This window comes from Girardinichthys multiradiatus, chromosome Y (assembly GCF_021462225.1).
Source record: "Girardinichthys multiradiatus isolate DD_20200921_A chromosome Y, DD_fGirMul_XY1, whole genome shotgun sequence".
NCBI lineage: Eukaryota > Metazoa > Chordata > Actinopteri > Cyprinodontiformes > Goodeidae > Girardinichthys > Girardinichthys multiradiatus.
The window spans coordinates 20,007,486-20,068,433 of record NC_061818.1 but is presented as its reverse complement, the minus strand read 5'-3'; the positions used below and the strand labels follow the sequence as shown (position 1 = coordinate 20,068,433).

General features: G+C 38.8%; 2 protein-coding genes, 1 long non-coding RNA gene and 1 pseudogene across 7 annotated transcripts; all 4 read right to left on the bottom strand.

Annotated features, from left to right (window-relative positions):
• Positions 1-458: 458 nt before the first annotated feature.
• Positions 459-842, bottom strand: LOC124864111. The gene is made up of 3 exons (XR_007037262.1): positions 751-842; positions 589-666; positions 459-488 (listed from the first exon to the last, which is right to left on the bottom strand). It is a non-coding gene; the product is annotated as an uncharacterized LOC124864111 (long non-coding RNA).
• A 1,942-nt stretch (positions 843-2,784) lies between these two features.
• On the bottom strand, positions 2,785-24,507 carry LOC124864264 (mitochondrial Rho GTPase 1-A-like). 5 transcript variants are annotated; one of them, XM_047358970.1, is made up of 20 exons: positions 24,104-24,507; positions 20,963-21,021; positions 20,766-20,847; positions 20,418-20,461; positions 20,277-20,330; positions 19,676-19,728; positions 19,288-19,396; positions 17,865-17,966; positions 16,060-16,158; positions 15,832-15,940; positions 15,620-15,740; positions 14,686-14,770; positions 14,418-14,563; positions 14,169-14,269; positions 13,794-13,924; positions 12,576-12,659; positions 12,326-12,448; positions 12,044-12,246; positions 8,051-8,173; positions 2,785-3,533 (listed from the first exon to the last, which is right to left on the bottom strand). In XM_047358970.1, the coding sequence occupies exons 1-20, from the start codon at positions 24,138-24,140 to the stop codon at positions 3,416-3,418; spliced, it is 1,983 nt and encodes a 660-aa protein (XP_047214926.1). In that variant the 5' UTR covers positions 24,141-24,507; the 3' UTR covers positions 2,785-3,415. The 5 variants fall into 5 exon arrangements, with proteins under 5 accessions (XP_047214926.1, XP_047214927.1, XP_047214930.1 ...); XM_047358971.1 differs by having other exon boundaries at positions 20,418-20,458; XM_047358972.1 differs by lacking the exon at positions 2,785-3,533 and adding an exon at positions 6,593-6,683 and having other exon boundaries at positions 24,104-24,506.
• Positions 24,508-25,534: 1,027 nt separating this feature from the next.
• Positions 25,535-33,103, bottom strand: LOC124864265 (annotated as a pseudogene).
• Positions 33,104-34,334: 1,231 nt separating this feature from the next.
• On the bottom strand, positions 34,335-59,049 carry LOC124864263 (ATPase family AAA domain-containing protein 5-like). The gene is made up of 22 exons (XM_047358969.1): positions 58,686-59,049; positions 58,201-58,263; positions 54,998-56,751; positions 54,835-54,904; positions 54,595-54,747; positions 53,794-53,935; positions 53,462-53,722; positions 51,624-51,772; positions 51,368-51,518; positions 50,039-50,377; positions 49,342-49,438; positions 39,616-39,698; positions 39,392-39,528; positions 39,131-39,308; positions 38,872-39,030; positions 38,533-38,745; positions 38,377-38,441; positions 38,096-38,285; positions 37,871-37,998; positions 35,463-36,358; positions 35,228-35,383; positions 34,335-35,057 (listed from the first exon to the last, which is right to left on the bottom strand). The coding sequence occupies exons 2-22, from the start codon at positions 58,252-58,254 to the stop codon at positions 34,979-34,981; spliced, it is 5,454 nt and encodes a 1,817-aa protein (XP_047214925.1). The 5' UTR covers positions 58,255-58,263; positions 58,686-59,049; the 3' UTR covers positions 34,335-34,978.
• Positions 59,050-60,948: the final 1,899 nt, after the last annotated feature.

Here is a 60,948-nt window from a genome sequence, read left to right as displayed (position 1 = left end):
CTCTCAAAAGCATCACACTCCTTGAACCTTTCCACATTTTGTCCTGCTACAACCAAGCACCTCAATGTTTTTTTAAGGTGACAAAATGTCTCCGACCAACACAAAGTATCAGATAGTTATGAAAGGGAAGAAAAATTATACAAGGTTTTTAAAAGTTTCCTTCTCCGCTGTCCTTGCTTAAGAAAAACGTCCTCACAGTATGATGCCAGCACCATCCTTTACGATGGGAACAGCGTGTTCAGAATAACATGCAGTGTTAGTTTTTTCCCACATGTTTTTTGAAAACTATGTGTTCCCCATCACAATTATTAAATTATTTCATTTAGATACAGAGCAACATTTTTGAATATTTTTGGATTCTGTTTCAGAAAAAGAAACTGGACCATAAATATGCTTTTATATTTCACAACTGCAAATCAACATGAGTTAAAGCTGAAAGAAAATTAATGACTTATTGTGTAAATGTAGTAATAGCCTCTTAGATGTGACTGCAAATAAGAAAAAATAATCAAAGTAGATGAAAAAAAACAACAAAATAAATAATCTCTTTGACATATTCATGGCCTAATATAACAGTGTGGTACTTACAGCGCTGCCATTTTTCTTAGTATAAAAGAACAAAGTAGTGTTTTGAAGCCTGAACCAGTAGGTCACCCATCTTATTTTCTATATCCAACATAAGCAGAGAGCAACCAGTTAAACCACAACTCAGAAACATTACTAATATTCTCAGAAACATCTCTAACTCACCAAAGTGTCCTTTCTTTTCTGCAGAAACCCTTCAAACAGTAATTTAGTATCATCGACAGACATGTTATCCTTCTGACATACAATTTCACACTGTAGCCACCACTTCTTATTACACTTGTGTGACTTTCTCCCTACACGAGCTGTGGGTGTTATTGTTCAGACTCATTACTCACTCACTTCTCCATTGTCACTAACCAACGTCCTGTGTTATTTGTTTTTATTCATTTTTTGACTCTTTGTCAAAAGATTTGCACTACAGTTGCAAATCCTATTTTACCCTGGCTGCAAATCCGATTTATTGGCAAATTGTCCAAACAAGAACAATTTAATTAGCTGAACAATATTACAAATCGTTTCTCTTAATTAAACACAAAATACCACATTTAATGACTGCTGCAGTATTATTAAACCTCTTCACGACAACCATCTTTAGGCACCATTTTGCTGTACATGACCTGTTCCAAACATGATTTAAACCTACACCCCAGCTTAGCCCAGCCCTCATAAGCAAAGGCCCTCAATTTATTAATGTTCTTGATTTTCCGCCACCTTTTTCCAGTCCCATGAGAGATTTTCTACAGAGCTCGAGTCTGACAACTATGGTGGACACTCCAGTATCTTCCAGGACTTCTTCTGAAAGCAAGCCTTGATGGACTTTGACATATGCTTGGGATGATTGTCCTCTTTGAAGGTCCAAGGACACAAAAGCTTCAGCTTTCTCACAGATAGGATGAATTTTTCTCCCTGATTCGTTACTGGATACATCTTGACCTCCACACAGCAGGGTTTCAGTGCCAGAGGAAGCAAAGCTGCCCCAGAGTATGACTGAGCCACCACCCTTTTTCATAGTTGGCATGGTCTTCTTTATCTAACCTCCTCCAGACATACTGCTGATCCATCGCCCCAAAGACTTCCAGTTTTACTTGACAGAAAAAATATTTTTTGGTTTCTATAGATAGTTGTGAGCAAAGTGGAGGCCATTTTTCTTTTGGATGAATAGAGGTGTAAGAGTTGCAACATGGAGCTTTCCAGTGTTAAATATATACACTAACGTAGAAACTAAATCTTTAAATCATTGTTATACAATCTTTTTGCTATGCAGATCAAAATTATCAAGTGGAAAATACTGGTAGGCCAAAAAGAGATAATTGTTTTTTTATATAAAATGCAGAAATTCAGTGATTTTTTTTTGAACAGGAGAAATCTGTAAATCACTGTAGATCTGACACAAAAACAGTTGGAACGTACTGTTATGCCAAGTACGTTCCATTAGTGAATTGCATTTGGGTGTAGCAAAAAAATCCGACTAATGATGCCATCAAGTCTTGCTGCAGGTGTTTTACAGTCAGTCGAGGGTTTTCCAGTACCTTCCTCAATAACCTGGCCGCAGTCGATAGCTTCCTCTTCCAGCGTCAGGTGATGTAGCCACTGTCCCTTTTAACTTTAGACTAGTGAACTAGACATGCTTCTAACTGTATCACTGAGAATATTTAGGCCCTTTGCGGTTTTTGTGTAACTTTTTGCCTTCTTGTGCAATCACCGCTTTTCTGACATTTTAGGGGCTTTTTTTGACAGTGCCATATTTCTAACCTGCAACAAAATATTACCATGGATAGTCCAGGTATTTTATTTCAAACACATCTGATGCAACAAGTAAAACCCTTGATTCATTCATTAATTTGGACCTCACAAAAGCTGATTTCCACATTCTGGTCAGGGGGTTAAGTAATTTTAAGTCTGCAGAAGAAGAAGTAGGATTTAGTGCTTAATCTGAATAAAATCCTTGTAATAATTTTATTTACTTTATAAAGGTGTGTAATTTCTGTATTGCTGACACCTGAATTCTGAATTTTCCAAATAAATTAAATTTGAAATGGGTGAATTACTGTAAATGCAACTCTGGTTTCACCTATTGACACACAAACACAAAGCTAGTACCATATTGTACAAGTCTTTATTGGAAATGCTGCAGACGAAGATTAAGGGGAAACACGTTTATAGGTTGCTTGTAGTGCAAAAATGGAAAACAAAAAGGAGGGTCAAAGCTTTATTTGAAAACCAGAAAAATAAAAGCAGTCAGAAGTGTTAAGCTATAACACTACATACAAAAATACATGAGCAATCTGTTTCATGTGGTGCACTCCAAAGAAATGGGTTAATAATTTAACACACAAATGAAACAAGTGCATGTTGGTGTTGAATGTAACACTGTGTCTCCTGCTGATCCTGCGTTTGGCTTGTGATACTTTCTACGGGTCCTACAGTCTTACATAAATACATAACATATTGCATATACTTTAATACAAATAGACTCAAGTCCCTTTGCAGTGTTTTATTTTGGCTGCCTCATGTTAAACTAAATGAGAGCCTGAGGATTGAAACAGGACCGGATTATCTAGAATAATAATTCTGTTTTTACTAACAGATTAGACCAAAAGTTCCCAGAATGAATGTATTTAGAAACAGTGTCCCTTTGCTCACAACATACAGATAATCCACAATCGTATAAAAGTTTGTTTCTCGCTCGTGTTACTTTAGGAGAAAGGGGAGAGGTGGGTTTTGAGGCAATGAGCCTGTTTGGTTTGTTCAGGCAGTCTTTTAAAGTCTCTCAGGTAGAAAGGAACAAAAAGGACCAAGATGGAAGTAGTCGTCTCATGCTGCCCCATCACCGCTGTTTTAGAAGTGCTCTGTACATGGCGAAGCCCAAAACAGCGAACACCGTGGCACCGAGGCTGGCCCTCAGCCAGAAGGTGGAGTTCTTTAGGTCCGCCTGGGCCATGTGCCTGTGAGAGGACAGACAACCACGCAGGTGAGGGCGGTAAACATGAAGCAGCGTAAAAACAAGGACCAGCACTGCAGGGATGGGTTTTCTCTGACGTGCCAAATGACAAAGCAAAGCTGTGGGTAGCCTCTACAGAGGGTAACTTCCTGAATCTGAACCACAGATGACGCTGAGATCCGACCTGAAAAAGGAACCCATGCTTTGTTTTGACATTTGGTTACAAGGTCAAAAAACGAGGAGATACAGGGTGAAAAACAGATTGGTGTCGTAAAAGCAGCAGATCTACTTAACAACAAAACTTTATTATTCATTTCTAATGCTGCCCTGGAGGAATCTCAGGGAAATAAAATAAGCCTATAATATAGATGACAACAAACTGTACATTATTTACCGATCCTTTATCTCCGGGTTGGACAGCCTCCAGAACTCTTATTAAGGTGAGCCCATTTTTAATGTACAGTCAGTGAACTACGAGCTTCATTTATGTAAAGAAGCTGACTGCAGGCTAGCTACCAGAGAAAATAGCCGGCCTAATTAACCTGATTAACTTTAACATTAGTTTGTTGTACTTTCATTACTCTAAAAAGAGAATAGAAAAAAATCTAAAATATTCGGGACAATAAGCATGTTTACAAAAAACAATTCAATACAGCCAGTTTCTTATAAGTCTATGTATTAAAACCAAAATAAATAAAATAAAATAATGTACTATAAATAAATCTCATTGGTGTAACTATAAATAACTCAAGTATAATTCCTTATAAGTTATTATCCATATTTTACATTATTATTTGCAGCAGTTGGAATGGTTGTTGTTTTTTGGTTTAAATAAGATCAGTGAGATTATGCTAAAACATTGTTGTTTACTCAAAGTTATAAGTCTAATACCGGCCCATCCCATGTCTGCTTTAAATCCTTTGTTTCCAGACACTCGGCATGCTTTAAGCACAGAAGCTCAGAACCAATCCGCGTTCAGCATAAGCAGGTTTAGACATGCTTTTGGAAAACATGAAAACGAGTAGATTTGAGCATTTCTTAATATGGAAAAGGAGTGGAAGCTCTCTCTTTTATTTTACAATCACAGCTGAGACTCCTCCAGAGCTGTTTAAAATGTGGCTAACCCAGTACAAGCAATAGTGAGCAATGACCTAAACAGTTTGCAATAAAGAAGCAAAAAGCCGGTGAAAAGGGTAGCAGGAGGAAATCCGAATGCAGTTTTTCTTTTTTAAAGATGGCTGTATAGGCAAAAAAACAAAAAACAAAAAAACACCAGGACCGACAGCCTCCACCAAATATAGTAACAATTCTGGACAAGACCCCCAGAACGCTGACGGAGCTCAATATAAAAATAAGACAAGCTGCTGCTTGTTTACACACCCATTCTCTGTAGGTGTGGTTTCTCTCTTTACCTTTGTAGAGGAGCTGGCTGCTCAAGCGGAGGCGTCCATAAAGGTGGGCTGCTCCATGTTGGAGATGACTGTAAAACCTGTAGCATCAGCCTGAAATCCTCCACTCTCAGCAGGAACACCAAAGCAACTTCAACCCAGCCCAGCAGCATTCCCACAAACAGTCACAACGCCACACAGCAGGTGAAGCGGGGAGAACTATACCCGCTAGGGCCACAAATATTAGTGATCTACCTGTTACTTTTTTAATTAATAGGAATCTACAGCATTAACATGGGGTCAAATCCAACATAATGTTTCAAATGTCTGCTTTAACATAGGGCTGCCCAATAAAGTATATTGGGCAGCTCCAACATACTTTACAGCATCCCAGTAATATACACTCACCCGCAACTTTATTAGGTACACTGGTTCAGCTGCCTGTGAACACAAATACCACCTCAGCCAGTCACATAGCAGCAACTCAATGAATTTAGGCATGTGGATGTGGTGGAGATGACTTGGTGAAGTTCAAACAGAGCATCAAAATGGGAATTTAAGTGACGTTCAACATGCCGTGGTTGTTGGTGCCAGTTTTAAACCCTAAAACTGTCATGAGTCAGATTTCAGTTTTAACATACGAATGTGTAGCCATACATTATATTTAATTGCATAACCGTTAAAATATACAATTAGTCGGTTTATTTGCAACAATTACAAATTTCATGACTTATGAAGAACTTCTGTTGATGGAAAGAGTTAATTCCTGAACAGCTTCCAAACTGAAAACAAGCTGCTTAATGTATCCTATTTAACAGCTTTACATTATGATTTAATTTAAACTAATTTGTCAAGGTTCACTGAAAATAAAGACAATTTTTACGATATTTGGCAGTGAAATCTTAGGTAAACATGCTTAAAATGTTTTACTTTTTTTAATAAATTTAAAATCTTCAATTTATATAATATTAAATGGTTGTTTAATATAAAATCAACCAAACAAGCAAACTGGGACAAATTGATACAGACTTCTTTTTGGGTTTTTTTGCAAAATATTTGTTGCAGTTTTAAAATGTTAGCAATAATATGATAAGGAAAAAAAAAAAACATTTTCACCCAGGTCCATCCAGGCTGCACATCTCAAACAAACAAAAGCTCCCCAAAAACAGCAAATAAAAGCAGTTCACACCAAAAAGCAGCCAGCCTGGAAAGCTTGACCCATTTTAAAACAACTACTACAGTCTCCTGATTAACTGATTTAGCCGCGACATATTATGACTCTTTCGTTTATTATGTAACTTATCTTTTTCACCACTCTGACTGTGTTTGTGTGACATTTTAATGAACCCTAAATGTTTCCTTGAGTTGTTCCAGGTCAGATGGCTGTGATAATCTACACATCCATGCTGTTTTAATAGCTGAAAAGAAGAAAAGGCCATCAAAACAAACTGTGAATGAAACGTCACTCAGTCCGGTTCCATTCGAGTCATATTTATCAGAAACAATCCCACACCTCGCATATCCCATCACTCTGGTTAAACCAAACTCCCATCGGATTCAGAACACTGAGCTCCCATTAATGTAGACAGAAAGAGACAAAACCTTTCAGGCACCAGTAGAGGGCAGCATTTCACAGGCATTTCATTTAAAAGCTAAAGAACAAGTGAACCAGGCCATCAAACAGCAGGTGTTAAAGAAAGGTTAAAAAATGCAGAAGGAAGAGGAAAAGCGGCAAAAGCGGCAGCCAGAAACACGTATATGAGCACCTACAGGGGGAAAAAATAAAAGACATGGGGGAAAGAAATACAGGATGAAATGAAAGTGATTGGTGCAGTTTAATCAATCATTAACAAGAAAAAAAAAACACATTTTGATTTCAAAAAGCCTGTTAATCAAATGTATAATTAATACACAGGAGAACACTGAAACACCTTGGTGATGTCCAATTCAAATACAAAACAACAGAGTCCCCTGTGTATTAAAACTTCAGCGTTAGGCATGAAAATAAAGACAAAATGAGACTGAAAACATCAAATTTGATCAATGAAGCAACTGATTCTACAGGAGTCAAAAGAGATTCACAGAAAACAAGTAGTTTGGATTCTTAAGTCTTGTGAGAAATCAAACATGCTGAACAAAATATGAAGTTTTCAGACTGAATGAAACACAAACACAAAAGTTTGGCTGCGTTTCTCTCATTTTGTATGTGCACAAGTCAGAGTTTACAGTCTGCAAAACCACTGCAGGAACATCAACATCAAACAGCTCAATGATCCGCCAAAGAGGAGTTTTGTTTTATTAACCCTTATTATTCACACAAGATATAAAGGGCTGTAGTTTGTTTCTTGCAGGTTTAAAATGAATCACATCTGATATTTAGTCAGGACAGACATTTATTAGGTTGTATACTTGCGTGTATTTACTGTTGTTACTATAAGTAACATCATTTTAAAAAGATGCCCCTGAATATAGAAAAACCTTAATAACTGTTTGGCTACTGCTGCACAATCATGCACCATGCAACACGCCACTTCCACGCAGACACACGGGTACCTCCCTGGCTAGCAGCCTGGGTGTTAGCTGGCACAGACCGGTCACACTGCGTCGTGCCACACTGAACAGAGAGCGGCTCGGCCGGCTGGAGCTGCAGCAGAAACCACCGACCAATTTAATCAGGACGTCTCATTTAAAATAATAAACACTTAGTTTTATTTTTGCAGCGGATGACACATATGCTCCAACCTGCTGTACAAATTTCAACCCAAAGAAAAACAAATACTTTTACAAAGCAGTGTATCCACACTACTAGATCAACAGGCTTTAACTAGGCGCCAAAACACAATGAACATTATAAGCAAGCGGTTTAGTATAATGTCATGTCAACAGGCTTTCACCTCACATAGAGTCTTTTTTATGTAACAGCCTCCCAGTATGACAACAACCATGAAAACCATCCTGATGATAAACCTTTAGTTCCTGCAGTGGATATGTAGAGCAAATCTGACAAAAAACTGAAGCAGAGCAGAGGAGCCGTCACTGCCAGCAGTGATACTGAGCTTGGATCTAGAAGGAGCCTAGAGAGGAAGAACAGGGAGTCTCTGTTAAAACACTACAGAGTCATCTGTGTATGAACCTGTTGTAAACGACCCTGCGGAGCTGGGCCTTAACGCTGCGCAGCAGCTCCAACTTGAGGAGGTTCTGACACAGGCAATAAGTGCACCTGTTGCAGGAACACATGCAGCGGAGGCGGGCATGGCTGCGGATAGACACAAAGAAATGCGTGTATTCACCACTAGTGCAACACAACATACAGCAAACAGCAAACAGAAAGATGTGTAAAACTATCGGTTAGATCGGTGCATGTATTTATTAAGTTTAATTCAAAGATAATCAGTAATGAACACTTCATTTAACTAAACTTCTGATGATGAAAACCAGAAAAAAAATAACACGTCGGGTTTTTAAAATGGTTCTTCGTTGCTAACTTGTCCGACTTGATTTCTCAGAGCACAGTTTGGGGGCTGGCTTATAAACAAAAAGAGACCAAAGGATGAGAAAAACTTCAAAAATGAGCTCTGTGACATGAGGATCTTCCCAAAAAGTTTTCAGGCGAATTTTCTCTTAAAGTTTAAAGCGTTTTCCTCTGAAGTCAGGAGGTTGGTTTTCCCACGGATCTATGCTAATCGTTAATGCAGGGCTAAAATCTCGCCAAACTGAAAATGATGTCTGCAGTTGTGCTTCAGCTAAGCTGTTTTAAAGCCCCAGCGTTAGGCTTTGTTTTTATTTGATGTTTTTTCCATAACTAAACAGCGTCTGTTAATGTTTTTCATGAAGAGTAGTAGCGTGCCAACGTCAGTAGCAACACCAAATCGTTTAGTAAAACACTGCAGGGCGCAAAGCTCACATACTGAAGGTTAAAACACTGATAACTACAGGGGTTGGACAATGAAACTGAAACACCTGTCATTTTAGTGTGGGAGGTTTCATGGCTAAATTGGACCAGCCTGGTAGTCAGTCTTCATTGATTCCACATTGCACCAGTAAGAGCAGAGTGTGAAGGTTCAATTAGCAGGGTAAGAGCACAGTTTTGCTCAAAATATTGAAATACACACAACATTATGGGTGACATACCAGAGTTCAAAAGAGGACAAATTGTTGGTGCACGTCTTGCTGGCGCATCTGTGACCAAGACAGCAAGTCTTTGTGATGTATCAAGAGCAACGGTATCCAGGGTAATGTCAGCATACCACCAAGAAGGACGAACCACATCCAACAGGATTAACTGTGGATGCAAGAGGAAGCTGTCTGAAAGGGATGTTCGGGTGCTAACCCGGATTGTATCCAAAAAACATAAAACCACGGCTGCCCAAATCACAGCAGAATTAAATGTGCACCTCAACTCTCCTGTTTCCACCAGAACTGTCCGTCGGGAGCTCCACAGGGTCAATATACACGGCCGGGCTGCTATAGCCAAACCTTTGGTCACTCATGCCAATGCCAAACGTCGGTTTCAATGGTGCAAGGAGCGCAAATCTTGGGCTGTGGACAATGTGAAACATGTATTGTTCTCTGATGAGTCCACCTTTACTGTTTTCCCCACATCTGGGAGAGTTACGGTGTGGAGAAGCCCCAAAGAAGTGTACCACCCAGACTGTTGCATGCCCAGAGTGAAGCATGGGGGTGGATCAGTGATGGTTTGGGCTGCCATATCATGGCATTCCCTTGACCCAATACTTGTGCTAGATGGGCGCATCACTGCCAAGGACTACCGAACCATTCTTGAGGACCATGTGCATCCAATGGTTCAAACATTGTATCCTGAAGGCGGTGCCATGTATCAGGATGACAATGCACCAATACACACAGCAAGACTGGTGAAAGATTGGTTTGATGAACATGAAAGTGAAGTTGAACATCTCCCATGGCCTGCACAGTCACCAGATCTAAATATTATTGAGCCACTTTGGGGTGTTTTGGAGGAGCGAGTCAGGAAACGTTTTCCTCCACCAGTATCACGTAGTGACCTGGCCACTATCCTGCAAGAAGAATGGCTTAAAATCCCTCTGACCACTGTGCAGGACTTGTATATGTCATTCCCAAGACGAATTGACGCTGTATTGGCCGCAAAAGGAGGCCCTACATCATACTAATAAATTATTGTGGTCTAAAACCAGGTGTTTCAGTTTCATTGTCCAACCCCTGTACATGAAGCGTACCTGCGCCTCAACTCTACATGTGAATCATTAGAGATCCACAACTTTACAGAAGTCATTAAACTGAAAAAAATACCCGATGCTGACCCATTTTCAGTTTTTATGTCCTTTTTGAAGAGAAACAGCCCAAAGCATCACAGATCCTCCACCATACTTAACAGAGGGTGTCGCCGAAAATTGTTCTTCGTAGTTTTTGTCAACAAGCTTTTCTCCTGACCTAGAGTAGATAAAAACTAAATAAAATCTTATCCTGAATAACAAGAACAATTACATTACTGTCAGCTAGTTGAAACAAGACGAAAATGTTGCAGAGAGCTGAAACTCGATCAGATTTGATTTTAGTCATATGGAAAGGCCCGGTAAATTAGAGACCTAATCCTCTTCAGTGGTCACAGGTGGATTAGCTGAAATATTTAACAGCAACATAATACCTGCAGAAAAACTGTAATTCATAATGTAAACAGTTATTGCTCAGATGGAACAGGTCTGAATACAATGTAGCTGATACACTCGTGTTTAGATCTCAAAATTCATAAATCCCAACTTGTATTTTACATACAATGCATTTCCTATTCAGGATTTTGGGTTCTTCCAGATAACGTTACACAATAATAAGTAAATCTATGTAATGCAAAAGATACAAAAGATAACTTTTATGATTGACTATGAGATAAATATTTTACCAAACTGTAAAGAAACAAGTTTTTTTTCCTAAAGATAAAAACGGCTCTAAAAGAAATAAAATGTACATTTAAGACTGAAGGGCATGAGGCATTTCTCCACATATTTATCCTCTTTCACACCACACACACACCAGGGTGTTTGTTGCTGAAAGGCTCAATCTTAGTCTCATCTGACCAAAACGTACAGTTCCAGTTACCATCAATAGTTACTCCATTTGTACTGGAAGGAAAGCAAAACGTTTTCCTAGTTGGCATGAAGATAGATGCCCCTCCTTGCTGCTGCATTTTACCTCCCTTACTATCCTGCTCAAGAAACACATGGGTCCTTCTCCGGCCTAGTGGTCAATAGAAAAGTGGCTCTGTGTCAAACAGTCAATGATTATAAATTCCTGGAAACTAAAAATAAGTAAAAAATGTAATAAAAAAAAAAGCTTGTTACCTTCACTATAAAGGGATTGTATACTGAATAATACTGAATAGATGCATTTATTTTAGGACATTTACACCCCTAAAATAATGCGACAATTATTCTATTCTCTACAAAAACCTGTTAGTTGTGAACTAAAAGCTTAAAATGTATGACAAAATCCTAATTATTGAGAAGTGAAGCATGAAGACAGTCAGGCGGCAGAGGGTCAATAGAATAACTTTTATTTAGGTGTGTGGGAGGAAGGATGCATCCAAACGTTGCACGACAGCAGCACTCAAGGACTGGAGCTGCTGGTTTTCCTGATAATCTAAGGAATGTTTAAGCAGGATTTTCCCCTAACATCACCAAGCCTTAGTGGATTCGGAACCCCATCTGTCATGACTTTTGTTAAAACTGATTAACTGCTACTAACACTGAGCTGTGTGTGATTTCGGTATTTAAAGAACGGGATCTTAAACTGCTACAATGAGATTAAACAGGCACATCCCTTTAAGTGCTTCATAATATACTCTGAAACCTAATCCGATCTGAGAGCTTAGAGTCCGTAAAACACCCCTCAGGGTTTAGAGGGACCTCCATGACTAAACACAATCGACTCTACTTTATAAGAGACTAGACACAAACAGTCTGTACGTTATTTGGATGCGTGGTGGGAAATTTCCGAAACTGATCATCACACGATGAGAAAAGTGGAAACATAATCCATGGTGTCTAATCTTTTATGGTCAATTATTCTTCCAGAAAAACAGCAAGACAGGTTAGATGAGGCGTAAAAGGTTTCATTGTGTTTTAATACTCACGGATACATGGCCATGGTGGTGAGTCTGGTGTAGACGTCCTTACTGGGCACCTCGGTCGTGTTGCACGTGAACGGCTGCGGCGGGTGGAGCTTGTGCTTGCGGCAGAACTCGTGCGGCGACAGGCTGTAGTGCTGCCGCGCCTCGTGCAGGTCGGACTTGGCGGCTATCACTACGCATGGCGTCTTGCTGTCTATGAAGCATTGCTGCAAAAGAAACGATTTTGTTCTAAGAGTGCAGACTGATAAAGGAAGCTTTTAATATGTCTGATGGAAACGATCATACCTTGTACACCTTAGCGCAGTACTCAAAAGATTCCGGGTTGTTGACGTCGTACACCAGGCAGACCACGTCGCAGGCCAGGTCAGCCTCGGACAGGAAGTCAAAATCTGGCATCACCTCGTGGAGCTGGTGGCGAGCGTGCAAGAGAGGGAGCAAAAACAAGCCGAGGGATTAACTGTCGGCCCGCTGTAACACAAAGTGATTATTTAGCAGTAATCCAGAGAGCTTCTGCTCAAAATAAAAAGGTTCTTACCAGCAGGTACTTCTCCTGACCGTAAACGTAGGTGGTGCTGATGGCATAGTAGGACTTGTGGTCATCTCTGATCTGCCTCTGTCTCTGTGGTGGATAATCAAGTCAATATTATCCATTCACGAAGTATTGTGCTTTAAAACAAAATTCTATTGTTGAATTAAAAGGGGTTTACACTATATGTTAGAACCATTTATTTACTGCTGTAGATGTGGGCAAGTTCAGAGGAGCAGCTATTTTTCTTATAGCTGTTCCTTGAATTACAAACGTTTGCTTCACTTGAATGGCATGTACTCTTGTCTTTGCCATTTTGAAGAGGGACTAAGAAAAATGAGCTTCTGTGTCACATCTTATTTGCCTCCCAGGGGAAACAGTAAGTCTCGGATTACTGATTAAAAGTTCGTAGACACTCTGATCAACAGAGAAAAATGAAGCAAAAAACCCCCCACTACATTTACTTATAGAAATGTATTTAAACTATGGGTTAAATGTGTGAAAATATTTCAAAATATTCTCACAAACTTTCAGCTCCTGCAACCAAATGACTTTTTTTGTAACTACTAATCCTGCTGTTTGTTTTGGGGGCTCCAGCATTTTTATTAAGAAAATTCTGGACATTTGAGCACAAAATATTAACTTTTAACTGCCTGAACATTAATTGGGTCTAATTATATTAAGGTTCGACAAATCATGAAACAAAATGATGATGAAATTAGCTTTAATGTTAGCAGCATAGGGTCATTTCATTGCTTGGATTAAAACAAATCTGTAAGTCTTGGACTTTTGAAGTAAGGGCTGGAGAATGCTACACTAAATGCAGATTCTGCAGAATTTCTATATAACCAAAAAACTTGTGAAAAAGGCTTTTTTTTTTTTTTTATTAAGATATTATAATAGGTTTGTCTAAACCAAATTTTTTCCTTTGTGAAAAGAAAGAAGGAAAATACATCTGGAACGCCAAACATTTCGTCACTCAGTTTTATTTCTTCAACACTTCTCCAGACCCAGAAATTACTAAAAGTTATTTCCAGATGTTTCAAGACTCTGAAGGAACCCTGTGATTTGCATTTATTGTAATTTGGAACATGTACTTGATACAAATTTAAAACAACAACCTGTAAACATGTTAGAAATATATGTATCAGTTGATTATGTGATACATCTGAGATAATTGAAGCGGGCTGCCTGTTCTGAAGCGTTTTTATAGCCGCTTTGACTGACCCGCAGGTTCTTGCCGAGGAAAGCTAGGAGGAAGCCACTTTTCCCGCTGCCGCGCGCTCCCAACACATTGCAGCGGAAGACGCTGCGCTGGGTTTGTTTCTTCTGCAGGTCAATGCGCTTGTTACGTGTCACTGACGAAGGAGTTAATGCACAAAACAGGAACAACAAATAAATCAATAATATAATTTGAATAATTATGATTACAAACCACCTTTTTAATTTTTCAAAGAAGCAAACTATAAAGATAACTGTATGGCAGCTACAATTATTCAGGTAAAATAAATAAAATGCATCTTCTGTAGTTAGAATGACTTTTTATTTGTTGTTTAACTGCAGCTTACATACAAAGGCACTGAAGACATATTGATCTGTTACCAGTAATAGCTGCAGCTTGAGACTCCTGTTCATAGATGATGGAGTAGCCGAGGTAACCTAAATACTCCAAACTCCTCTGGACATCCAGATACGTTGTTAACCTGCCAGAAGAAACAAAGCAGGAATCAGTACTTAAATAACCTCTATGCTCTAAAATGCTGATATGTGACCTTGTGTGAATATATTTGGGTTAAATAAACTTGGGAGGAGAGAGCATCTGTGTCCATGTATTAATAGAAACCCACTCACGTCCACTGGGAGAGGTATCCCTGGTATGTGATCCAACCCTTATCATTGGTGCACACGGTGTTGTTGACATCTGGACCCCAGGGCATGTAGGGAAACACTTTGAACAAGTCCTTCACCTCCTCTGGGGACAGGGCACAGTCTCTGTCCTGTTATAAAATAAGTCCACAAACAGCTCCTTTTTAGACATAAAGACATGATGCATTAAAATCAAGGGAGTATCTTGAACTAAATGAGCAAAAAAAGTGGTTATACTAACATGGCCACTCACTTTGTCATGTTTGTCAAAGACACTCTGCAGAAAGAGGTAAGCGTTGTGGTTTAGCTCAGTGGTGCAGTCAGGCGGGACCTTTATTCTGAAATAGACATGGACACAAGCATTAGTTCAGCAGCTGACCCACTGGGTTTCCAACGCTGTTGTCTAAACAGAGATGGACTCTGGGTCAGTTTGTGTTCAGTGGCTGAGACATTTTAGGTGTCAGGATGAGTCACTCTGGTTTGGCTTTAAAATAGGATAATAATAATAATAATAATAATAATAGCATTAGAAAATAAGAGTTGAGTTTTCTATTCTTCCAACAGAGACAAAAGTGTTTTCAGTAAGTATCTTGCCATCTTGTTCACAAGTGAAGGTCAATGGATAGACGGATTAGGGCATCGACTGCAGTAATGTAGATGCTGGTCTCTCACACTGAAGAAAAACCTGCATCAGTTTAGTGGTTTGTCTACATTACAAACCCTCATCTATGATCATGAAACATAGATCATTGATACAAGCGGCAGAAATCTGCTTCTTCCACTGGATGGATGGACGCAGCCTAATGAGGTGAGGTGAGAAGCTCAATGTAGATCTGCTGCTCTTCTGCATCAAAGGGAGTTAGGAGAACTATTCAGGGATCTGATCAGTTTGCACCTACAGGAGCCAGTTTAGAAGTCCTCTAGGTGAGTGGTTTTGGAAGGAGATTATAGGGAGGATGAATAAATGATTGACAGACTTCAGAAAACCATCAGATCTCCCTGAATGAGCTGGAGAGAGATCCTGCCTCTGGGAGGTATGGATGGATAGATTACAGTCTGCTGTAATTCCATAAAAAACGTTGAAGGAAAGCTACTGCCAGGAGCAAACTAAACACTACATAAATGCTATGTTTTATTGAGGTTTACATTTTTTAGTTTTAAAAATCTTGAGTAATTTCTCTGCTTACATGGGGAACAGGTATTCCTGTGTGAGCTCCAGGTCGTCGTCGTATCCGAACCTCCTCAGCACCGTCCACGTGGTCTCATGTCGACCTCGCTGTATGAAGAGTGTGTGCAGGAAGAGGAAGCCTGCAACGAGTCAATGAAAGGATGAGACACAACAAAAACATGCAAAACCTGACAGAGAGGGGAAGACAACCAAAGAAACACAAAGCCTGACCTTTTAGACTGAGTCCGTTATTTTTAACTCCGTCTGTCATGTTCCTCCTGACCACATTCTTCACATCTTCTAAGGCTTGAGGCGCCAGAGGTGTATTGAAACATGTTCTCTATGAACATATGCAACAAGACGATGTTTGTGCGTGCCTAAACCTGCCTCTTTAAACGAGGTTATATTAATGTAACAAATCTGAAGATATGACACGCATCTTCACAGTTAAGGAATTACCTGAAAGAAGTTGAGCTCATTGTCGTTCAGGATCCCATCGTTGTCCAGGTCGGAGATTTTAAATATCCGAGTTAAAGCCTTAATGCAGGAAGGTTTCAGCTGCAACACAGAGAAAACGTCACCATTTATGAGGCTACATGTTTGACAAAGAGAAAACAAAACAAAATTAATTCTGACCTCTTCAAATAGATAAAAAATAAATACTCTTCAGATTCTTCTCTCCATTTTTATGTGCAGGACCGAGCCTGAATCTGGTTTTAGTGTTTCCATATGAAATGGAGGTATCTCCACTAAAAGTTAATGCAGCAAATATCCAAAGGAATCTGCGTTCACATTAGTTTCCTTCTTCCATTACTTGAGTTTCTCTTTGTTTTCTGGGGCCTGATGTTAGGACGTCGTAACCATCCCAATAAACAAGGTTATTTCATTACTTTTAAGAGCTGAATATAGCCTATAACAAACTCTCAAAGTTTTCTTTCTAGGCTTGAATGCATCTTAAATGAAGATAAATGTGTTGATTATACACTGAAATAAATCAATAATATGGCAGACTTTGTGAGAGCAGCTGACTACCAAAACAGCTTTTAAGTCATCAGGTTTACACAAAAGACCCAGAGCTGCTGCAGGAGATCAGCTGGTACTGGAATAAGATGATTTTCTGCTTTATCGGGCCCTTACAGGCGACCAGGCAGGAGCAAAAAAATCGGATCTTTTTCTGACCAGTGTCCAAAGCACACCCAGGAACTAACAGGTTGCAGAAACAGTTAAACTCTTCAGTGTAAAAGTTGTCACTAAGGGAAGAAGACTGATTTTGGATCCTTTTTCTTTACTTGGAGACATGAAGGAAGACAGAGGAAGCACAGATATTTAAGGAGCTATCTAAAAGCGATCTTCTCCTGGACATGGCTGCGTGAGAGCGAGAGAGAGCAAGACTTTCAGCAGAGAACAGAAAGGCTCAACGTATCACGGAAAAGCTGCTCAGTTTTACCCTCATAGGCATTCAGTATTGATTCTTTATGGAATATGCTGGGTGGGGATTTGGAGACCAACATTTTAAATAAAGCTAGACACACTTATTGCTAATATAAGGTGCTAAAGACGGTTTAAAATGTCAACTCCATTATCATTTTAACTTTGTTTTAAAATATGAGTAAACCACGGTTTTAAAGCTACAGCTCTCTCACACAAATAATTAACTTACACAAATGTAATGCTGCTCTTGTGTTTTCTTATATTATGGCTATTAAATAGAAATCAGAATTGGCTAAAAGTGATATCTGCCGTTAAAAGCCTCAGCCACAAAACTTTGGCAGCTGTTTATTTCCAAACTAAACTCAATGTTTTGATGACTTCTTAATTCCCAGACAACTTGTCTTTTTTCTGAGCTGATTTATTACAGCAGACGTTTAACACACCCTTTCCTAAGATGTTTATTAAAGTTTGAAACTCCCTCATCATGAGACAAATTGTTGCCTAATTAACTTAAAAACCTGCTTTCTAGTCACTCGTGTATCACAGCAGTGTCAGAAGGCCACAGATGATTGGCTCAGTAACAATAACCTGTAACATTTTCCACTTTTATAAATGGATCCTTTTACAGCTGACATTTAGCAATGCCGAAGCAGGAAGAGCACAGGTTTTACTGATAACAATCACACGGATGCAACCAGTTTCTCCTGACGAAATGCCTGCAGGGAAAACAGCTCTGAAATACCTGAAAAGCATCAAACCTCGTATTATTGTTCCCACTGTGCTTTCAGAGCCTAAAAACTGTTCTGCTGATAAATAAACTGCAGCAGGCTCACCTCCTTCTCCTCGGGACAGTACAGCGGTCCTGTTGGGTGGAGAACAGCCTTCTGGGCGTAGTAGAACAACTCAGAGATGTTCTTCAAGTTTTTAGCAGAACACTGAGGAAAAAGAATATCCTGAAATGTCAAACTGCTGATCTGCACGGACAAACATTAAGGTTTAATGGAGATTCAGTGATGGAGATAAATACAAAAGCACAATACTACCGCATCAACGATAATACTCTTATTAGTCACACAGATCTACATAATTCACACATGGAAAGGCAAATCTTTCTCCAAAGCCAATACTTCATGTTTGCATTTTAAACTATAAACGTGTTTCTTTTCCCCCACATCTTCGCAAAGTTTTCTCAAACTATTTGTTTTATTTGTATTATTTACGCTTAATAAAAATAATTATTCTGCCACCATCAAGAAAATGCAGTTTTCTCCTCCCTACAGTTTAAAGTCCTTTGATGAGATGCTGGAGAACGTGTCAGAGGTTTTATGAGGAGAGTATAGACTATCCTAGGGATGCTCCTCCCTCATCTGTTGCTGCACACTGCTAACAAGCTGGCCCAAAAGAAGGCTACAACTTTTTTTATTGTTACAAGTAAGACTTACATATAATCAACAGAGTATGAGCTATCACTGTCAACAAAGTAATACCGTTTTTCAAACTACAGTTGGCAATCTAACTGACTGAGCAGATAGCACAGCTAATTACCAGCTAACACCTGCTTGTTAAGTTTGCGTTATTTATAAAGAGCACAAAATTTAGTTTAGCTAAATTGAGATCATTCTACATTTTGCATAGTTTGTATGAAACAAAAAAGTGCAAAAATAGCCATAAGCACAACAAAATGGCCAAAAAACAATAGATAAATGTCATAAACAAGTAATAATGAATGCAAAAATAGATTTAGCGATGAATGTTTGTGAAAATATTGTGAAACGGTGGTATTTTTGCTCAGGGTTATTCCACATCCTCCTCTCTGAGTTCTGATGCCGTAGTAAAACAGTTGGTCTTTTAATACTCGGTCTAAATCCGGGCCAACTGTGTATGTGCCGTCTCTCACGTCCTCCAGGAACCTTGTAACTGATCCGTCTAAAGAGAGAAAGTATTTCCTGGGATGTGTGACGAGAGAGAAAGTTGAATAAAAGCAGCAATGCAGACAGATGCCAGCCAGGCCTCTAACCCCACGTGCTCTCGATCCCTCTGTCAGAGAGTCAGGGGGTCTGAGCGAGGGACTCAGTAATATAAACCAGTTAATGACTCAGCCAGTATGTGAGTGGACTCAGGTTCTGATCTCTGAATCTAGCCAGTCTTCCACCAACCGTCACAGTTTCATAGGTCCATCACTCTGATGTAAGCCTCATTGTTCTTTAAATTCATCATCTTGTGTGAAGAATAAGAGATTTCATCAGTTTTTTTTACCTCCACACAGGTCTCAATATCCTGGTACTGATTCATGATTGGCAGGATGGTCTCCATGCTGCTGTGCTCCACCAAGTCAGACTTGTTCCCCACCAGAATTAACGGTACCCTGCAGTAAACCCGGTTATTATTACAGAGCAGAAATAATGAGTCGATCATAATAAAGCCACTCAGCAACTCAATAAATTCATCAATTAAAATGTATTTGTAAAGATACAAATCTCTGTCAACGTCACTTTAAATGAGTTTAATACAGATAGCGCCAAAAATCAACATTTTAAAATACTTGCTGACATTGACAGAAAAATCAAGCAATATAAAAGAGTCAGTAATCTAAGAATAAATGATGAAAAATGATTATTTGCTTCTAACTTTATTGTTTACACACCTGCTGTCTTTATCTGTCCGGTCATTAATGAGAGGAATCCAGTGGCTTGTCACCTTTGGGAGGAAGATACAGAATTAAATTCTGCAAATGGAAACGTTTGATCAAACAAAATATTTTTAAGAAAGATGCTCTAATAAAGATTGTTCATCACCTATACCGACCTGGGCCATTTTAAAATCATCGCTGTACCAAACCCCGATCTGATAAACCATGTATGTGCCTGAGAGCCCAGTACCTCTGCAGTTTTATGTGACTAGTTTAATGGATGACTGAATGCAGCTCTGACCAAACTGTCTCCAGAACTATCCAATGTTCACAACTGAATTGCTATTGCTTTCCATTTGAAAAAACAGTCTCACAACCTGGACATATTCTATGATAACCTTTTATTTTAGCTCTATTATGGAGCAGTTAATGTAAATGAATGGATGGATAGCCAAGTGGGTGGATGGGTAGTTGGGCGGATTGTATGCTTCTCCAAACGGAGCAGGAGTATGCCTTGATCGGGTTTAATACTTGAGAACGGATCGGAACATCAAGAGGAGCTTCTAAGCATATCGTAGTTCTATCTGTGCGTGATGTTGACAGAACTTATATTCACCTTTTCGATCGACTTCTTGTTGTTAACTGAATAAACTATGCAGATCACGTTTGCCTACAGAGAAAAACAGAAACATTAGCTTTTGAATGCATGAAATAAAGAAAATCAGAGCACCAGCAGTAAGAATGAAATTAAACCTACCTTGGAGATTTCTTGATACAGCTGCTCTTCTGACTGTTCTGCTTCTAAATGTGACAAAAACATTAGTAAACTGTTTTTCCATACCTCCCAAATGTTACTGAAATGTTCCCGTTGAACATTCAGACTAGATGGTTTGCTTGCAGAAGCTCTCTTACGTAGACACATTAAAGAAGTAACTCAGTGTTAAACCTTTATTCTAAGTTACTGATTTTACACTGTTAGACTTATACTACAATAAATTAAAGATACACACAGGTGCAGCACAACTAATCAGCTTTAAAACTGACAGGACTGATAGTTGTGTGTTTCTACTGTTTTCTGAGGGTGTTTGTGTTGGGACAGAGTTACCAGAATAGTCCACGATGTGTGTGGGTACCCTCTCCGGGGTAACGTCAGCTGGGATGGTGATCTCCTCAGCCCTGAGAGGAACCTGCAAGACAGACCACAGCACAAAAAAAAAAAAAACATGTGAGTATGAGAAACTGCCTATGAATAGGTCAAAATCTGACTTATTACACACCATCTGAATGCATTTTAAAACACACCTCATCAGGAAACTCCTCACTAACCAGAGACATGATCAGTGACGTCTTCCCCACCTTGGCTGCAGGGCACATAGAAAACAACCACATCAGATTTCTACTTCAGAAAATGACACAACAGCACTGTGACAGTCATGCTGGCAAGCCTGGAGGGTGGCTGAAGTAACCGGAAGCAGATTTACCACATTAGGAGCGATACAGCCACTCATCCTTAAAACGTGAGGGAGATCCAGAAATAGCTCCATAACTCACAAAATAACGACAAAAGGTGAATGTTTTGCTTCATCCCTTTAGAAATCTTAATCTCCAGGAAAACAGTCTTTATCACAGGTCATATTGACATCCACAAACAATATCGCAGCCCTTAAAGAGCTATATATGTAGTACATGCATAACTTATACATATGCATGCAAACAGATAAATCCACATGAATATTAAAAAAATATTTAGAAAAATCTACTTTTCTCTATTAGATTGAGGAGAAACATAATTTCTAATCTATCCATGTCTTCATCCTCACCTTTGAAGAAAACAGAACTTTTTTTCCATCTCCTCCTATTTCCTGTTTTGAAAATCACCAAATTACAGATGTAGCCCTAGCATAAAATGCTACAACTAAATGTATATACAAACACAAACCCCACTAATCTACAAGAACGTGTTTATAATCCTATTAAATTAAAAACTAAACGTTTGCAAAAACATGGATCTGTAAGATTACACTGTACAACCATCTGCCTCTCAGACAGCGGAGTAACTCTACAAACTATTGAGCTTCACATCACACCTTAGTTGTCACGTAGCGCTTGGCTGCCACGCTCTCAGTAACGCTCCTACTCGCCAAATGGAGCGAGGAAGTATAAATAGTTCTGACGACGTGTCAGGAGAACAAACAAACCAGGTGAAGGAAAACCTGCAGATGTGGAGGACAAATGGTGGGATTCTGACTATTATTCACCCAGAATAACTTGTGCCGAGTTTGTGAAATCAAAAGGAAATTTGTGACTTTTTTGGTAAGTTAATATAAGCCTACAAAATGTATAATATGTTGGTTAATATGTTTAGGTCTGTGGATTTAGTTGAAGCATAACAAATAATGTGAAAACAGCACTTTTAGGTAAGTTTTGTTTATTTTATAGCGCCAAATTACAACAAAACATCAGGACACTTTTCAAGAAGCCAGTTAAACAGAATCCAAATCAATCTGAGTTCAGTTTAAATTAATCCAATGCAACACAGTCATATAGTCGGGTCCAGATCCAGTTATATAGGGGCCAAATTAAATTCTAACCATGATACAGAACAATCAAAGTTAGATGATCATTAAAGACCATTTGATTTAAAGTTATCTAGCTAAGGAAGCCCAGCTGATTGAAAGGAGTTGCCAAATTTCCAGCAACCACTGGTCCGGAGCAATCGGGCATCAGTGGAGAGGAGCAACTCAATTTGCTTTTTGATGAGGCAGAGTATCGACTACTTTTTATTTTTAAATACAAAATAAATAACTTAGTTTATGTGAGTTCTGTTCTGATTAAACATGCAAAATTGTAGAATATTTAACTTAGAAATGTTTGATCTGCTTTTCTATGATAATCATAAACATGTCAACAAATGCGTGAAAGTCAATTGCTACGCATTTCTTCTTATTTTTCCAACCGGGAAACCAGATATTTTTAAAAGGATCTCCTGGATTGCTTAATGATTACATTTTTTTTTTTAAATACAATTTTAACAAATTTGCGTGCCTGGTAGATATTAGACCTGGCTATTACTTTCTCGCAAGAAGTAAGAAAACCAAAAAAATAATTGAACTCGGGACTGCAATCAGATCATATTCCCTTTATCAGCTCGGATCTGTGATCCTCAGGTCAAATACTGAAAACTCTGAATATTTATTTTCTTGTTCATCAAATGCATCAAATGTAAAGATTCCTACCATTCTTAGTCTATGGAAGCATTACCCAACAGCATGTATTTTGAAGCACCTTTTTCATTTTAATGAAACTCAGGTATATATTCTGACATGTGAATAAGTTGAATCTTGTTTGGAATCAGGTGAAATTGGCAGGTCAGACCCCAAAGAAATGCGAAAATCGGTATCGGCAAGAAAAAACCTGATCGGTGCATATGTAATAAAAAGAAAAAAAGAAAATAAAAAGACAGCACCAAACTCAGGATAAGTATGCTACTGTCAGCTAACCTTAGATCTGCCATTTGTGCTTCAATCTGGCTGCAGATCCTATTTATTTGCTCTTGCAGGTTGTAGTTTTCAGAATCCTTGCTGATTAAGTAAACATCCCCAGAATTGTTTTCGTCATGTCTTTTTTTTTTTATCATCTGTTTTAGAAACAAAGCTGAACTTTAAGTTAGCCTATGATTTATTAGCTTGTGCTATGTTCAATTTCCAGCAAAAATAGGAAACAGATTTGATCTCAATTTAAGGATTGAAATTTACTGTTTAGTCTAAGAAATATTACAAGCCCTTTTAACAGCTACATTTTCATGTCCTACAGTAACTAATGTGACCTTTTGGATGAATAAACAAACTGTTACAAGACAATTAACTGACATTTATTTCAATCACTAGAAAGGCTGAACATTCAAAGATATTTTTTTTGCTTAATGTTTTATAATATATGAAAAAAAATTATACTAAGATATTTTTTAAATTTTGGGACAACGATTTACAGATATTTTTTTAACTCTTCAGCTAGTCTTACTTTTTCACCTAGATTCACGATCTTGAATCACTGATGTTCTTGTAATGCTATTTTAAATAAAACTGGTTTAACTTTGAAAAATGTCGCTCTGACAAGAAAGTAGAGCAAATAATAGATACATTTGGGTTTATACTTATTAGGCTTAAAAGAGCCACGAATTATAGTAAAAGAAAAATGACGCAAATAAAGATATGATTTTGAAAATGGTCAGAATGAGTAAAAATTCAGCTAATATCCGAATTAATAAAGCAGCATTTTAATCCTCAGCACTTAGCAACAACTATATGGATAATAGCCTCAGTTAAACCCAAATTAGGCAATAATAGCTTTATATAACTTTAATTTAACCTAACTGGTTGGATTTCATGTTAACAGTAACCTCTGGCTCATATTATCAGTCTGCCATATTTACTGACTACTTACGTTCCCCAACAAGGAGTATCCTCACGTCCTTCCTCATGATTCAGCTCACTTCCCTCAGCAGAAACGAGTCTTTATTGTTTCATGGAGTCTTCAGAAAGCCTTCCTCCTCCTTCTCCTGCCACCTCCTCCAGCCGCAGCGGTTTCCTAACGTCGGGCCCTCCTGCTGTCAAACACCCGCCGCCTTTGTAGGACAAAACGGACGGACACTTCCCAAAGCTCCTCTGCGGTGCCTTCGCGGTTTGCGCCAATCCGCACGCTAACAGCTTAGCAAGAACACGATTTAAACGCGTTTCTGTGTCTTGTTTGTGTGTATTTTCATTTAATCGCGCTCATTTTGGCGCCAGTGGATCATTTCGCAGTGAACATTTCAGGAGCATGCCCGACCTCCAGCGCCGGGCTACTACAGTGAGCAGTGTAGGACAAAACTAATCTGAGCCCCGTTCAACAGGCTGTCATGCTGCCCTCTGGCGTCAAATGATAGAACTCCACCCTGATATTTGACAACAAACAATAGCCAGCAAATAGCTTTATTTAGTTCTGCTCCCACCAGCGGCGGTTCTTGCATTAAAGGTGCCCTGGTCAAGCTCCTCTGAAAGGCGAACCGAGTCAAAAACAATTCAGATTACTTGAAAAAACAATTAAATTGAAAATTATTAATTTAGCGTAGAATAATTTCTAGTGCATGTGCTGTATACACCACAGGGGGGCGCCCAAATACACTAAATATGCAAGCAGGCAACAGAAAACTTGGTCTGCATGAAGTGACAATATTGCAATATCAAAAATCACCACTGGCATCTGTCTTATATAATAAAGCCAAGTTTTAATATTTAATTAGTATGACTGCATACATAATGTAGAATAATGAGGGTCAAATAAATCTTTTTTTAGGATATAATATTAACCCATGCTTGATATAAAAAGTCACATATAAAAATAGGTGAATACTGCCTGTGTGTATGGGCACTTCTTCCATTTCTGCTCTTCTCTCCCCAACAAATTGTACCACCACCGTTTCCATCATATATTTTTTTTTTTGATATGATACTGATTTGTAATTGCAGTTTAGAAAACATAGTTTAAAAAAGAGAAAACACACACAAATCTATCTATCTATCTATATATATATATATAAAACGACAAAAAATTATTAAAATATGCAGGCACTTGGAAAGTTTCTGTTTTTAAACCTCCTAACTAAGCTGTTACTAACACTTCTGTTATTTGACAGTTTCTCTTGAGTAAAAGAAAAAACTTAATGTTAGTGCTTTTCTACAGAATTCATAAAATAATTAAATATTTACTTCTTAGCTGTGACATTATTGAAGCATAGAACACCCCACAGTGTTTCACCTACACCACTGTTCTGAACTTCATTTTGTTCACAAGTCAACATGTTCCCATATTTAACATCAGTCAAAGCACACCTTATTTAGAAAAAAAAGTCATTTATTTTTCAAAGCATGATTATCAATAAGTCTTTTCATTTAATACATTTATTTTAATCTTATAAAAAAACAAGATTTTTAGAATTCTTATTCAGACAATAAGAAATTGTAAAAAATCTGACTTGCATGGGAGCAACTGTGCTAAAATAACAACACAATATCAGATGATCCTGATGTGGCTGTCTTTAAACCAAGGACTGTCTGAGCATGGTGGCAAAATTAGCTAATAACAGGAAGTTATTATTCAGAGTCATGTCTGATTCATTGCGGCGACAAAAGTTCCGCCCTTTAGGTCACCAATGCAGTCTTCTCATCCCTGCTGCTGCAATTCTTCACGGTTCATCTCTTATACCTTATATGGGCTTCAGCTGGAAAAACATAGGAAATTGGGAGAGTGTTGTCAGAAATCATGAACTTGACAGGGGAAATTGCTTCTGTGTGGGGATATGCACGATATTTTGTGAACAAATAGACATACACACCAACCCTTTGATCGAGACAAATCATTCATAATTAAATACAGGAATTTTAGAATAACATCAGATGAGGCAGGATCTGAATTGATTACAACCAGCTGGTTTTGCTGGTTTTCCTAATTTGAACCAGCCACTAATAAATCCAGCATATTTCTGGTGGGACATATTGCAATCCAAGTGACAGAGAAATGACAGGACTGAGCATTGTTGATGCCAGACTGGATCAGTTTAACGGATGTACTACTTTTATAATTAACTGTTTCTCCACTAAGCAAACGAATAACACTGGAAAACCTTGATGTTTGATATATTTTAAGTTCCTTTCTCACTCACAGTCTGCCTGAACCTGTTTCTAAACCTTTTAACGTCTATATTTTACACCACTGATGAACGCATGGGAGTCTGACCTCAGGACAGTAGGGTGTGGGTTGTAAAAAGGACTTCAGTGTCCAAAATGGCACAATACAAAATGTGCAACCAAGAGTTAGGACAAATAAATTAAAACCTATTACTGAAATTAAAAACCCTAAAAACGTTATTTTACAAACATTTCAGCTTCCTTCCAGTTCATGAATAAATCTGTAACAAAGAATCACATTTAAGATCTTTTAATTTCAAACCCAAGTGCAGTTCTAGACAAATGTTTGCATCCACTCTTTATTTCTAAAAATATGTTTTAATGATGCATTTGAACTGATAAAACATCATAAAACCCCAGTCACTTTTAAAAACAAGAATTTGGTGCACAATTTGAATTTACTGTGGGTTTTCTCAAATTGACACAGGGTCAAAAATATACATACAGACTCACAAATGTATATCAATCTCCTTTGGCAAGTTGCACCTTGTTAAAATGCTTTTGTATCTTTCAACTAAAGTCTGGTGTGACTCTGGTAGGGTACTTAACCACACATCATTTAATCTGGTTGCTTTCCTGGCATTTTTAGGCATAGTCTATAACCTTAGAGTTGAGATTGAAACACCTAACTACATCCAGGTTTTAACCATCTGACCCAAAATGTCAGCATAAGACAAAAAAACTGGTAAGGACAAATGTGGAACCACCAAGGTTCAATCTGATGAAAACATGGAAGATGCAGGAAGTGTCACTATCAAGATTAAAGCAAGTTAATGATCAACAAGATGATTAAAAAAAGAAAGTTTTATTCTCAGACGAGATGAGGATTGAGCTATTACACCAGATTGACAAGAAGAATGTTTGAAGGAGTCAAGAAGAGGCTTGTAAATCTAAGAACACTGTACCAACTGACAAGCATGGTGGTAGCAGCATCATGCTCTGGGGTTGATTTGTTGCCAATGGTACTGATGCACTCTACAAAGAGGGTGGGGTAATAACAATTAGGGATTCCCATGGAGCCCAAACACACATCAAATTGGTTTAGGAATAAATAAAACAGGCTAATGTTAAGCCTCTGAAATGGTCCTGACCTGAACTCTACTGAATATCTTAGATCATTAGATGCTTACTGGTGGCTACCAAAACGTGTTGTCAAGGTTCAACCTGCTAAAGGACAGTTAACGAAATATTCTATCCTGTATGAATAAATCTGACTCTGTGTGGATTAGACAAAATCAAGAGTAAATTCAAACTTGTGCAACTTGTTTGTTGGGTAATCATTATCCACAAGCCTCAAACACACCATTAAGAGCCCAAAAGCTTAAGTGTGTAAGAGTGTGAACAAATATCTAAATGGAACTGGAAATAGATAAATGTATCAAAAAAGTACTACACCCTCTTCCATGATTGAGTAAAATTAGGAATAACGTTATCCTCTTGGCACTAATTAGGGGTCAAATTGAGTTTGGTTGGTGCATTGTACAGGTTTCCAAAAATGTGCCCAAATTTTGCTCAGAGGAAGAAAACACATTATAGAATATTTCTGAGAAAGTGACCATTTTCTAATGTATACTAAAAGTTCAAATGTTTCATCCCTTCTACTGGTCCAGTCAGCAGCATTAACCCTGAGACAATCTGGACACATTTCTGACCTCCTTTTCTCACCAGTATAATCTTGTGGTGACATGGGTCTGGATAACACCTTTCTCAGGGCATTCAGCCACTGTTTCTGTTCCCTCTCCTGCTCGCACATGAACACAAACTGGCGTTCAGGCGTCTCCACCGTGACGCCGCACGTCCACTTGTTGCCCCGTGTGTGCTTCGGGACGCACTCCTTCACAGAGTAGCCGTTGTTCTCTGTGCCGATAAAAATTCCCCCCAACTCCTCTGCATCCTGTTTCAGCAACAAGAATTTTAAAAAGCATTGGAAATAATCATGATGTCGACACCAGATATTTACAGTATAGCAGGTATTTAAAGGCTGGTATTAGGGTTAGAAGAAGTGTAGTCCTCACCAGTTGGTCTTTGAAGTAGAGCAGCTTCCTGTTTTGAGAGTCCAAAATAAACGAGCGCTTTTTGAAAGACTCTTTCAGCTGTAGGAAAATAAATGATGTTTAATTCCAAGACACCATAAACATGCTCTACTTAGGAGAATGTTTGTTAGCAATCATAAAAAGGTAACCACAAAAACCAATTTAGTAGTTATTAAATATGTTAGCATGTGTGTGTCTGCGTGTGAAAGAGGAACAGAAACATTCAAATGTACATTTCAGGGCAAATAACATCAAAAATAGTTTAGAGATGACTGGAAATGAAATGCTCCACTGCTAAAAGTAGAAGATATGCAAAAAATGAACAATTAACCAAAACACATAACAATGTGCCTCTCATTATGACTCACCAGTGGCCCCGTCTTTTCCATGTATCCCTCTTTTAGATAATTTCTCATTATCTTTGGAACCATCTGGCACAAAAAAATAACAAAACCATTTTATTTATTGTTTTTTAACAGAATCAAATATGAGATTTGCTTTGATTTTTAATCAGTAAAGCTTGTATGTGTTGAACAAACTGCTTTCAAAGAATGGGAAAAAATGACCAGTTGTAGATTTGAGAGAAATAAGTTACCAGACAGGAATGTGAGTTATTTATGGCGAGTCAAGCATTACCTCTTCATCGCTTCCAGTTGGGTATGCAGTCTTCAGGTATGCATAGTGAGCTGCCCGAATGGCGTTGTACCAGACTACTATTTCCTGCAGCACAAAAAGGAGCCATGAGCTTCTGTAAAACTCCAAAGCCAATGTATAACAATAAAGACAAAAGATCTTGGTTTTATTATCACGCAGCTTTACCTCAGAGCTCTCGTGATACACATAAATGTTCCTGGTTTTATCTTCATCCTGGTATGTTATCTGCAGCCCATGAGGATGACCAATCTTCTGTGGCTGAAAAGTGGCGTTCAGGTCCTTGATGGGGATTACAGATTTAGGGCCTTTGGACTCCTAAATCACAAATGTGTTGACATACTTCAGCAATGTAGGAGATGAGAAAAGTAAAATATGTTTCTTAAGATACAGTGCAAACAAGAATCTGAAAAGAGCAGCATGGATTTGTATTCAGTCTATCTGTGTCAATACTTTGTAGAACCACATTTTGTTGCAGTTACTCCTGCAAGTCTTTTGTAGTATGTCTTTATCAGTTGTAGAGACTGACTTTTTGCATGTAGCAAAAATGCTGAGTGTTTTGTTTTTTTTTCCATCTGAGCAGACATCTTTTGGCTTTCGTCTTGCCATTCTTCTATAAAGCCCAGGTTAGCAAAGTGCACGACCAAAAGTAGTCCCATCAACAGATTCTCCCACCAGAGCTGTGGATCTCAGCAGCTCCGCCCAGACTCACCATGGGCCTCTTGTCTGATTAATGCTCGTCTTACCCAGCCATTCGGTTTTGGTGGAAGACCATACCTCGGTAGCTTTGAAGTTATGCCTTACGAGAACAGTACTCTGTGAGAATTTCAAGGCTTGGGATATTGTTTAACTAGCTAACCCAGCTTTAAACATCTCCACATTTTTATTCATGACCTGATTCGAGATCATGATCTATTCATGATCTGCAGGTTTCCTTGATCTTCATGATCCCGTTTGATCACTAACTCTAACAAACCTCTTAGGCCTTCGCAGAACAAATGTATTTATACTGTGAATAAATTACAAACAGGAGGACTCTGTTTACACATTATATGTCTTTTGAAGGAGACTGCTTGTACTCTATTCAGGGTATCAGAGTAAAAGGGGCAGATACTTCAGATTTCTGTTCGTAAAACTCAGAAATCATTCTCCTTCCACGTCACAGTTACACAATAATTTGTCTATCAAATGAAATGCCCCCCAAAATACATTGAAGCTAGTAGTGAAGATGTAAACTAGTTCAAGAGGTATGAACACCTTTGAGAGGCATTGTATTCAGCTTGTTAGAAAAAAATCTATTGTTTTGTTCTTCATGGATCTGATCAGCTAGAAACTCACATCTTCCTTGTTGTAGTAGGTCAGGGTAAATTCCCTCTCTGACAGCACAAACTTCCTCTTCAGAAAATGCATGTTCTCTTTCCCTTTCTTCCACAGAATTCCTTCATGGAAACCTGTTCAACCAAGAAAAAGAAAGATCCAGACACCTTATTGCACACAGATCGTCCCCAGGGATGAGACATAATTAAAGTTTTGCCAAGTGGCCTCAAAAGCGAGACTAAATAAAACCTCATTGTCTCTGTTATCTTGAGTAAAACTTGTTTTTCCGATAAAGTTGGGCATGTTCATGAGGAACCACACTGTCAGGGTAACTTTTGCATGAACAGGCTAACAATAGTAGGGTTTATGTTTACATATGTGCCTGATGGGTCCAATATCTCACCTGTTGTATATGCCAGAGGTGGATACTTGGTTTCTCCTGTGAATTCCTTCCTCTGATATTTAGCTCGAATCCACTGTTCCCTCAGCGCGCTGCAGTTCAAGATGTTAAAACAGTCTCACAAACTTTTCTGTATTAATACCACAGAAACCTGCATTATTCAACTTTGATCTAGTAGCAGACTTTCATGCACATTTCACTTCTACAGCCAGCAGTTGCACTTCTCTCTATTTTCTGTGGTTGCATCCTGTCAGCAGTCTGTTGTCGATTATAAACTAGCAAATATCCCACTATTGTAACACCACAAAAGAGCTTCATCGTACCGTTTGAATACCTAACTGCAGTCATTTTCCTGGGGTCGGTAGTAGTACGGTGGAACGGCTTTCTCATACACAGCTCGGGCATTCACATTCCCGGTTGATTTCATTAACTTTATAAAATCCCAAGAAAGCCAACAGGTTAGGGTTACATCAAACCGCTTAGTTTTTCTTTATGAATAACTGTAAAAAGAAGTGGATCTATGGTGAGAGGAAGCTCCTACCTCAACTAGTTCATCCTCCCAAAAGTCTAGCCGAATGGATTTTACCCGACTGGAAAGGCCGCGGTGGATCCTGGAGCAGTTCAGGCATACACCGAGCTTGTAGGAAGCCCAGTCCGGCTCTAAAAGGAGTACAAGAAGATTTGTTTTATGTCAAGATCAGGGCTGGCCCAAAGTATAAACGGACCCAAAGGTTAGGACCTCCCACGAGAATCTGAATTTACACAGGACAAATCTAACAGTTTTACACTCCCAGCTGAGTGTAGCTACTTCAGCTGGGAAAACATTGATTCCAAAATGATCAGATCAGAAATGAATGGCCTTATTACATGGTTGGTTGTGCAAAATTAAACGTGGGCCTCCTCCAAGACTAGTCAGGAAACCAGAAGCATTTTCTAATTTATGTTTTTAAAACTGATTTATGGTGTACAGCACTATGTGTGCTGCCAATTTAAGGAGATGCAAACCGTCAGAATTGCTTATAAAGTTTACACCTTCACGTTCGCTGTTTTATAAGCACAACATCCATACTGGATACTGAACAAAGGTTTGCTGGGTGACCTCTGACCTCCACAGTCAAAATTCTGACTTCTGGGAGAGTTCTTACTGTATTTCCAACTGGGGACTTGGAAAATCCGACTTACAAAGAGAATCCCCCCACCGTTTATTCGCTGTAGTCACAGAAACACCTCTACCTAGTAAACTGAATGTAGGCCCTCAAATGAAATCTGTCTTTTGTACACTTTACCTCATGCTTATATATGGTGGGGGAACTGATGAAAATGTGACAAAGTTTTTCTAAAACACAATTTTTGTCCAGAATTATAGATATGTGCTGATTCTTTATGGTATTGTTTATCTATATTTGCTATGTGGTGAAAAATTACATGGCATATGACCTTTAGAGCTGAACAGAAAAACAGCAGCTCCTACCGTTACTGTAACTGTCACAGAGTAAATTGCTGAATAAGGAATTTGAGGAAGCAGGCCAATTTATCAAACCAAACTCACATCTGTACTCAATAACCAGACTACTACTAGTAAAGGTGTTTTATCCTGTGACATCACTGTCCATATGTGGTAGAGTGGAGTGTTTACCACAACATCTCAGAAAGACACTTTTACCCTCATCTAACTCACCACTTTTTATGCAGGCTTGTTCATTTACCTTTCTTTTAGAGTGAAAAGATTTGTGTCAAATTCATGTTTTGTATTTTATGACAAAATCTAACTCGATTTTTTTTATTTTGTATTACCGGTTTTAACACACTAATGTTTTAAAAGTTGTTTTTTTTGTTTTGTTCTGACATTAGACTTTAAATTCTGTGGTTTCATTTCCACATGGTAGTAATAGAGCTAAGCCTATAAAACAAAAGTGGTTTGAAAAAAACTCTGTTGGAATAAACTTGACTTTTCTGAAAATATTAAGTATATTACATACAGTAAAATCGAGTTTAAATACAACAACAGTCATTAAAGCGGAAAACCCATAGCTACACACCAGGGGCGCCGCAGTCCGCGCAGCGGCTGTTCTCCGGCAGCTTCACCAGTTCCAGTAAGATCTTTTTGTTTCGCTCGTTTGACATTTCGACACCTAGTCTGGGTCTTCTCTTAGTCACTGCTCAGTCCCGCGATCCGTATAATTCATATTGGTCACATAGCTTAAGACGTGAGGAGCTACGGCTGAAAAAACGTCCATATAAAAACTGGTCGTTGGATGTTTCGACACGTTCAGACGCGCAGAAACACCTCCCTCCTCTGGAGCGCGTCCCGCTGCTCTGCCTGCTGGAAACAATTGGGTGTTTTTGTAGCTGGAGGTTGTCCTTTTCCTACAACCCGCCTCTAACATTGTAACTCATCCTAACTCTACACACATGACACCTTTATGCTTATACAATATTGACTTGTGTTTCAAACTGGACCCAGTTCATCTTATAATGCCTTGTAAAAGTATTCACATTACATTCACGAGCTTCAATGTATTTTACTGGGATTTTATGTGACAGACCAACATGAAGCAGCACTTAAATCATTTTACAAAAGAAAATCTGAAAAGTGCGGTGTGCATTTTTTTATTTCTGCCCACTTACCCCTACATAAAATGGCCTTCAAAAGTCCCCCAGTGTGTAATTTAATTTTAGTGCAAAGATTCTGTGAAGATCTTTAGGGTTTCTCAGATAATATTGGCGAAGAAAACTGCATCATGAAAGTCAACATACCACACAGGAAAAAAGCTGCTGACGTTTAGGGTTAGATCAGAAAACAACACTGGAACAATATTTTCATAAATAAAAGTTGGACATTTATGTGTTGAAAAGGTTTAACGACACACCAAGCTACAAGTGATACAAGAGCTAAAATGTTTAGTCACAGCTTTCGCCGTTGTTGGCACATGGCAGCCATGATATCTTTAGTACCTGAGAAGCCTGTCTTGCTCATGAAATTCCTTTTTTAGAGGGTGGGGTTCTTGGTTCCTGTTTGTCCAACTTGGAACTTGAAACATGGGGTACTATTGGATAAGAGTATTTTTCCACCGTATCAATGAATGGAAAAAGATCAACCCTTGTCGTATTGCCGCTTTAAAATGTCTTGACGGTATATTGATTCATGGAAAACTTAATTCAGTGAGAAGGTATTTAGCACTGAGAACCACTGATTTAGTTCAAGGCATGGTCAGGTGTTGGATTAATCCAGTTAAAGACCTAAATATAATTAAGACTCTGTAGATAAACTTTAAGCTCACAAATTCTTCATACAATCTGACAAGTTTGAGATACTTCCCAAAGAAAAATGGGCAGAATCGTGACTCTTTAGATGCACAAGACTGTTCCGAGACATAACCCTGGACCGGTATTGATTCGGAGACCTCAATACAAATTTACGCATAGGATATTTAGTCACCACTTTGTTTTTCTGTTGCATGACAAAATGGGAAACGGCAAAAAGGGTGTGACCACTGTTGCAAGACTGCATAACCGGTTTCTATCTGGCAAAGACACCAACACTTTTCTCAGTTGGGTAAAGCCTTTATTTGTTCACAACAAACAAAAAAAACAGATAAAAATGTTTATACATATTTAAGGCTGGAAAAAATAACGATGAATGTGACACCCAGAGCTGACTAAGATTCCTGTTAAAAGCTGCTTGTCTATAATAAAAACAGCAAGAACCAAGATCATTAGTGATAATTTACACACAGCCTTTACAAATATAGCAGTTTGTATTTTACAGGTTTATTTCTTACAATTATAAAAAATACCTCACACCTTTTAACTGAGCTGCATGTTCCATTTGTTAAAAAAAAAAAAGAGTTAAAAAACAATTTAAAATATTAATAAATGAAGCTACAAAACACTACTGTACAAAATCCCCAACTTTCCAGATGAATTTCATATAAAGGTCTCAAAGCACCAAAAGATGTCAAATGTGAGGTTATTTAATTGTGTGCTCTTTGTTTCAGGGATTTTATGTATTTAAATGTTGGTAAAATAAGTGCAGACAGTCCCTTTTGTGCACACAAGAGCAACCGATCTCAGGCTGAGGTCCATCAGATGCCGCAACTCATGTTACTTCTACCTTCTGAGAACCAGAGATTGAGACTCCTAGATCTTTTTATTTGTGACCCATGTGTAATCATGACAAAATCAAAGTCAATTAGGGGAAGTCTTCAGCAAGAAACTGTAGCATACTCTTCTCAAGACCCATGTGGATCGCATCAAGATAGTGCAGGAACCTGGAGGAAGGGGACATGAGACAGATACAAAAGGTTATTTTCATATAAACATATTATTTGAACTTTAAACACATATTTATTGACTAGTCTTCTCTACAAGGTGTGAACTCCACATCCTGTCAACAACTCAGACCAAAAACCACCGGTGGTGGCTATTTTTGAACACCTACCTTCTCTTCACTTTTCCCCGCTCCTTCAGCTGCTCTGATCTGCAGATGGTGCGCATGGCAGGCAAGTAATCCAGAGCAGCTGCCTGTCTGTTGCCAAGAGTGCCAAAAACTTTAAAAAACAGCCTCTCCATCACTTCCTTCCTCTGCTGGGCTAACCTGGAAAACAGAACACTGCTTTTCAGTAACAATATTATGTTATCTGGGTTTCAGAGGCCAAGATGGCGTAGAGACTCACTGTGGGTGACTGAGTCCGTCTTGAGTGAAGCTGTAATCTTCTCGATGAGTAGCCAGAGGAAGAGTGAGCTCCTCTGTAGCCTCGTTCCTCAGATCTCCATCCAGCCGCTGCATTTTATCCCAGGCATCGGTCACTGAAGCTCGACACTTGTGAAAGCTCATCGCCTCCACAGCAGCCTGGATCTCTAGGACTCGGCTTCCTGTGGACCAGCTTCCTCTTCCGGTCTCGATTCTTGACTCATCAGTCATCCCATCTTTGATGACGGCGCTAACCGACGATCTTCTGTAACTGTTAAGCCCATCAGGGTAAAAAAGAAGGGAGGAATCCACATGGGACATGTTGTCCCAGAAGTCACCTATGGATTGAAGACACTGTGAGACTGGAACACTTTTCATTCGCTCCTCCGTAGTCAGCGGCTTCCTGTTCACCCTCTCAGAAACAACTCTCTCTTTGAATTCTTCTGTTTGAGGATCCTTCTGCATCTTGCAGAGAGATGGAAACCCATCTTCTGAGTCAAAATCAGAGTGCAACCCATTCCTGGTGGGCAGATGGCGCCGTTTTTTATTCTTCTTCATTCTGCTGGACACCTTGACTGGGCTGCAACTGTCTGAGAACTCAGCTGACTCTGCAGCGTGCAACGAGCCGACACCAGGATGCACCGTTTCCGACTGCAGAGACGCAGACGGTAGCCGCCGTTTTGAACTCATAGATCGAAGGTCTTGTGATATAGAAAGACATCGCTTGGGTTTAGAGAGCTCAGAGGTAGATAGCTGCGTCAGAGGTAGAGGTAAGAGGTTCTCAATGTTTGAATAGAGCAGATCAACTCCTCGCCGCCTGCCGTCTTCAAGAAGCTCCCAGTAAACAGTCGTCTCCATCAAACTTTGGCTCTGTTGAAACTAAACACCCAACATTAAACATTACAAATGAATATTCTCTTGTCCTAAATCAAGTTCCTACTTCATTACACACCACCAACCCACCACATGTAGTGATACGCTTAGTAAGAACATGCAAAAAGCCATTAAATAACTTCAGCTTTTAATAAAGTAGAATAATCTTAAACTGAACAAATAAAAAAACAATCAATCAATGGGGAAGAAAAATCCATGTTCAGAAATAATTGATGTTTACAAAATAGTCTCAAAAACATTGGCACCTTTAGAGTTTCTATGACTTCAATGTTCTAGAAACTTGTAATTAATAATCCATTACGCCCAGTTACACTGGGGTATAAATACGATTCAGAGGGAAAGTCAGTAATAAATGTTAATCACAGTGAAATCTAACCAGGAGAGGAATACAAATATTTTGATGTTATTTTCGATTCTCAGTTTCAATTTGAAGCTAATCGAAGCACTCAGTTATAAAGCCAACAATGTTCTGGGAAGATTTTAGACCAAAAGCCAGAGAAGTGGCATTATCGTAAAATCAATAAGTATATTTCCCAAATTTTTACGGACCTTTCTTCACAAAAACCTAAAAAATGTAAATGGCTCATTGTTCCTGGGGTAGTTAGTCAAAAATATTTTACAACCAACTACAGCAGGAGTCATACTGAGAAGAACTCTCAAACCCCAAGTTGGCAGGCGACTCAGGTCCGCTCACCCTGAGCCAGGTTCTGTCAGGTTCAGCTGGAGGTGAACAGATGTAGTGAATAGGTCACTACATCAATGCTCAGCAGCCCAATATGAGGGATTGCTGCAACGCTAAAGGCAATCGTTAGCTTTGTTGCTACGTGCTCATCCAGGAGGAGTGAATCCTGCAGGTCAGTGACCCGATACAATCTGCTGGGTTTCCTTAGATAGAAAAACTTTTTATTACTTTTAATAATAAAGTGAACGTGACTGCATTTTTTAAATAACTAGGACTGAATTAGAATATATAAAAGTAATTGACTCTGTATGATTAACTATATACTTCTGTGTATATCAGATGATTTGTTTTGTAAAGTGCCTTAAGATGACATTCGTTGTGAATCGGCACAACATAGATAAACTCAACTACAATTAATTTTAATATAAAGCATCAGATGCAAAACGCAGCCTTCATGTTTTCATTTAAATTATCACAGATGTGAAATAGTTTGCCACCGATAATAAAAACAATGACTGATTTAAGGTTCTTAGCTTTAAAAGAGAAACGTGTGCACACTGATGTAGATATATTTACATAACCTGTACTGGTCAGTACTTTTCTTCTTTGTATGTCGTGTTATATTCTACTGTTATTTTTTACATTAATTTCATGTGTGTGTATTTCTCTTAAGCTTTGTTTAATTGCTAAAACTAAAATTATTACTGGAAATGCCAAACTAGAGACTATGAGTAGGATAAATTTAACAGCTTCATGTTCTGTACCTGATTAAACAAGTTCATACAAACGTTTTCGAAAGAAATTTGACAGTTTACCCTCAGCAGCTCCCAGATGTCTCCGTCAGGCTCTATATTCAGCAGGCCCAGCTTGCTGTCAGAGTGGCAGGATGGGACGGTCACAGAGTTATCGGCCGCTTCTTTAGTCTCTGGTTTCAGTTCAGTTTCTGGGCAAGCAGAGAACATTTTTAAACTAATGTAATCACATCAAATTAAATATAGATCTATATATAGACAGCTTTGGTATTTAACTCATCTCCTTACCATTTTGACCAGTTTGCATCAATGGCCTTGATGAGAGGCGCCCTCCTGCACCCCGAGCCCAGAACTGAAGCTGTAATAAGCTCTGCCGGATGTCACAGCCGTTAAGTTTGACCAGAGAGCTGACATCTGAGGGACGTGTCCTCATGTCCTCAGCCAAACAAAGGAGCTGCAGGTAGCTGCAAACATTTACCTGTGGACCAGATCCAGGACAGTCCGATTAGCTTTGCGGATCCGCTCATTCCAGCAGATGTTGTCAACACGGCTCAAAATTCTCCACTTACTACTGAAGGCTTTTTAAAATGAATCTCTTCAAAGTTTCCATCAAACAAGATGCTGAAAGCTGGATCTGAAAAACAGTAAGATGGTGCAAGGACAATTATTATCAACACACATGAAACCAACTAAGACTTGCCCATTAATGGTCTGCTCATACTAACCACTGGTGGTCAGGATGACTGGCCTCTTGGTAGTGCTCATGAATGTCTTGATAGCAGCAAGAAATCCTGAGTCATCATCAAAAATAACATCCACTTCTTCAAAGAGGATGAGCGATGTGGCCGTCTTCTTGCTCTGATTCTCGCTGCGTTTCTCTTTAGGGGTGCTGGTTGCTGCGGATTTCTCACCGGCTTTCATGGCTTTCTTGGAAGGAGCTACAAAAAGATGGATCATTAAAGCATGTGGTTGTAATGTGACAAATTAAGGAAAAACTTCAAGGGGCATATATACTTTTACCATATATTTATCTATATAAAAAGTGAAGAAATGACTGGTATTACCTGTCTGTTTTTTGTTGTCTGCCTCTTTGTTGGCTGGTTGCCCCATTTTAAAGAACTTGGCTAAAGATGTAGGAGCCAGGTCTCCTTTTTTAGACCTTCTTGGTGACTGAGGATGCTTCCTGGGAGAAGAAACCAGCCTGTGAGGAGAGTTAACTTTTCCTAAAAGATGAAGAAGACAAACTTTACTTCTATACTGCATGGAATCATGAAATGCATAGCTATCAGATGGAGTGTTATTGGTTGACAGTATCGTCCATACTTGGAGAAGATCCAGGCCTGGCAGAGCTGGTGCTGCTGGTCAGTCCGTAGCTGTTAAAGTAGGTGGGTTTGTGGGCGTTGACCCCCTGACTGTCCACCTGGTGGGACTGAGTTGCCTCCTTCAGCTGGGACAGAATAAGACGACCGCTTCGCTGAGATGAAGCATTCACCTCAAACACCTTGAAAGAATAAATGAGAATAAATGAGGAAGTAAATGTTGACAGGCATATGCTTCTATTTTTTGTATGTGGTGAAGTTGTACCTTAAAGCCAAGCTCTTGAGCACAAGCATAAACTGCAGCAGTTTTTCCAACCCCAGTGGGTCCGGTGATGAGCATCGTGTTACATAAAGTGTCCTCAGCATCTTGGTAGTCCTCCTCTCCACAGTCCCATTCTGAATCTGAACACACACAAAAAACTCATGCATTAAAAAGAATCGTGCAGCAAACCAACAGAGGAAGCAATTAATAGAAACAAAATCTCTCACCATTGCTGTCCTCTTCTTGTTTCTTATCCTTCTGATTTTTTCTCTCGTCTCTGTCGGCACGAAGCTTCCAATCTTTCAGCCAACTAAGGAAAAAAGCAACAAATTACTTTAAAAAGCAGGCATTAAGTGCCTTGCAAAGGTATTTTTACCCCCTTAACATACAACTACAAAATATATTACTACTCTAAAAACTGTCTTCAGCAGTCACATAATTAATAAATACTACATTAGTGTGAAAAGAATCTCAGTATAAAATCAGCTGTTCTTTGAAGGCCTGAGAGGTTTGCTAGAGAACTTTAGCATCATGAAGACCAACACAAATACAGGTCCTTCTCAAAACATTAGCATATTGTGATAAAGTTCATTATTTTTCATAATGTAATGATGAAAATTTAATATTCATATATTTTAGATTCATTGCACACTAACTGAAATATTTCAGGTCTTTTATTGTCTTAATACGGATGATTTTGGCATACAGCTCATGAAAACCTAAAATTCCTATCTCACAAAATTAGCATATTTCATCCGACCAATAAAAGAAAAGTGTTTTTAATACAAAAAACGTCAACCTTCAAATAATCATGTACAGTTATGCACTCAATACTTGGTCGGGAATCCTTTTGCAGAAATGACTGCTTCAATGCGGCGTGGCATGGAGGCAATCAGCCTGTGGCACTGCTGAGGTCTTATGGAGGCCCAGGATGCTTCGATAGCGGCCTTTAGCTCATCCAGAGTGTTGGGTCTTGAGTCTCTCAACGTTCTCTTCACAATATCCCACAGATTCTCTATGGGGTTCAGGTCAGGAGAGTTGGCAGGCCAATTGAGCACAGTGATACCATGGTCAGTAAACCATTTACCAGTGGTTTTGGCACTGTGAGCAGGTGCCAGGTCGTGCTGAAAAATGAAATCTTCATCTCCATAAAGCTTTTCAGCAGATGGAAGCATAAAGTGCTCCAAAATCTCCTGATAGCTAGCTGCATTGACCCTGCCCTTGATAAAACACAGTGGACCAACACCAGCAGCTGACAAGGCACCCAGACCATCACTGACTGTGGGTACTTGACACTGGACTTCTGGCATTTTGGCATTTCCTTCTCCCCAGTCTTCCTCCAGACTCTGGCACCTTGATTTCCGAATGACATGCAGAATTTGCTTTCATCCGAAAAAAGTACTTTGGACCACTGAGCAACAGTCCAGTGCTGCTTCTCTGTAGCCCAGGTCTGGGGAATGCGGCACCTGTAGCCCATTTCCTGCACACGCCTGTGCACGGTGGCTCTGGATGTTTCTACTCCAGACTCAGTCCACTGCTTCCGCAGGTCCCCCAAGGTCTGGAATCGGCCCTTCTCCACAATCTTCCTCGGGGTCCGGTCACCTCTTCTCGTTGTGCAGCGTTTTCTGCCACACTTTTTCCTTCCCACAGACTTCCCACTGAGGTGCCTTGATACAGCACTCTGGGAACAGCCTATTCGTTCAGAAATGTCTTTCTGTGTCTTACCCTCTTGCTTGAGGGTGTCAATAGTGGCCTTCTGGACAGCAGTCAGGTCGGCAGTCTTACCCATTGTTGGATGGGTGCAAAAACTTGTTATCACTCATGTAAAAACCTTGGGTTGCAAGGCACCTGCACTATGCCTTCCTCCCTGTGTGTGTGAGATCATTGTTATCTCTGTGTGAACCAGCCTCCTTTCCGTCTCACACACATACACCCTGTCTGAACTGTCTGTTGAACTGTGTATATAAATAAAGAGATAGGGTGTCAAAACTTTGTAGTTTCACTGCAAAGTGGGCTACCCTTGTCACAAGTAACTCTGACTGTATCGTTCTTACCTCTGAGTTGACTAAATAATACCTAACATTTATTGGTCCTTCGAAGCCGGATTAATTCAATAACCTTATTTCTCTTTGCTTTAACAGTGACTCTGGGATCTGTGGGGGAAGCCTGACGTCGAGCGAAGCACCGCTGCACAGCCTCCTTTAGCCGGAGTGGCTGAAAGTCCCGGTGTGTGTGAATTCACACCTGGCCAGTGGGTTATCGCCTTCCTCGGCGCGGGGTGACTCTCACAGGGTCCAAAGAGTCACCAAGAAGTCAACTCCGAGGTGAGACAGTTTTAAAATACAGTTCATAGGAAAAGTACTTAACAGTCGTTGGTAGTGCGTCGCCGGTAAGGACGCTGCATTCGAATGGTTTTATTCCACCGTGAAAGGAATAGTGACAAATTTGGTACAATCCCGCCGTGAAGGGGATTAAAGAAAACGACTGAGGATTATTCCCCTGTGAGGGAATAGAGTAAGCGCTATATAAATAAAAGAAGAAAAGTACTTAAAAGTCGTTGGTAGTGCGTCGCCGGTAAGGACGCTGCATTGGGATGGTTTTATTCCACCGTGAAAGGAATAGTGACAAATTAAGGTAGGGCCCCGCCAAGAAGGGGGCCAAATAAAACGACTAAGGGTTATTCCCCTGCGAGGGAATAGAATAAGCGCTATAAAAGTAAAAAAAACGGAGTAAATTGAGCTCATAAAATAACACCAAGTTAACTTAGAAAAATTACAAGGTACCTGAAACTAACTGTGTGACTGTGTTGTGTGTATATGGAGGACTAAGCATTTTAATAGAATCATAGCAGGATTCTGCTAGTCCTGTGTTTTCTTTTGCCCAGATTAAAACTACGTACTGGTGACTTTGGAGATTCAGGTCGGATTTCATTCCAGAAAATTAACACCGCTGCGAATTAGTCGCAGTAGAAGGGCGTGTTAATGTCCTCTCCTTAAAGTCTCATGCCAGTGACCTTTTATCTGGGACATTTATACTATAATTAAACTAACATAAAACATAATGGGGAAGAAACAAAGTAAACTAATTGACTTAGAAGGGGAGGTAAAGTTTATGGAGAACTATGTAAAAGGAGCAGGTATGATCTGTCATAGATGGAATAAAAAATAAAAAACATGGGTTTTTGGGCAAATTAGATACAAAGGATGTCTTAAAATTACAAGGGGATCTAAAATTAGCAATAATGAAAACTAAAAAGAGAAAAATAACAAAGAACAATGGGGAAAGAACAGAGAAAAAGCTCTGATTTAACAGAAATATGTACACGATGGCATAAAAATACGGATTTTCAGGTAACTTAATTATCACTGAAATCCTAAAACTACACGGGGATCTTAAACTGGAGATTATGCATTCAAAAGATTCAAGAGACAATAAAAAACCTTGCCAGATTATAATTTCAAAGGGGACTTTTCAGTCCCTGAGTGCACACAGTTGATAAACAGATTAAAACAAAAAGTTTAATTAAAAGAACAACAATAAGAGCAGCTTTTAACTGACATAGCCATAATACTGAGGCCTTAAGAAAAGCACAGGAAAAAACTTTCAGCTTAACTGAAAACAAATAAAGGGGGGCGGACTGCCACCCATCCCAGTTTAGAATACCAAGGTAGCCCCAAATTATAAAGACTAAGAGATGGTTTTAGAGGATGTGGTAAAAGAAGTTAAAAGAGGAGGTGACAATGTGGACAACATGGAAACTGTCCAACTGGACAACCCAGTGAACAATGACTAGAGTTGTTAAAGACGTAATCTGAGAGTAAAAGATTTTGTAGGCAAGCATTAGTGAGAAACAGGTGCTTTAAAAATCATTCTATGGTGTTATACTACTAACAATATCATGATAAAATGCAAAAGATTCATTTTACAGGGAAATAATTCCATATTTGGCTCAGATTGTTTGCATTCTTGATTTTTCCTCTTTGAGAGAAGTTAAATTTCAGCTCTGTGAAACGACCTTGACAAAGAGATACAGCTGCCTGAAAACAAAGATAAAACTTCTGCAAACAGCAGAAGTCTGTCTCTGCTGAAAGGTCTAAAAAAAAAAAAAAAAAAATGGTAACTCTACCCTGCATGTGTCAAACTCAAGGTCCGCGGGCCAAAACCGGACCCCAAAAGTTTAGTGATTCTCTAGAAGTAGAGCCTTTTAATATGGTGATTGTGTGCTTGAATGTTATTTTGTCAATCAATAAGCAGTTTTGTCTACATTCTGCCACAATCTGCCTTTTGAAAATGTTTTGAATCTTGCTCTTTATGTATAAAAAAAAAAGAAAGAAAAGAAAAATTGGCTAAAGTCTGCAGACACAAAATGAACCTGAATTGAAGCTCTAACTAAGTTTATTTAATCTGAGATCCTCTCCAAATGCAACAGTATATGTCAGTCTACATGAGATACTAACAACTTCACCTACTGGTATAATATAAAGATCTGATTGAATATGTGAAACAAACAATGATGAAAGTTTTTCAACAGGTGATGCTCATCCAGGAGGAAGACAGTGTTCCTAGGAAATGCAGCTCATTCATTAACAATCATTTTTTCTCCTATAGGTGGAAGTTTTGCTGACTAATCATAGGCTGGATCTATGAAACATTATGAGCACAGAACAAATGACCAAGGTTCTGACTGACTTATGAACCTCACTGACCTGACAATGATAACATGACACCCAACAGATAACACCTTTAAGGTGGACCCACTAAGACCACCTTATTGATTCTTGGTGAATAAAAAAAAAGAATTGAAGCGTTCAAAACAGACCTAGTGGAAACAAAAGGGGTTATGAGGAAACAATGTGCATTTTAAGAATAATAGAAGTCAAATTATGTTCAAATTTTTGCAAATAAAAATTACTCTGACAGAAAAATAAGTAAGTAGTGTGTGAATGTGTGTGAATGGGAATGACTGATTTCATTGTAATGCATCTTTGAGGGACCTTAAAAGCGCTAATAAAGGTCTGATGTTCTGATTATCTTTGCCAAACTTATATCTTAATAAGGTTTCCAGAATCTTTTTCGAAAAATCATATAAAGATGGCAAAGGTTCTACCTGTATTGAAAATACTGATAACCATAGGAAAGTTCATAGATCTGTCTTCAATTTTTCACAATTCTTGTACAAACAGGTTATTTAAACTTTCATGTGGCCAAATGTCTGTGTTTGACTTTCTGTTTTTGTGAAATAAATGTTTGATTCATGTTATGTAAAAATTAGAGTCCTCAACATTACCATCATAATATTAGGTCAGTTCTCTATGGTAAAACAAAAAGATTTTAACAGACATTTAGACTTTTTCCAGTCAGGTTCAAAATGATTGAATTACACTCGAACTTAACATAAGATGAAATGAACCTTAACAGAATTACTGGACTGGACTGAAATAGAGAAAACTTGAGTTAATTGAAACAAACTTTAGTTACTTGAACTAAATACAAAGCTGACTGAAACTGTATGTTGTATCTATAAAACAGGGTAAAACAAACTAAGATTATAAAATATAATATGCCCTTCATTTTTTGTGTTCATCAGTGAGTGAGTTTTTATTTTTATTTTTAATAAGAACTAAACCAAGCATTATTTATAATAATAGCAATTACCAAAAATAGTGATCTCATTTTTAAATGTAATAAGGACTTACTTTATAATATATGATAAAAAAGAATAATAAGAATTTGGAAAAACAGAGGCTTTAAACCTCTGCAGGAACAGCACTGACACTGTCAAAGGTAGATCCTAATACAGGAATCTGGAAGCTCATTCTGGCGTGGACAGTCAAAGTCCATCCAAGGACACATTTAGATGAGGCAGAGGGACAAATACAGGACTTAGCTGAGAGCAACATGCATCCTGCCCTAGCTGCTGTCCCACCTGAACTGTGGTCCCAATCATCAACTGATGTAGGACTTATAAAGGGGTTCCCACCATACAAGGTTAAACTAATATCTGAAAAAAGGCCATTAGTCCGTCAATACCCCTTAAAGCCAGAAGCTGAAGAAGATACTAAGCCAATAATACAAGATATGTTGAAGTCAGGAATATTAAGAGAAGCACCTGACGCTACATGCAAGACATATCACACTGACATCGCTATTATTATCACAGCCAAACACAACTCTAAAAAGATGTGCCCTTTAAATCCAAGTACTCTAATACCTACTGCAGAAGATGGAAAACCACATTCTTATAAAGCAAAAGTTGAAGAAGACACCAAACCCAGACAAGACATTTCTCAAACCTTTATACCAGATTCATGTGTTGTGTTTGTAGATGGCTCATCATCTAAAGATGAATATGGAAAGAATAGAGTTGGTTATGCAATAACAACCATCGATAGGATAATAGAAGCTAAATCTCTACCCAATACATGCTCAGCCCAAACAGCAGAATTATATGCTGTAGTAAGAGCATGTGAATTACATGAGGGACAAATACTTACTATATACACAGACAGCCAATACGTTTTCGGATCAATACATCACCATGCTAAGATTTGGCAAAATAGAGGTTTTAAAACATCATCAGGGACAGAACTAACTCATTTCAACCTATTAAAGAGAAAATGTCAGATCTGCTATTTATAGACACAGACGTGCTGAAAGACGCCCAACAGTCAGCAACCAAGACAGAAATAAAGGCCTGGCTAAAGAGAGGAGCACAGAGAAAAGATGACATCAATCAGATAGAAGATAAACCAATCCTCCCAAAAAAGTTATACAACACAGCGGCTACAGTGACACATTGGGAAGACCCACGTGTCAAGGGGGGAATATGTCACATCTGGTAAAGCATTAATGCTACACTATAAATATTTCTGACTATGCAAATCATTTTTGCAGATCATGCAAAATTTGTTGCAAACACGGGGGAAGAAATATTGCCTTGTTGCAATAGATGAACCTAGTGACACATTTCTTCCCCACATATGGTATCCCACAGACTATAAGGTCAGATAATGGAACTCATTTTGTAAATAAATTAATAGAACTAAGTTCTAGAGCATTAGGGTTTCAGTTAAAGATTAAGAAAAACAATGGAAGAAACAGGGAGGCCATGGCCCGAATGCCTATCCCTGGTTAATTATGGATGAGAATAACTCCAAATCAAACTGGTCTTACTCCATTTGCCACCTACTGTACATCATTGTATGGCTCCACCCACTATATTCTGAGCCTGAGATCACATGACACCAAGTTGCTGATGTGAATTTGTATTCTCAAAGAAATAGTACATGGCAGACCGTTTTCTCTGCCCTCTGACATGAATGAAATAGAGAAAGCACAACAGGAACCTTCATTAGCTGAGTGGATGAATAAAATGTTGCAGACAAAAGAAGAACAAATGTCCAGTGGTCTGCCGATAATCTCTGCTCCTATCCCACAGAATGAGGCCTGGAGACCTGGTCCTGATTAAGACACTCCACCGGAAGGATTGGAGCACTCCTTGGTGGAAAGGGCCGTTTCAAATACTCCTGACAACGCCCACAGCTCTGAAAATAGCAGAGAGGCCTTCCTGGATCCATAAAAGCCACTGTAAGCCAGTTTTGCCGTTACAGGAGCCAGATCAACCGACGGGGTAGCAGAGGAAGTCCGGGTTCAAAGATGGCCCAGCGTCTCAAACCGGTGAAGAAAACAGCTGATCTGCGCCCAATTATAAAATGGCTCTCTGTAACATGTGGACAGGACTGATAAGCCTGAGCTTAATTCTGGTAGCAGGACTCTTTCTCTATCTAAAGCAGGATCCACAGGAGGTGATACCGAACCAGAAGAGATGGACATCAGACGGGACCCATCTCAGAACACTGACGGAAGAACATGACGCACATCCATTCCTACAGAATTTCTGGTATTGTTCATGGTGGCATATGCAACACTGAACCAGGTAGAAATGCACGAAAATGAAGGGGACGATTATGATGACATGTTGTAAATAAATCACATCAAAAGCCTGAGTGTACTCATACATTGTATTTCATAAAATGACCTTACAGCAGAAAATCGAAAGAAGTTGTTGCTTAAGTGAAATGAGAAAAAGTACAATGATGACATAAACAGGGCAGATTTTTAAATTCCTTTATTATGTTTCACTGTTTTCATTAAGTATTATTCTTTTATTTTTATGATTTCAAGTATTATTCTTTTATTTTTATGATTTCAAGTATTATTCTTTTATTTTTATGATTTCAAGTATTATTCTTTTGTTTTTATGATTTCAAGTATTATTCTTTTATTTTTATGATTTCAAGTATCATTCTTTTATTTTTATGATTTCAAGTATTAATCAACATTTAACTTTTAATGGTCGCCGAGGGCGGCGGGGCCGTATGAGTATTTCCCACAAAATATAATCTGTTTACCGTCCGTGGGTTTTCGCTCATACAAAGTATTTTTCTTACTCGTTTTTATATTAAATGTTTTTACTTGTGATAAAAGGAGGGACTGTTGGATGGGTGCAAAAACTTGTTATCACTCATGTAAAAACCTTGGGTTGCAAGGCACCTGCACTATGCCTTCCTCCCTGTGTGTGTGAGATCATTGTTATCTCTGTGTGAACCAGCCTCCTTTCCGTCTCACACACATACACCCTGTCTGAACTGTCTGTTGAACTGTGTATATAAATAAAGAGATAGGGTGTCAAAACTTTGTAGTTTCACTGCAAAGTGGGCTACCCTTGTCACAAGTAACTCTGACTGTATCGTTCTTACCTCTGAGTTGACTAAATAATACCTAACACCCATGATTGGGGTTTTGAGTGATGAACCAGGCTGGGAGTTTTAAAGGCCTCAGGAATCTTTTGCAGGTGTTTAGAGTTAACTCGTTGATTCAGATGATTAGGTTCATAGCTCATTTAGAGACATTTTTAATGATATGCTAATTTTGTGAGATAGGAATTTTGGGTTTTCATGAGCTGTATGCCAAAATCATCCGTATTAAGACAATAAAAGACCTGAAATATTTCAGTTAGTGTGCAATGAATCTAAAATATATGAATGTTAAATTTTCATCATTACATTATGGAAAATAATGAACTTTATCACAATATGCTAATATTTTGAGAAGCATCTGTATATCAGAGCACTGTTCAATCCATCATCCAAAAATGGAGAGCAAAAGGAAAAACTGCAAAAAACAGGCTGAGCAAGGAGGACATTAATCAGGGAAGCAGACAAGAGGTCCATGGTAACTCTGGAGGAGCTGCAGAAATCTTGGTCAGATAATTTGGACCTACAAGAAAAAGACTTTGGCAGAAAACTAACACAGCAAGTTACCCTGAGCACACCATCCCCACTGTGAAACATGGCGGTAGCACCATCATGCTGTGGGGATACTGTTCCAGGGCAGGGAGCACGAACCTTGTAAAAGCTGATGAGGAGAAAACCTGTTAGAGACTACAAACCCCCCCCCCCCCCCCCCCCCCCCCAAAAAAAACAAAGAGTCTGGGGCGGAGTTTCTCCTTCCAGCAGAACAACCCTAAACATGCAACCAGAGCTGCAGAGATGGTTTATATCAAAGAATATTCATGTGTTACAATGGGGTAGACCTAAATCTAAATGGGAATCTGTGGCAAAATCTGAAATTTTATTTCTGCAGACACCTTCTATCCAATTTAACTGCGCTTTAACAAAGATGAACAACCAAACATTTTTGTCTCTAGATGTGCAAAACTGGCAGACACAAAAGATGTGTTCTCACTTTCATAATTGTATTCCTTAAAAATGTAAAAAACCATATATCACAACTTTGTGCTGTTCTTACATAAAATTGCCACGAATTACTAGAATGCTGAAGGTTGTAATATGATAAATGTCAAACAGGTCAACATGATTTTGTGATACACAATATGACTAACTGTGAGAGAGTACATTGTAAATGCAGGAGCTGCTGGTTAAAATCCTCACCTGTAAAGCCTCTTCACTCCAGGACTGTTGTCTACAATGTCACCAGAGTGCTGCGGCTGGTATTTATCAGTCCATAGCAACTCTTCCTTCACTGATTCTGAGGAAAAACTACAGTCAGTTTCAAGGAATAACCACTGGCGTTCAACAAGGGTCCTGAAGGACTAATGTCCTGCTGTTTTAGATGCAATTCTGCTCCAACTCAGCTGACTGAAACAACCGAAGTACCTCAATCCATGTCATCAATTTCTGCAGAGGCTCGTTAATGAAACGTTCACTTTGATTCAGATGCGTTAAAGCAGGAAAACATATAAAACATGCAGATCTGAGGACAAATATGTGAAATATGTTTTATGCCACATGGTGGCAGCAGAAAACAAGCTGTTTTCTGGCGCTTAACTCAACATAGTTATCACACAATATCAGAGTAATATATATATAAAAAAAAGATTTAGTCATTCAGCTGTTAATCTAACTTAGTTTGCAAGTCTTTTCTGTTGGCTTTATTTTTTAAATAAAGTTACAACACCAATGTACAGACAGAAAGACTTTGCTACAGACAGCTTAGGAAATTACTAATTTTCCACTAAATAAAACAATGTTACACAATTAAAATTACACTAAGGTTTTTAAATACCTTACTGTTCTTTTTTTGCACTGAAAATACTTGCTTAAAATGGCAGAAAATAGCAGAACGTACCTTTCCTACTAGAGTCCGCTTCCAAAGTGAGGTTGTCCACTACAACCACAGAATCCTCTTCTGAGGAGATGAGAGCGGACTTCAATTTAGGCTTAGTTTTCTCCTTCATCTCATCTTCCTCCTCCTTTATTCTGGATCTCTGAGCTTGTCTGGTGCGGCCTCCCCTTCTAGGAGATTCCTGGTCAGTTGTGGAGATGTTCTCCTCTGAATGGTTGGACTTTTGCTTCTTAGCTACCTTCACAGTAGTCTCCTTCTCATCCTCCTTCCTCTTTCTCTTCCCTCTAACAGTTTCATCCAGCAGTGGAACGCAGGAGTCTTCTTTGGTCACAGCTACTGGCTCTAATAATTTGACAAAATAAGAAAAAAAGTTAAGATCACTGGTATAATGCTTGTAATCAGGTCATAATCTTTTGAAGACGTTCAGAAAGAATACCTCATAGCTAGGTGACCAATCTGAATATAAATTAAAAAAACATGTATGAAACCTTTTGAAGCTTAAAAAATGATTTATAGCCTGAATAATGTTTTTAAAATAAGGTTTTAAAAACAGAATAATCTTTAAATACACTAAAAACTGGATATTTTGCAGTTCACTGCAGCTAGTGAGCTTAAGGCAAGTAGCTCTCAAAGTGTGGGGCGCTCCCTAGGGGAGGCTCTGCGAGATTCGCCCAAATATTTATAATATTTTTGCAAGCAGGACTTCTTTATAGTCCACTGCCCTTGTCTGGTGATTTCTGACAACTAGTGCAAGAAAGGTTTATTTTCTCAACAGAGAAACATGTTTCCTGATGTGAGAAGGTGTTTCTTTTTAAATCAGAGACAACAGTGCATGCACCTCTGCACGGGTTTACGTTTGCTTGCATATAAATGTTGTGAACACATTGAGAGCTGAAACATCACTCCTCATGTAAGCCTACACCCCCCCCCAATAGCTCTTGGCTGAGCTACCAAACTGTGGTAAAGTGAAATCAGCAGCCGACTAATAAAGGAAATTAATAGTTCTGCATTAGGAGTCTTAAAAATATTCAATATTTTATTCTAATTTTCAACAAATAAAAGCTGAAGGAGCAGTTAATTTTAATTTTATTGTTACAATTAATTGCAGTTTCTACTTTGAATTAACAATCCAAAGGACAAAATGATACAAGCTAGTTTACACTTTGACATAAAAAATAAAAAAAAAAGGTAAATTACAAAAATGTTCTTTTCTGGAAACAAAATTAACCTTAACCTATTTTTTCTTCTTCTTCCTGTCTTGAAAAGTTTGAGTATCGCTGGCTTCAGCTTCTGCACTAAAACAGGCATGTAACAGTTATCGTAAGGACTGACCTGAAACTGTGAGCTGCTGCTGATGGTCAGCGCATCTTTTCTGGAGGCGAGCGAAAACCATCTCGACCGGGAAGTGGGGGTTTTTGGAGCAGAACTCCTTCATCAGAAGCTGTCGATCACTTTCAGAGATTCCAGATGTCCAGACTGACCCCTAAATAGAAACTCTGATGTTACCCCCATGATTAAAAAAAAAACAACCTCAAAGATTATAAATGGAAAAATGAGAATAAGCTCAGAAAGAGTTACATCACTGTACCGTTTCATAAGAATTTCTACAGGCTGGTTCTGTCTTTACACACAGAGACCCGCTAACGGGTGGAAGTGGGGTCGGTGTGTGGCTCCAAAGGTTCTTTAAATGACCCAACAATGAAGATTCAGGCCATGGCAGACTCCAAAGAGAACAATCTGCCAACACACAGAAAGACAAGCTTTCTCTAATATTCTACCGCTGTAGGAATACAGGTCCTTCTCAAAATATTAGCATACTGTGATAAAGTTCATTATTTTCCATAATGTAATGATGAAAATTTAACATTCATATATTTTAGATTCATTGCACACTAACTGAAATATTTCAGGTCTTTTATTGTCTTAATACGGATGATTTTGGCATACAGCTCATGAAAACCCAAAATTCCTATCTCACAAAATTAGCATATTTCATCCGACCAATAAAAGAAAAGTGTTTTTAATACCAAAAACGTCAACCTTCAAATAATCATGTACAGTTATGCACTCAATACTTGGTCGGGAATCCTTTGGCAGAAATGACTGCTTCAATGCGGCGTGGCATGGAGGCAATCAGCCTGTGGCACTGCTGAGGTCTTATGGAGGCCCAGGATGCTTCGATAGCGGCCTTTAGCTCATCCAGAGTGTTGGGTCTTGAGTCTCTCAACGTTCTCTTCACAATATCCCACAGATTCTCTATGGGGTTCAGGTCAGGAGAGTTGGCAGGACAATTAAGCACAGTGATACCATGGTCAGTAAACCATTTACCAGTGGTTTTGGCACTGTGAGCAGGTGCCAGGTCGTGCTGAACAATGAAATCTTCATCTCCATAAAGCTTTTCAGCAGATGGAAGCATGAAGTGCTCCAAAATCTCCTGATAGCTAGCTGCATTGATCCTGCCCTTGATAAAACACAGTGGACCAACACCAGCAGCTGACACGGCACCCCAGACCATCACTGACTGTGGGTACTTGACACTGGACTTCTGGCATTTCCTTCTCATCAGTCTTCCTCCAGACTCTGGCACCTTGATTTCCGAATGACATGCAGAATTTGCTTTCATCCGAAAAAAGTACTTTGGACCACTGAGCAACAGTCCAGTGCTGCTTCTCTGTAGCCCAGGTCAGGCACTTCTGCCGCTGTTTCTGGTTCAAAAGTGGCTTGACCTGGGGAATGCGGCACCTGTAGCCCATTTCCTGCACACGCCTGTGCACGGTGGCTCTGGATGTTTCTACTCCAGACTCAGTCCACTGCTTCCGCAGGTCCCCCAAGGTCTGGAATCGGACCTTCTCCACAATCTTCCTCAGAGTCCGGTCACCTCTTCTCGTTGTGCAGCGTTTTCTGCCACACTTTTTCCTTCCCACAGACTTCCCACTGAGGTGCCTTGATACAGCACTCTGGGAACAGCCTATTCGTTCAAAAATGTCTTTCTGTGTCTTACCCTCTTGCTTGAGGGTGTCAATAGTGGCCTTCTGGACAGCAGTCAGGTCGGCAGTCTTACCCATGATTGGGGTTTTGAGTGATGAACCAGGCTGGGAGTTTTAAAGGCCTCAGGAATCTTTTGCAGGTGTTTAGAGTTAACTGGTTGATTCAGATGATTAGGTTCATAGCTCGTTTAGAGACCCTTTTAATGATATGCTAATTTTGTGAGATAGGAATTTTGGGTTTTCATGAGCTGTATGCCAAAATCATCCGTATTAAGACAATAAAAGACCTGAAATATTTCAGTTAGTGTGCAATGAATCTAAAATATATGAATGTTAAATTGTCATCATGACATTATGGAAAATAATGAACTTTATCACAATATGCTAATATTTTGAGAAGGACCTGTATATTGTGAAGAGCTTTGAGTGAGAATCCCACCATTTGGCGGTTGTGTTGTGTGTGAGACCGGCTGAAAGGAGGAAGAGGAGGCAGAGTAGGCCTCCTTGGTGGCAGCAGTCCTTGCGATCTGTTTCCTAAAAGACTCGGGGAGACCGCTCTTTAGGAACTCTCTTCGTGCTTTGAACTGCTCGTCATCCTGAGAGTTTTCAGATCCTTCACGACTGCTGTCATCGAAGATGGAAATCACTGCCGACACCTTCCGAGCAGACTTTTCTTGGCCCAACGAGGCCGCTTTGGAGCCTGATGCACAGAAACACACTGGGTTACTAAATAAGTAGGTAAATAGTGAACAACAGAGTGTAGAAACCAACCTGGGACAGTTTTGGGGTCTTTGCCAGGTGGTGTAGCTTTGCCAAGAACTTCATTCAGACTACGTAAGGTCTTCTGGGTTTTAGTCTTTTCCGGTGCGCTCTGAGGAGTAGCGGTTAGGTCCTCCATACAGATAACAGAATCCTGGAAAACACACCACTGAATGAAGTCTTAAACAACCACTAACAAGAGGGAAACTCTTGATCTTATACAGCTAAGTCAACGCTGTGCACTGCTTGGTAAAAGATCAGAAAAATAAGGTTACTTTCAGGATCCCCACATGTTTTTCATGTCAAAGTTCCACACAATGCCAGACAGTTTCTTTTTTCTTTTTAGAGATTTTTTTTTAAGTACAAATATAAAACATAACTATTAATTTAGATCCAGACCTAACGACAATATTTTTAGCTTGTTGGACTGACTAACTGCCCTTAATGTCCACACCTGATGGAAATCCTCAGTGGCTGAGATGGTAAAACTCAGAAGGGGGGTTGGGGACATGGTGTAACGAGAAAGACAGTAGAATAAAAAAAAGTTGGTCAATGATTATCAGGATCATCATCACAAACAGGACTTGTAAAAAGACTTGCGTCCTTCACGGTTTCTCAAAAACACTGAAAGGAAACTTTAAAAAAGGTGAAAACAAACACCAACCTTATCAGGTCAAAGAACAAACACTGGAGTCTGAGTTATCCTGAAAAAAATCTCCCAGCAGTACTCAAACTTGCTCATAAATAATCCCCAACAACTACTGACTACATTATCTGCAGGTGCAGTTTATAATATTAACCATAAAGCTTTACCTCATCTTCACAGTAGCGGTTCTTGGTGGAGGTCTTCCTTCGTGATGACTGCCTTAGCGTTTCCTTCTCTGTGGTTTTCTTGCTTTGCTGAATCATTTTAGCTTTCTCCACTAATTTCTTTGCCTGCTGTCTTTTCTTGGACTCATTAGGTATCTTAAAAGGAAATCACAGTTCATGTATTAGAAGTCAGTATCACAAAAACCATGAAATTGTTACATTTCTGAGTAAAATATCACTCACTTTATTGTTTAAGGAAGCGGATGCGTCGTTTCCACTTTCAGTCTTTTTATTAACTCTGCTTAATCTTATTCTTTAGAGGATAATAAAAAAAAATAGAAGATATGTGTCAGCTGCTTTAGATATTACACATCTATACACTGAAATATATTAAATAATGCGTTACCTGATTGGACTTTCACTAGCATCTGGCGGGCACACCATCTCTACTACAAAGACACCATGTCTGGACCTTTGTGTCTTCGGCGTAGACATCTTTGCAGGGCTGACCTGAGGTGAAGTGGCAATTCGAGCCTCCTTTGACTCTTTCTGTCTCCTGGTTTTACTCACAGGAGTAGTTGGGGTGTTTTCAGGTGACTTTCTAACCACAGTTTCACGCCTGGACCTCCTCAGAGCTGGGACTGTAGGAGTTGAGGTGATAGGAGTCTCTTCTTTCTTATCTTCGTCTGCAACGGCTGTAACCTCTGTTTCTTTCACAGTTGAAGCAGCAGGTGATGTGTTCACTGCCTCCTGTTTAGCTTTAGCTTTGTTTCTTCCCCTTTTCACACTTTTCCCCTTGGATGCTTTGCTGTCCTGAGAGCCTTGCTCCGCAGAAGGAACTGAAACATCCTCATCAGCTTTGTCTGCAGCCTCCACAGTCTTCTCCTCAGCTTGCTTCTGTTTGCTTTGGCTTTTAACCGGTTTAGCCTTGGACCCATCCAAACTGGGCTGCTTGAAGGCAGCCATGAACTGCTTCCTCTCTGCTACACCGCACTTTGGAGTCGATTCACTCTCAATCACAGCCAGCTCCAGATCCTCCTCTTCAAGAACCACGTTGGACCTCCGTTTGACGGTTGAAGAACTAGAAGGAAGCTGACGTGAGTCGTCTGTTGGAGGAGAAGCAGCGGACCCTGCAGGGCTAGTAGCACCTTTTTTCCTGGTGAAGATTGAAGCCACCTTCCCGACAGCTTTGACGGTGTTCTGTTTGGGTAAAACGGCGTGCACCTCGGCCTGAATGGTGAGAGTTCGTGGTGAGACTTGGAATGGACCCACACTGTCTTCAGCTTTAGGGATGTCCAGCGGCTCATCGTTTAATTCATCTGCCTTTTCTAAGTTTTTACCATCATCTTTGTCGTCTTCAATGTCCTCCTCAGTCTTGTTTTGACTCCGCACAAAATCCTCAAAGGAGATGGTTACGGTGCTGCTGTTTAACAGAGAGGTCTCATCCAAGCTGACGTCCATACTAACATCACAAGGTGACCGCTCCGCTTCCTTCTCCTCCGGCTCTGGATGCTTTGTCTCTTTTTGATGGCTCTTTGTTGCTTTTCTAGCCTTTTTAACCTGCTTTGCTTGCACATTTGGAGATAATGCAGTAGTGTTCAGCTTTGGATTTAAATTGTCACTATTTTCACATTTAGGCTTACTTTCTTGAGGTGAATTTCCATCTTTCTGCTCATCACTGACAGTTTTACAGATTCCAGATATTCCATATTCACATGTCTCTACACTAAGCTTCGACATCAAAGCTGCCGTGTTGCTGCCCAGGGACCCATTGCTGCCCTCTACCGTAGAGTCTTTGCTTTCTTGTGTTTCTTCAACAATCAGGCAGCTCGGGTCATTGGTGGAACCAACTGCTTCAGTCGGCAAAAGTTTCCTCGCTGCTCTGCTGGCCTTTCTGCCCCGTTTGTCAGACAGCTTTTTCCCCACTTCTGTGTTGGAGTGTTTTTCTTCAGACTGAGATTTTTGACAGTTTTCTTTGAGGTCTTGCGGCGGACTTGACTTTTCTTTAGAAGATGGAGCCTTTCGGCTAAAGTAGTCCATGATGTTACTGGAGCGAGGAAGAGAAAGGGGTTTCTCCGCGGGTTTGGGAACAGGAGAGAAATAATTTGTGATCCTCTTGACAACAGGGCTGCCACCATCTTTGCGAGATTTTTTGCAAGGCTGTTAAAAGTGGAAACACAAATGGGACAATTTATAAACAATTAATATATAAAGTCTTGCATCCTCCTTCATATATTACACTTGTTCCAGTTGTTCATTAACATAAAAAGGGAATTGTTTTTATGTTAACAGCTCAAGGCATTTAGGGATCTAGATATGGGAAGAACAACATGTTGAAGTTCAAATAAGGCATCAATGAGGGGTCAAATGGGTTTAGATTTCAGTATTCAGATGGTAGGGTCAGAATTAAATGTAAACACCAAGAAACAACGGATCCATCAATGGTTTAGGCTGGTGGTGGTAGTATAATGGTGTGGAAGATGTTTTCTTGCCACATTTCGGGTCCCTTATCAACTAGAGCTTCGTTTAAATCCCCTCCATGCTACGCCGCATTGGTGCAGTAATTCATGCAAAAGGAGCCCCAACCAAGTATTGAGTGTATAGAAATGAACACAGTTTTCAGAAATCTGACATTTCTGTTTAAAATATCTTTTTAATTTTTTAAATGTACTTGTAGACCAAAATCTCAGAGGAATGTCTCCAGTTGAAATCTATGGCAAAAACAGTAAAGGAGGCTCTGAAGCAAAAAGCGGGTCCAATCTTGTGTATATTATATTACTGAACATGCATGGTTGCCCCCATTATGTGTGTCTTTGTGTTGGTCTTTTATAATAAACCCAATAGATAAAAAGCTGGAAGACAAACTAAAATAAGCGATTTAATTGAGACACATGAATCTGAAGTAAAAAGATTTAATAAAATGGTCTCTGTTTCCAGGATATCTACTGGTGCTTCCTGCTTCTGGCAGGTCGAAGACATGTTATAGGGACAATTTAAATGCCTTAGAGTAGTAAAAGTTGTGATTGTTCAACACATGTAAACTTTTTTTTTTAATATTTTACATTTATTAGAAGAGGCCTAATGATAAAGTTCCAAATCCACTTCTTTTGAAAGTCTGAAGGGTTTTGAAATTATTGTAAAACTTAACTAACTACTTACTAACTAACATAATGTTTCAGATTAAACAGCTGGACGTTGAAGGCTGGGGTTGTGAATCAACAAGTGTAGGGCCCTGAAATCTTCTAGAGAAGAAAGAAAAATGAAAAAATAAAATCTTAAAACCATATTCATGCTATGTTACAAGAGATACATTAAAACAATAACTATTAATTTCCCATTTTTAACCGACAGCCAAGATCAAGTCTTTTACAGTTATTTTTATGGGCAGAAATCTGAAAACTTTGGGAACCACACGTTTAAATTTACTGGAAAATTAGTTCAAAAAAGAAAAATCCTTCGTGTCTGCAGTAGTTACAAACAAAACTAAAATTAATGTAAAATGGTCCCATAAAAACAATTAAATCTTCTGTATAAGAACTGTAAATCAAAACATGGTTAAGACGTCCAACTATGACAGTTATATAGACATATAATAACTATGGTTCCTACCTGAGTGTTAAAGTCCTCAATGACAGAAGCCAAGGCCACAACACCAGCCATCATTAAAAAAACCTAAAAGAAACATTTGGATTTATATGGCTAACACACAATAAATAGATATCCATCTAAACCTGTGCCATTCATTGTAGGTTTGCAAAATACATTTATTTCTCTGGTATTTTAAGAAGTGCAATAAATCCTGAAGTTTTCAGTGACAAGCGTGTTTTACTACATTTATTTTCATTACACCATTCCACATCCTGACATTGGTAACGGATTATATTAAAATGTTTGGATAATGTTTCATAAATAAATCACACTTAAATATTCTAAAGTACAGTCAGACAGTATTAATACTAGGCAATGCAAATTACATGGTAAATGTATGTATTTACAACAGTAAATAAATAGTTAATATGGCGCCCAGACTTTTCTAGTCCTAACTGATTGGCGGATTGATACATCAACAGCAGAAGGCTAAGGAAAACACTCACCAAAATGTTGCTCCCGTAACTTACTGCGTATTTAAGGCCTGTTGTCTGACTGCTTCTTATTCACTACTATGTTTGTAAATAAAGAATAACTGTGTCGTTCATGGTTTGAAGCAGATGGCTGTTCGTTGTCAGCAGGTTTCACCGTAAAACAACAAGCTAACTAAGTCTCCCGGCAGCCCGGCTGTGCGCAGCTCCTGAAGCTCCTCCGAGCATTTTCCAGTTCGGAAGAAGGTATCTGAACGAAGCGCCCAGGTCCTCACTTCAGTATTTCAGTTTTCTCGACATTTTTCCTACCGCTTCAAAAACGCGCCAGTCCGCTAGTGAACGAAGAGCGCCAAATATACGCGACCTTTCACGAGACATCCTTCCGCCAATCAGAGCAAAGAAAAACAGTCCGTCATCTTTTGACGTATTTCCACACAACAAAGATGGCGGACTGATGTTTCTTTTGATGGACGATAAATACTCACAGCGACCTCTGACGTAGCAAGTGCTAAACGCATGTGATAGACAAAGAAATAAATAGATTTAGAACTATATGCCTATTTTAATTATTTATGTGATAAATATTTTAATAATTAAATGTCTAAACTATTAATTACAATTTCAATCCGTCATATGTTATTAGCATTTATTTTTTATGTCTGTATGCATATATCTTTATTTATTAGACCAGAACTCAAGTTTTGATTCATGATTCAAACATTTTTTACTTGTGTTTTAATAAATTATTGCTATGTTTACCTAAAACATAATTCAGTAATTTAATTTATTTTTCCAATTCCGTTTAAATGATTGTCTACATCACATTTTGACAAATTATGTATTTGTTCACTTTTGGCTGTCAGTGTAGAGATTATTTATTTATTCAATTATTTATTTAAGTTTTTTAAACTATAATATGCATTACTATTATTAAATGATAATTTATGGCTTAGATTGTTGTGCTTTTGGCCACTTTTGATACTAGTAGGCTTGGGTATACTTTTTTATAGAAAATGTTTAATTAATTTTAACTCCTCACTAGAGGTGAGATATCTAGAGGGAAAAAATTCATTTGTGTTTTCTAAGCAAACTGGAGACTCTGAAACAAAACATAAAAACCAAAACTTGATTAGTTATTATGGTGATTAGTTATTATTCGTTTGATATATTGAACAATTTGATAATTTGTTTCCCTGCAGTTAATTTAATATGACTTCTGACTTCTGATACAACTGCAGTCTAAAGGAACTAGCCAGACCATCCTTGTGGATATGCATGAAAAACCCTCCCTTCATGCTCAGTTTTACATTTAAAACAAGGTCTGTAGGTCCTAAAGTGTCAATGCCAAAGGAAAACAATGACTGGTACATCTGATTAGTCCAACAATGCCAAGTCCCAAGTACTTTCAAGTACTTTCAGTAATCTCGTCATCTGTTTAGTGTAAGGGAATGTGATTAAGTTACTCAAGTTAATAATATATAAAGAGATAACCCCTGAATATTAACAAGAGGTTAATCATTGTTTTTCTTCAGTTTGAAACGTTAGTGTTAATGCAAACCTACATGTTCTGTTGTGTTTTATATTACTTCATTCAACTAAATGGGGATCATAACCACAATAACTGGAAACATGGTGGAATATAAACTGTTTTGGAAAAAAATAGATTAGCTTGTGCCAAGAACATAAAACATAAAGAGTAGGTTAAAAAGCATTGTATTTCTAGTTGTAAACAGTATATATTTATATATTTACTGTAAACCATGATGTGCTTCTCTTATAGGACTGAACCCTCCTCTGGAGCTGAGGATTGTGTTGATGGAAAGAACAAAATTAATAGGAATCCCCAGTGGAAAAACTTGACTGGAAACTTAATCCTGGTTCAAAATGTTTTTGATACCAGCAGAAGAACAGCTAAGAATGAAGCAACGCAGCAAGACTTTGAATCAAACCATTTTGGAGTTCATTGTGGTCACTCTTTATAGTCATTTGAAGGTAAAAACCAAATGCAGAAACAAAGGAGAAAACTTAGAAACTCACAAGTTTTTGAATGTTTTAATAAGGCATGAAATGTTGCAGCAAACAACACTTCTGTAGCATTTCTGAATCCTTCAATGTATATTTCAACAGTATTCAACAGCAAAATTACAATTGTATCAATCTCATTTATTTTAAAGAACAAAAACAGAAAAAGGCAAAAACAACTTCATTTTTAAACAAATTGTGTTAAAATGAGTCTGCATCACACAGTTTATGCAGCACATTTAGCATCATTTAGAGT

Excerpts from the sequence above, each read along its gene's own strand:
- LOC124864263 (XM_047358969.1), bottom strand. The coding sequence starts at position 58,254 with ATGATGGCTGGTGTTGTGGCCTTGGCTTCTGTCATTGAGGACTTTAAC. Across the intron at positions 51,519-51,623 it reads GTAGAAATTCTTATGAAACG|GGGTCAGTCTGGACATCTGG; the intron begins GTACAGTGATGT and ends GTTTCTATTTAG. Across the intron at positions 38,286-38,376 it reads ATTTTAAAAAGCCTTCAGTA|GTAAATGTTTGCAGCTACCT; the intron begins GTAAGTGGAGAA and ends TCTGGTCCACAG.
- LOC124864264 (XM_047358970.1), bottom strand. The coding sequence starts at position 24,140 with ATGAGGAAGGACGTGAGGATACTCCTTGTTGGGGAAC. Across the intron at positions 20,462-20,765 it reads ACACATCGTGGACTATTCTG|AAGCAGAACAGTCAGAAGAG; the intron begins GTAACTCTGTCC and ends TGTCACATTTAG. Across the intron at positions 20,331-20,417 it reads TGTATCAAGAAATCTCCAAG|GCAAACGTGATCTGCATAGT; the intron begins GTAGGTTTAATT and ends TTTTCTCTGTAG.